General features: G+C 43.7%; 1 protein-coding gene across 3 annotated transcripts; it reads right to left on the bottom strand.

Annotated features, from left to right (window-relative positions):
* Positions 1–37704: 37704 nt before the first annotated feature.
* On the bottom strand, positions 37705–69862 carry GPR50 (G protein-coupled receptor 50). Of its 3 annotated transcripts, none has more exons than XM_061445992.1 (2): positions 69338–69862; positions 37705–39900 (listed from the first exon to the last, which is right to left on the bottom strand). In XM_061445992.1, the coding sequence occupies exon 2, from the start codon at positions 39800–39802 to the stop codon at positions 39035–39037; it is 768 nt and encodes a 255-aa protein (XP_061301976.1). In that variant the 5' UTR covers positions 39803–39900; positions 69338–69862; the 3' UTR covers positions 37705–39034. The 3 variants fall into 3 exon arrangements, with proteins under 3 accessions (XP_061301976.1, XP_061301975.1, XP_061301974.1); XM_061445991.1 differs by lacking the exon at positions 69338–69862 and adding an exon at positions 45032–46264; XM_061445990.1 differs by lacking the exon at positions 69338–69862 and adding an exon at positions 44582–44751.
* Positions 69863–72089: the final 2227 nt, after the last annotated feature.

The raw sequence follows: 72089 nt of genomic DNA, 5'->3' as shown, positions 1-72089 counted from the left end.
GAAAGGCAGAGAAAAGCAACTTTGAAGTCAAGGCTTACTTGGAAAAAGAGTCATTTTTTACTAAAAAAAAAACAACAAAAAACCCCACCACATTTCAGCTATCAGATTCAAACCCAGGAAGATAAAATAATTCTCATGTTACAGTCAGGAAGAGTGTACAAGAGCTGAAAGGCAATGAGTGCTCAACACTGTGAGCAACAAATCACTAGAATTCAATCTTGATCTGTACTCAGGCTTTAAATACATTTTAATTAAAGAAAACATAGAAACAGTGAGTATTTAGTGTTTCTGCAATGCCAGTGTGGAACATCATTTATGGATGTGCAGGGGCATTCAAGATAATATATCTGGAGATTAAATTTACTGCTGATATGTATCAGCCACTGGCCTGAAATCCACTGTATGGAGATGCTGTTTTCTTACCCTTCCTACACAGAGGTCCCAAGGCCAGTGGCTGGTGTCCCTGCCTCACGTGTACACAAGATGCAGTCTGCTCAATCTTTATCAAATACCTGCAGGGAAGTGAAGGAGGAACAGAGCTAAGTGAAGGAAACCTCCTTCTCACAGGAGGAACCACAGAGCTGTTGAAGTCTAGATGTACTCATGCCCGTGCAGGTGAGTGACATCTCTGCCCATGCACATCAGATTTTTTCTCAATCCTCTGTAAATGGCAGAGAGCACTTGTGGATTTCCACACCCCTTGGACAGCAATGAATTTTGGATTTGTCCAAATCCCTTTCACCACTTCTTTGCAGTGAAAATAAGCTATTGCTGGAGGGTGGTTGCTTGATTTTTGATTCTGTCTTACCTGTGTAATTCCCAAGAAGCCTAAAAAGCAGTGGGAGGGCAAAGCAAAACATAACCTGCTTGGAAAGAGCAATACTCAGCTGGTAGCAAAGGAGACAGGCTGCACAACATCAGCCTGGAGCTGCACTTCTCTTTTGCAGCCAGGGATGCTCCCCAAGGCAGGTTGCTGCAAGCTGCTGCACTGTCCCTGCTGCAGCTCATGGCTGTTGTGTCCTGGTGCCGTGGCGTTGTGTGTCCCATGCAACCCGTCTCCTGCTGACTTTGTTCTTGCAACAGCAGCAACAAAATACTTCAAATATGTTGCCCTTCAGGGCAGGCTGTAGCCCCTCTGTTTTGAAGGGTATTGGAGGTAGAGCTGAGGCTGAGGTCGCCAGAGGGAGGCAGAGAAGGAACCCTGTTGTGCTTGATGCTTTCCCATTGCATCTTGCTGCAGAAAAAAAGCCCACATTTGCCATTCTGTGTGTATGTGTATCCCTCTCTGTGGAACTGCCAGGAGGACTAAGCCTACATACTAAAAGCGGTAACCTTTAGCAAGGGGCAAGTCAAATCTGCACAGGACTCAAGCGTGTTTTGTTTACTCTCTCCATAAGGAAGTATGGCTAGTGCCATGGCACCTGATAAAGCAGATGTGGGCTCTGACATAGCTGCTTTGGGGAGGAATTGCTGTCTGGATTCTTCCCTTTGTGCACATGAAGATTGATGGAGGAGAGACACGGTCCCATCAGGTTCCTTCAGGAAAAGTCAGACTGGACTGAGGTACCTATCGCTTAGCTCAAATACTCTGTGACAAAATAAAAGAGCAGCATGTTCATAGTTGACTGTGGAGTCTGATCAGTGAGGGCATTGCTGAAAATGGGACTGGAAAAGGAAGATTTAATGGAAATCTAATCTATACATGGGACCGCATTGTGATTTTTATTTCCAAACACAGGGAGCTTCTGACTAAAACAAGATGGGTGTAAACCCAGTCATTCTAGGAAGTATCCGTGACTTTTTAACCAACCCAGCATCTGTGCCAAACAGAAGGGGAAAAAGAAAAGCTAAAAAAAGGTGTCACACTGTTACTGCTGGTGGGTGACACAGATGCTAGATTTATTTAAAGCCTGGGACTAATACCTACACTGAATGATATGCAGCTGATCTGGGTGATGTATGAACACAACCCAAGTTGGAAGATTTCACAAGACAGTTTTCAAGGCGGAAATTGTTAAGAAGTGCCCTTTACACATCACCAGCTAAGTGGTGTGTATTTGCTGCTCCGAGCTCTGGTGCCAGTTGGGTGCCTGCCAAACTTGTAATGCTGCTTTACAGGGGATCACTTGCCATGAGGAGCTTTTGCATTTTCTGTTATCCAAACAGACTCACTTGAATGTTAATTTATTCCTGGCTGCCAATGACACAACTCTTCAAAAAGCCAAAACAAGCCCAGCCCCATGCCTGCCGGAGGGGTGCTCGCAATCCCTGCTCCAACAGAGATGCTGGCTTGCTGCAGTCAGGGAACAATCTGTCATTGGGATATCGAGCATCCAGCCACAAAGGTATTTCCTTCTTTCAAAATGCAGTGCTGCGGCCTTGGCAAAAAAAAAAAAAAAAAAAAAAAAAAAGAAAGGCAGTGGCTTTTCCAGGTGGATAGGACAGAGGCAGATATTTGGAAAGGAAAAAAGCCTCTTGGGTTTTTCAACCTGGGCTACAGCAAAACACCCTGGTCCTTAACAGAGCTTGCCAGAAACAGCAGAGTGGCACTGTCAGTGTGAGAAGGTCAATGTGGCTGATCTCTTGTGGGATCAAAGCTAAAACCATCAGAAACCTCCCTGTGCTGTCAGATCACTGCTCCCACAGTGCTTGTGCACAGGGTCCTTCAGTAGCAGGGTGGGGATCCCTCTGCCTCAGGGGAGCCCTCTGGGTAGGAGTGACCCTGTTGTACCAGGACTCTATGATGGTGCATTGTGACCTTCCTGCCACCCCTCTGAGTTTTACCTTGAATGTGGCAAAATAGCAGCTGATGGCCTTGGCCTGGCTTCAAACAGGATTGTTTGTCATCTCACTTCTAATTCTTTTAACTGTTTGTAATGTCTTCTGATGGCAATATATAGGTTATTCTGTGGGCATGTGGGCAAAAGGGAAGCCACCTCTCTGTGTGGCTGCTGTTCATGGCAGCACAAACTGCAAAACTCCTGGACCTCAGGGAAAGCAAGGGATGCCCAGGGCTGGAGAGGAGAAGGGAGAGAAATGCTGAGAGAGTCTAAAGCAGATGGGAGAGGAGAGCGACGCAGAAGGTGTGGTAGGAAGCATAGGGGTCCCTGCTTGGTGGGGTTAGTGCACAGATGGTGGGATGCAGCACTTCTGGTGTGTCCTGTTGCTAGCCTCACACTAAGGTTGACACCCTTTCTCTGGGTAAGAGCTGGTGAGGGGATACCAGGCTGTGGCCATGGTGCCAACCTGACACTTGCTGCGAGGCATCGGAGCAATGCAGATTCATGGGAAAAAACACTCCCATGTACACTCATAGGTGCATAACCCATTGGAAGGTCAAAAGGCACGAACTAATCTCATAGTTGGTTTTACAGGGTGTTGGGATCTGCATTGAAACATCACTGCTTTGACTAGAAAGTACCCAAACAGGTTCAAATTTAACTAAATCTTCCTCCTCCTGCTTAATTTCTGTAGCAAACATTTTGGATACTTGGAGAAAAATGCCATTTTTTGGCATCTGTTTTTAGCCAAGGAAAAAAGGCGAGATTGTTCAAAGTCTGATTAAATATTTAAAGCATAGTTTCTATTTAGAAACTGGCACTTTATCACTTTAAACAACCCATTAAGCTCATCATCACACTCATCTTTTCGGGCACAACGCCTTTTGCATCTTCTGAATGGGTATTTGTGTCATCACTCAGCATGCTCTGAGGTGAAATTAATCTTCCATTGTATTGTTTCATTCCACTGCTGACTGAAATAATATTTTCAAGTACCTTTTGCAGTGTTTATTTGTGTTCTTTTCATGACACATGGCTTATGGAGGAAATTTGAAAACAAGTCACAAAATTGAGATCCCCGATAAGCTTCTAAAACTCAGATATCCTGCTCAAATATTCTGCCATTAGTGTGCTTTGTGTAATTGCTTGTTTTACCTCTAGCAGATGCAGTCAATGTTGCTTTGAGAATTGCTGTGCTCTTGAAGCCCTTTTAGTGTTAGGTGATAAAATACTTCAAGATGTGGGGTTTGCAAAACAGCAGTAATCAGTTCTGGAGGATGGAGACTGCAGAAAGCCCTGCAAAGGCCAGAGAAAGAATAGAATCATAGACTTCTGTAAGAACCAGGGATGTCCAAGCACTTCTCAACACTTGTCAGCAGATAGGGGATTGCTGGCAGACACAACGCCTGCTGCAGTGGTAGCGTCCCAGGAGTGGTAACCCAGGTAAATAGGTAGCAAATATAACTGTTACTAGTGTGAAAAATATCACCACAGCAAATCTTACACTGTTGTAGGATGATCTTAATTATTAAAATGATAGAGATGAGACGAAGTGTTACCACTGCACTCACGTAGGTGGGAAAACCAAATGAGCACCATATGAGAAAATAAGTCAGCAGATACTTATTTACTCTCTATCAAAAGACTGCAATGCTTGCTAGAAGGATCAGGTGAGAAGGGACTGTCTAGAGCAGTCAGGTATGACCCCAGGTGATGACTGGGTGTATAAATAAATAAAATCAATAAATAAGCAGAGTTCTGGCACTTATTCCCAACACCGAATATGCTGTGAATTGGGTAATAGTGCAGGAGATCTGTGTGCCTGTGAAGCAGGTCCAGCTACTAAGAACACTGTTTGCAGAGATGATTTTGCAGCTGTGATCCAGCTGTGCACAGAGGGATTTTGTGGAGCCTCCCCCACAGTCTTACCTCCTGCTACATGTGGTTGTCTTCCAAGCAGATTTACTGCCTAAATGAAAAAATATTGGACAGTAAATATAACTTGCTGTAATGAAGTAATTGACTCCTGCTGTGTTTTACTACAGACCTTGGATAAAAATAGATGTATATATAGAAAGCCTCGACTGCCTTCTAAATTGGGAGAACAACTAATTTTACTGGATGATATATTTTGCAGATTAATGTAGCATTTCTTGTAATTATTCAACAATTTCAGGTTGGTCCTCTTTTTCCTTAGTTTTCACTGGTACCAAAGTATGGCACATCTATAGAACGATAACCTTGGTACTTGCCCTGTTACGGTTGGAAAACACCCAGAGACTTTCTATTTGACTCTTAAACCCAGATCTACATCATTCTAACACAGCAGATACAACTTTCTTCTCCATTCGTGGAGGGAGGGACAACATATCCAGATCTTTCTTACCCAACAGGGTGATTCAAGGACCCATCACTCTACACCTGGATACGGTGAATAGCTTCTTTGCTACAGCAGCCCTGAGTTGCACTCTTGCTTCCTAGCATGATGTCTGCTTGCAAGGGAAACGATGCAAGCAGGTACATAACTGATAATTTCTTAATCTACCCCAGTGGTATCCTGTGTGAAGGTATGCTGCTATTTTAAACCCTTGTCACTGCAATGATGAGGATGTGTTATAATCACCTGCTCTTCTTCTCATGTGTCTGTCACCAGATGGCTGTTGTTGATGATTTATAGGATTATATTTCAGACCTCATTAACCAACATAAGTGGCTATGTGCTAATTTCATCCTGTCAAGTATTATTTGTAATAAACATTCCAGTTAGTTTCACCCAGTGGGGTTTATTGACTAAAACAGCAATGAGGCACTGCCCACAGGCTGATCTGATGGGTCTGTCATTAGCAAACAGGCTGGGTGGATACCCCCCCTGTCAGCCACCGTGTGCTCCTACAACCACCCTTGCTCAGCGTCTGTCAGACAACAGCAAGCCCCATTCAGGAATCCCTGCTACCATCAATGAGATAGTTCCGTTTACAGCCCTCCCTTTCCCTGGTGATCTGCAGCATCTTTAAGAGCATACTCAAACACAACCTCATACATAGGTATTTTCTGCTTATCTGAAGAGCTCACACCAGCATTGTCACCTTAGGCAACAAAATGTTATTTAATTCAAGAGCCTGTTAGCAAAGCAAGGTGAATAGCAGAGTGTCTGAGGGCACAGCTGGCCTCACAGCTCCTGGCTTTGGATGCTGGGATCCAAATTCCCTTTCAGTAATGCCCAAGCTATGGAGTGATTGGGGTGACTCCCTCAACTTACCTGATGCTCTTGTGTCACCAAAGCCCAGGTGCAATGTGGGGTTTCTAGACAAAATCTGGGGGAAAAACACAAGGTTTTAGCAAGGCTGTAAATTCCACATCCATCTCCAGGAGTCCAGAATCAGTGAGTAGAAAGCCCAGGGTGCAAAAAGACCCCACGACAGGCCAAGCACTGCTTGCTGGCTGGCCAGGAAGGCTGAATGCAGAGAGAATCCCAGCTAGTTTAGAATGGGCCTTTATTTTTTCTCTACTCCAAAATAGCTACAGTCCATATGGCATTTACTGACATCTGAAAAAACAGAAAACTGTAACTTTATTGCAATGGGAACTGGGGTCAAACACAGAAGCTGGTGCTGGAGAAGGATGCGCAGCACAGGGCTGAAGATAAGGGATATGCCTGTGAGGCAGCCTGTGCCTGCAAAGCCATAGGGGAAAGCCGCTGGGGTGGACTTTCTCCTCTCCAGGCTACTACTGGTGAAGCTCCTGGCAGCAGTAGCTCCATCACATCTCATGGTCCCACTTGCCCTGAATGCAGAGCAAGGTGTGGGAAGTTGAGCACTAAGGATTTATTACAGGACTCAATGCTGTCATAACACAAGCTGTAATCAGCATCATCAATATGATGCTCATTACCAAAGGCAGGCTGTCAGTGTAACATGAGTAACAATAAATCCTCCTGGAACAGCAATCCTGTGGTTAAGCTGATTCCCAGTATTTTAAAAAACTGAATAATATGCATTTGTTAGAGGCTACAATTGCTGTGGGCGAGGATTGTTACCACTGGTACCTTCCTAGATGAATAGATGGTGCTTCTGCTATGTTTTCTTACTGCTGTCACAGGTGGATTGAGCTCCTGGTTAAAGAAAGCCCTGTTTGGCAAGATTTTATCTGCTGAGGCTTGGAATAAGGAAAGCAGCCTCGATGTCAGGTCCCTACATCTCTATCCAAGAGCCACATTACTGGCATGGAACCGTTACTGACTGGAAGCATCACCAGTAGACAGAGCAAAGCTAAGAAGAGAGAAAGGCATCACAAGCCTTCTGTGCAAATCTAGCCTTCTCTGATGACCTCTGAAGCCACTACAGCCTGGGCAGAATTACAGAGGGAGGAAGGCTTCCTAAAGAGCAGCAGCTTCTATGTTGCCTCCTCATCATGGGGCAGATTACATGGCTCTGATGGGCACTCCAGTAAAGGCAGCCTCGCGTTGCTCTTGCTGCTCCTCAACCCGCATTCAGCGGTGTTCAGCATCCTCCCATGAGTCCTGGCTGCAGCACCTTGGTTTGCCCTGATGTTAACGCTTTGGGCACACTCACCCTGAAGAAGACTATGCTCCTGGGCCCTTGTCTTGCAAACCCAGGTAAGCTAAGCTTTTGTACTGCAAAGCCACATGTGGCTTTTATCAGAGCAGACTATTATTAGTGTAGCCAAAGGTGCTGTGAAGTGTTAAACAGGAAGATTTTTTGATTACTTTTAGGGCCCTTTCTGTCTTGCTCCTTGGACTACTCTTAAAGCTTTGTCTTGGCACATAATTAGAGCCCTTGGGTGGTTTGGCAACAGATGAGTAACTAGTCCTAATAACCCTGCCTCCCATTACCATCCTATCTTAAGCAGCTTTGCTGGCTGGGAGCATCTCCGGATCCTCAATGAAGCAGTCATGTTCCCAAGTAAGTGTTCCAGCAGTGCGGTCTGACTCCAATTGCTCTTAAAATCCCATTTACAGGATTTTTTTTCTCTTCTGGCAAGTCAAAATGTGGCAGGAAAAGGGCAGGATGGCCTGTGATCCTAAAATGGTCTTACTCCTTTGCACTTGCCATTGATTCTGCCACTCAATTTCTCAGCAATACTAAGCCTAAATAATTTATAAGCAGGGATCTTTCCTGCTTTGAAAAGCTTCTTAAGAGAACTGAATCTTGAAGGAACATCTTAAATATATTTTTTATCACAGAAAAAAACCTTCTGGAGATGATCATCAGTATTAGCACTTTTCTAAAGGTCACAAGCCTAAAATTATTCATGATTTTTATATATAAAGCCCCAAACAATGAGAATGAAATTAAAAAGAATTGAAGCAAATGGACTTCATTTCCACAAATGCCTGTTAATGAGCAGAGTATTGGTATTCACTTTATGAATGGACTCTTTAATTTAGGAAATTGAATTTCTCTTCTTTTTCAACTCTCCTGCCTTAAAGCTTAATTTACCTCTGCAGCATCCTTAGTTTTCAGATGAACAAGCAGTAAAGCAGTCACTCCTGGCTGGGAAATTCTTCAGGCTGTTTTGCGTGGTGGCAGAGGGGGATGCAGGCTCCTTGAGGGAATGCTTTGGGGTCCCAGAACCGCTGGGTGCCCTGCTCTGAACTGCACATGCTGGCGCTCAGCGATGCTCAACTGGCTCAGTTACAGCCTGCCAGCTCCATACCACCCCACAACCTTACAAGTATTTTTTTTCATACAGCCCAGTAAATGCAAGCTGCTTTTAAAGCATTTTGATGGTGTCTGGAGGGTGTGATGTGCTGCCCATCGCTTCTCACAGCAGGCAGTAGCCAGAAGGACAAGTGTCCTTCTGCAGCCTGTCTCAAGCATAGACAGCACCTACTCCTGCCTATTCATGTTTCCCAAGTGTCCCTGTCACTTAAACATGACAATTTGAAGAATAACAGTCGGATGATACTCAGCACCATCTGTCTAAACATTGCTTTTGCTAGGAAGTCAATTAAACTATATTTTTTTCTTTGCAGAGAATGATAGCTGCAGTCTGATGAGAAATGCACTTGATAATTTAATAGGCATTTTGTCTTTTTTCTAACAAGCTGTGTTGATTTCTGAGTAGTCTGTTATTCACTGAGGGAGGAAAATGAACGAACTGAAGTAAAACATTAGAAGATCCATTAATGTGAATGATCTCTGCAAACTAAAAATAAAGCTTGTGAGCTGTTGGGATTATTAACATTTGAATTATAAAGAAATATACGAAATGCCAAGACTGTGTGCTGGGAAAAATGACAGCTTTTTAAATTATAAAGAATTGTTTTGAAATAATAGAAATAATCAAATTTTGACTTTTAAAGTAAGTAAATTGTTTCCCTGCCATATTTCTGTGTAGTAGTTTCAAGGTCAAAATCAGAATGTTCAATAGTTTTTTTCAGGGGTCCAGTTTGAATGAGTCAATCCCAGGCTGCGAGAGGCTTTTTGACATGTTCAGTCCACAGAAGTGTTTTACTGTTTTCTCTCCCAGAATATGGAAAGTCTTCATAGTCTCAAATGCAATTTGACTGGAAAACCTTTTTCTCACTCAGCCCTGGTGCTTTAACTGACTGTCTCTGGCAGAATCGTGGGGCTGGTTAAAACAGCCTCATGGTGCTTTAGCTGATGGCAGTGACTTCTCAGCCTGGTAATATCCTATAATAAATGCTCCAGCACCTATAATAAATGCTCGGAGCAATGTAGAGATATTCCTGCCGCTCCAGCCAATGAGCCAACTTCATTTGGAGCTCAGCTCAGATGCCTCTATACAAATGCCCATAGCATGGGGAACAAACAAGAGGAATAAGAGATGTTTGCACATCTACGGGAGTATGATATAATGGACATCACAGAAACATGGTTGGGGTGGCTCCTATGACTGGAGTGTTGGAATGGAAGGTTACAGGCTCTTTAGGAAAGAAGGCCTGGCAGGCAGGGAGGGGGAGTTGCCCTTTAGGTTAGGGATAGGCTGGAGAGTATGGAACTGTCTGGGGACAGGTGAGCAGTCCACAGAGAGTTTGTGGGTCAGGGTTAAAGGGAAAACAGCGAGGGGAGACATTACTGTGGGGATCTGTTACAGACCGCCTGATCAAGGAGAACCTGCGGATGAAGCACTCCATAGATAGGAAAAGCCTCACGCTCGCAGGCCCTTGTTCTCATGGGTGACTTCAACCACCCTGACATCTGTTGGAAGGATGGTACAGCCCGGCACAAGCAATCCAGGAGGTTCCTCGATTGTGTAGAAGACAACTTCCTTCTGCAAGTAATAGAAGAGCCGACAAGGAGAGGTGCCATGCTTGACCTCGTGGTCACCAACAGGGAAGGGCTCATTGGAAATGTGACGCTCCAGGGCAGCCTTGGATGCAGCGATCACGAGATGCTCGAGTTTGAGATCCTCAGGACAGTGAGAAGAGCATGCAGCAAGCTCAATGCCCTGGACTTCAAGGGAGCAGACTTTGGCTTCTTCAGGAAGCTGCTCAGTAAGGTTCCATGGGATACAGCCCTAGAGGGCAGGGGGACCTGAGAGTCTTGGTTGATATTCAAGGGTCACCTGCTACAAGCTCAGGAGTTTTGCATCCCAACCAGAAGGAAGTGCATCAGGAGGGCCAGGAGACCTCCTTGGATGGATAAGGAGCTCCTGAGGAAAATTCAGTTGAAAAAAGAGGCTTATAAAAAGTGGAAGCAAGGGCAGGCAGCCTGGGAAGAGTACAGGGATGTTGTCCGAGAAGCTAGGGACCAGGTTAGGAAAGCCAAGGCCCAGTTAGAATTAAACTTGGCTAGGGATACTAAGGATAACAGAAAGGGATTCTACAGGTACACAGCAAATAAAAAACAGACTAGGGAGAACATAGGCCCCTCAGGAAGCTCTCGGGAGAACTGGCTACACAGGATTTGGAGAAGGCTGAGGTTCTGAATGACTTCTTTGCCTTGGTCTTCAAAGGCTCTGACCGCACCACCCAAGTCTTGGAATGCAGATGCAGGGACTGTGAGAATGAAGACCTTGCGCCCACTGTAGGAGAGGATCTGGTTCGAGACCATCTTAAAAATCTGAACGTGCACAAGTCCATGGGTCCTGATGAAATCCATCCACAGGTCCTGAAAGAGCTGGCAAATGAAGTTGCGAAGCCGCTGGCCATCATATTTGAGAAATCATGGCAGTCAGGTGAAGTTCCCAACGACTGGAAAAAGGGAAATATAACCCCCATTTTCAAGAAGGGGAAAATGGATGACCCAGGGAGTTACAGAGCAGTCAGTCTCACCTCTGTGCCTGGCAAAATCTTGGAGCAGATTCTCGTGGAAGGCATGCTAAGGCACATGAAAAACAACAAGGTGCTTGGTGACAGCCAGCATGGCTTCACCGAGGGGAAATCCTGCCTGACCAATTTGGTGGCCTTCTATGATGGGGCTACAGAACTGATGGACAGAGGTAGAGCAGTTGATGTCATCTACCTGGACTTGTGTAAAGCATTCGACACTATCCCACACGACATCCTTGTCTCTAAATTGGAGAGACATCAATTTGATAGATGGGCCACTCGGTGGATAAAGAACTGGCTGGATGCCCGCACACAAAGAGTTGTGGTCAATGGCTCAATGTCCGGCTGGAGACCAGTAACGAATGGTGTCCCTCAGGGATCCGTGTTGGGACCGGTCTTGTTCAACATCTTCGTCACTGACATGGACAGTGGGATTGAGTGCTCCCCCAGCAAGTCTGATGATGACACCAAGCTGTGTGGTTCAGTTGATACCCTGGAGGGAAGGAATGCCATCCAGAGGGACCTTGACACACTTGTGAGGTGGGCTGATGCCAACCTCATGAAGTTCAACCATGCCAAATGCAAGGTCCTGCACCTGGGTCGGAGCAATCCCAGGCAAAGCTACAGGTTGGGCAGAGAAAAGATTCAAAGCAGCCCTGCAGAGAAGGAGTTGGGGATGCTGGCTGATGAGAAACTGAACATGAAACAGCTTCAGTGTGTGCTTGCAGCCCAGAAATCCAGCCGTATCCTGGGCTGTATCAAAAGGAGTGTGACACCAGCAGGTGGAAGGAGGTGATCCTGCCCCTCTACTCTGCTCTTGTGAGACTTCACTTGGAGTATTGTGTGCAGTTCTGGTGTCCTCAACATAAAAAGGACATGGAACTGTTGGAACAAGTCCAGAGGAGGGCCATGAGGATGATCAGGGGACTGGAGCACCTCCCGTATGAAGACAGGCTGAGAAAGTTGGGGCTGTTCAGCCTGGAGAAGAGAAGGCTGCATGGAGACCTCATAGCAGCCTTCCAGTATCTGAAGGGGGCCTATAGGGATGCTGGGGAGGGACTCTTCATTAGGGACTGTAGTGACAGGACAAGGGGTAACGGGTTAAAACTTAAACAGGGGAGGTTTAGATTGGATATAAGGAGGAAATTCTTTCCTGTTAGGGTGGTGAGGCACTGAAATGGGTTGCCCAGGGAGGTTGTGAATGCTCCATCCCTGGCAGTGTTCAAGACCAGGTTGGACGAGGCCTTGGGTGAGATGGTTTAGTGTGAGGTGTCCCTGCCCATGGCAGGGGGGTTGGAACTAGGTGATCTTAAGGCCCTTTCCAACCCTAACTATTCTATGATTCTATGATCTAAGGTGGTTTTTGCTGATTTTTCCCATCATTGGCCCCTATATAGCTTGGATTTTATGGAAAACCAGGCGCCAATTCTGAATACGAGTTAGTTTGGTAGTTAGAAAACAAATGGGATTTTATTTTTATTTATCTTAGAACAGCACTCACACATCTGTGCACTGGCACGGTGAGCTTTGCTGGCAGATGGCGAGTCTGAGGCTGCAAACTGTCCCCGGCAGAGTCTCTTGTGCTGTGGGAGAGCCATGGTGTTTTACTGAGCTGGCAGTCCTGGCACCAGTGACTGCATGTTTTCGTAACAGAATTAAATATTGCAAGTAGCAAGTTATCCATATAGAATCATATCATAGAATAGTTAGGGTTGGAAAAGACCTTAATACATAGGGGCACATTTTTGTATGTACTGTGAATCCACATATGTAGCTTGGCAGTCGGTCCCAGCATGGCTGCTGGGCTGGAGCTACCTCAGTTTGGTGCCTGATAGTTGCCAGAACTGAAAAGGAATCCTGCAAAATACAAGTAGCCTGTCATTCCTCTGTCACAGTACCCTCTTATCCCATAACACATTCCAGACTGTAGGTTTGTGACTGATAGAGCGTTTTTATAAGCAGTTTAGAAACACTGGTTATACCATAGCTGCAGTGTTAGCAGCAGAGGTGCACATCCCTTCTATGTTGTAGTGAGCACTTAAACGAATCCCACAAATAATCTCTGAAAACGAGCTTCCACCTCAGCAGGAGGTACCATAAACTGGTATACTCCTTTGGGAGCTGCACTGGGTTTGGTCCAGGATCACCCTGACACAGCGGAATTCCTGCATGGGCACAACCATAGGCAGCAGCACGGCACCAGGCCAGAGCCCTTCCTGGAGAGCCCTCTCCTCCAGGTAATAAGGGACACTGAGCACAGCCTCCATGGTGCTCACTTGCCTTGTGAGCAAGTTTTTCTCATTGTTCCTTGAATCTTCTTTATTAGAGTTTAAGCCTTATCCGCACTAGAAATCTGTTACAGATCCTAGAGCAAGAAATGCTACGCAAGATGCTGCATAGTGACCTTATCCCCTTGGACTGAGTACATGCAGAGAAAAGCAAGATACAAATCACTCACAACCGTTCTGTAGAAACGGCCTTACTTTTGCCTTTTTTTTCCCATGAAGATGGGGGAATCTAACATTTTATGGACTGGACTAGTGTCTTGCCTGTAGATTATTACTCTCCAGCCTGGAAGCTCACCTCTCTGCAACTGAGAAGGTGTTTGGAAAGATTAATTGCAGCTCACAGGGAATGTGAGGCTGAGGGCTGAGATCAAGGTGTCCTAGGAGATGTGATGGGAGCCTACTGGTCCCTGGACTGCTCCTGGATCTCTCCTGTCATGCTGCTGAACATCCCCATTGCTTTGCTTTCTCCTTGCCAGGAGAAGCTGCCCAGGGAGAGGGCTGGGAAGCCCCAATATCTTCAGGTTTTAGGATGCTTTCAGTTAACCTGAGGGCAGTCTGATGTTTATGTCGCTGTTAAGAACATTGTAAATGCTCCTTACAGATTTACAAGTCTCTATATTCTTGAAGTTATGGTTGTTTCTACTGAGTTGAAAGCTCTGAATATAACATCCTGACTGTATCCTGATGCTTTTGAAAGTGAGCATATGTAAATGCTAGAGTGAAGAACAGAGAATAAAACTGCTGCTTCGTTATTACAGTATTTTGAAAATATTACATTTCCTTCGATAAAGAAGCATGTTTCTAACATAAACTTACAGGACTAAAATTGAAATAATGCTCTAAATAATGAAAAATGTACAAGTTCTCCAAAATGATTCCCTGTAGAACAACAGAGCCTCTCCTACACATAACAATGATATACCACATCTGGGATAGCTCATTTGAAACCACCTACGGTACCAAACAATGCCAGAGCTTGAGACAGGAGCAGAAAGGTCATGGAAGGGAAGAGGCTGGAGCACTCTTCAAGGTGAGCCAAGACAACTCGGGTGGTGTGAGATGGAGAGGACTTCAGCACAGCCATATCAACGCACGTATCAAGGCACAAACACATTCTTTTAGGAAAACAAGTCAACCCCTCCTCAGCCATACTGTACAGGGAACTCAAGGACATGAGATGTTTCAGCCCAGAGATCTCTGTTCTTTACTTACTAACTTGGGAAGGACCTTCAAAGATCTGTTTAAATTTAATTTATAGGCAAAAAAACAAAGTTTGTTAAAAGAGCACATCAATAAACTAACATCACATTTGGCGGCCTTGTCAAGGATTAGCACTTTTAATCCATTTCAGGCATGAATTAGGAATTAGAAAATAGTGCTGAAATGCTGAAAAAATAGTTCAGTGTGGGCCCTTAATTTGCCTAAATTTATATGCTAGGAGGAACTTTTATGCATAGTGGAGAAAGACCTGAGTCAGTGGAATAAAAATGTCTTAATGCATTACATACCTACAGCTTTCAGGCTAAAGCTCTAGGTATACTCTTGTGTATCAAGAGTATATCTCTTGTACATCAAGAGTAATTAACTTTGTCATTTGAGTGAGCAGGACTGACTTCTGTGGCCAGTAGTACACAACAGGGCTTCAGCAGCAGATCGAACTTTTAAAAGAAAGCATCCTAGTTTGATTCACCAGTAGATTTTCCAGCTTGACTACCAGAACTCTCCTTTTATAACTTGATCCTTTATCCCCACAGGCTACAAAGCTCAGCTTTCCAGAAGAGGATGGATATGGTCTTTCTCTCTAGCATGAGATCTAAGTTAAATTAGAGCTGTATAGTAAACAGCCTGTTATAAAGTGAAAAGAATTGCTTGCCTCCATACACTTTGTTTTGTGGAAATGTGCACTTAAACCTGGACTGTAAGCAGCAGTGAATCCTGCACATGTTAATGCGCAATGAGTCTGCATTTCTTATGGCATACACTATGATGAAGTGAAATCCTATAAATACACACACATATATAAATATATATAAACTTGAAGCAAAGGAGTCAGGCTCATGGCTAAGGGACTAGCCTTTGGTTTTCAACTGCAAGGGTCACATCTCTTCTCTGCAGCTGAACATGCTCACAGGTGAGTCCTGCATGCTCACTGTAACCCATTTCTCCCACAGTAAAACAGGGTTATAGAAATACAATAGCCCAGTTCAGGGGTCATTGCAAGGGCAAGCACTTCCCAAAATGGGAAAAATTCAGCTATAATGATTTAAGAAAGTGCTGAAGAAGTCTTATCTTCATATGTAAATTATTTTTTATAGAACCATTGCCATGGGCGATGTTCAGATTAATTTTCTGCTAACTTCAGCAGACTTTATCCTCATCAGCTTGATTGTTCTGTTTACATTTCACAGATTAGGGATCTACACAAAAGCCTTTGTGAAAATTCCTAAAACCCAGCTTTCTGCCATCTGTGTCAAAGGAGCCACTTCTTCTGCCCCTTTAAAATCAAGTTAAATTTCAATCCAGTGCCACAACACTGTGAAATAGGAACAGCACTATACATGCAAGTAACAAAGGTACTAGAAAACTCTAAACATCCATGAGCTGCAGTGAGCCAGTCCTGCGTGCCCAGCAGCAGCAGTTTCCTCTTGGTCCTCCTTGCATAGTTGATTTCTGCCTTCCCACCCCCAAGCATTAAAGAGGCCATGCTGAGATGCGTAGCAAACGGGACATTGTCACTCCTTGAATAAATAAAAAACAACCCCAACCCCAAACATTTTCATCCTGATGGGCCAAGACCGAAAGGTCTGCCTGAAATTTTCTGCTAAACCTATCCCTTTGTCACTGATGGCTGCTCTCTCAAACCAATCTCCTCGTCTTTCCAACAGGCAACCGGGAAGGCACCTGGAATGGTGCTTGAAAAATCAGATATTGCCTATGAGACTCCATGAGTCTCAAGTCAAACCACACAGAAGGTACTCAGACACCCTTTATGCACTCTCACCCTCTCTTTGGACATGGTACCGGTGCAGGTAGGATCTTCCAGCCAAGGTGCTGTGCTTCTAGAAGGTGGGAACAGAGGATGCAAGATACACCAAAGGGCTTTTAAACTGATTATCAGCACTTCAGGGAGAAAATTAGCATACCTCCAGCTGTCTGGAGAGCATCCACAAGCCTGCTCCTTAGCACAAGCCTATATATCACCAATTTAATGGGTGTTAATGGACTGGTGCCTTCAAAGCTTTTCAGTCAGCACAGATGTTCACCCTTTGACAAGCCACTTTGATCATTTACATTACCAGTTATTTTTAATTCAGAAAATGTGATCTGACTTGTTAAAAATGTGCTGTACAACAGAGCATTTGATTGATTAGGTCCCTTAAACTTCTGCAAAAAAAAATGCAGAAGTTTAGTCCTAGCATGTGACAAGGAAATGCAATTCTCATGGCCCTTGCTATCACACATGAAGATGCAGAAATGGTCCAAACCCAAGAGCATATTGCAGAGCCAAAGTGAAAAGCAAAGACCACACTCATCAATAGTTTCCAGCAGCAGAAATCAGTCTTTTTTTTTTTCCTAAACAGAATGACAGCAATAGAAATCCCATCCTGTCACCTAGTCACTATATACTACATGAATAATTCAGTTTTCCCCAAAATGTTTCAATAGCTCAGCACATCTTCTCCTTTACAAAAAACTGCTGTAATTTACCTGGAGCAAAACAAATAGGTTGACAAAAAACAAAGGTAAACCCTAAACCAAGTGACTGCCTCAGATTCTCCATCAGTACTCCATCACGGTGGTCAGGAGATGAACTCCTGCCATGGGATGTACAGGACTGCTGACTGCTCCCAAAGACCATGAAATGGTTAGGAAATTGCTTTTAAAAATGAAAAAAATCGGGTATTTTTCTTTGCCACTCAGATCAATTTCCAAATCTTTTTCCAGATAACAAAGTGTCCTTATATAAAAATTTTCTGTTAATTCAAGATATTTTTTTTCTGCTGAAACTAAAGCTATATAGAAGTATTTTCTATCAGCCACCCCATACCAGTTTTGCTAGGATAGCTTTGGCTAAGACAAAGGAAATCACAAACATAATAGGAATTATGGAAATAAATTGATTAAGATTATATTTCTCCCCATTTTCACTTCATTCTGAAATGGGTTGCAACAAATAGATGTCTCTCCCCTCTTTAGTGGTGAAGCAGTTGTCAGAGGCAGAGTGTCTACTCTGGATCTATTATGTTGAGTGTACAAGCAAGATTCCCTTCATACCTCTTCCTAGATAACTGGCTTGAGCTCCTTTGCTTTCTTTGACAGACATCTTCAGGACCTTGATCTTTCATTCTTTTTCTTGAATTACTACCTAATGGTGCATATCTTTTCTCAGCTGTTTCCCATGTGGAAGTCACAGTCCTGCAGGAACTCTCACTGTGGAGAGGTGCTGGGAAAGAGCCTGCTTAATAACTCTGTGCTGTCTCATGATCCTATTTTACGGTGTTCACAATCTTATTTTATGGACCTAAGAAATAGTTGAAACTTTAAATGCAGCAATGAAAATGAGAATGTCAACACCTCTGTGTCTTGGATGATTTCCAGACCAGGTCTGCTTATTAAATAAGAAACCTTGACATCGCCACCGCAAGCTTCTCGCTAACCTTTGCGTTTCATTTTTCTTAAACTGTTTATATGCACAGGAGGGCTAAATCCTAACCGAAGCCTCAGGGCTTTCTGGTAATTTTAATAATAAGGTCAAACTGGAAATGGAGTGATTGTGTATTGAGGCAGGCAGGAAAGCTCACAAGAACAGTGCTCCTGCATGGGCAGCAGTACAGAGTGATGCCTTCAAGCAAGTTTTAGACATTTTGGTTTTGTTGCTCAGTTTGGTCGTGTTTTAACACCAGGGAATTTGTGAAGCAGATACTCTGGTACTGAGGAGGATGTTTGGGTTTATGGGTTGGACAAAATAAATACAAGTGAAATGGCATGGACCAGCAGATCTCCGTAAGTGTCTCCCATGAGGCTGGATGCCCACATCCCAGATTCTGAAGGCAAAGATGGCTTTCAGGAAAGAGTGTAATCCCTTCCCGCTTTGACTTGTGCTTCTCAAACACAGCCCTTCCCCCCTCTAGCCAGAAGAACCCAGAATAGCTATAGGCAAAGTTGCAACAGCTTCAAAGGCTTCACTGAAAGACAAACATAGCCTTGAGTTACGGTCTGTGCCTCTTTCAGAACATTTTAGTGAGGTTACAGAGACAGAAGAGTAACTGAGGTCTCTTCACGCTCTATTTGCTGTGAGAAGTATTACAAATTCAGAGACATGATTTCAACAGTCAGACTGTCATTGTAGACCAGGAAAAAGCAAGCACTACTGATCCCTTAAAGACAGAGGATAACCTGCACCCACCTGTCCCCTCCATCCAAGCACGGGGTGCCGAGGAAAACACCGTAGGATCACTGATGGCCCTGTCTCCAGGACAGAGAAGGAAACCACAAAGCAAAGGCTGGACACCCTGCAAAGACTTTGGCTGTCACAAAAACAGCTGTTAAATTTCTCCTAGTGAGATATAAAGAAATTGCCAGCATTTCCTTTTCTCATCCAGTGCACGTGCGTGGCACTTTGGCAATTTCGGAAAGCTAGAGCTGTATTCTGCAGGAAAGGCTGAGGACACTCATTGTGAGTCTGCAGATCACCAAGGCCCTTCACAGTAGTGACTACAGGAAGAAATGGGCAGAGTGCTGCTTCCCATTTGCTTTTGTGAAGCAGATGTGGCAGGGCTGATCTGGTCTTGGAGAGATTGCTGGTTCAGCTCTGATTCAGGGCTTTCCTTTGGAGACCTGGTCTCAGGCTGTCCACATATCATACCAAACTCCAGGTCCTCCTGGAACATTCCTATAGCTCCCCGAGAGCAAAAAAATGAAGGATTGGTTTGGGAGCATGAAAGGGCTGTTATTATTTTCATGCAGGTGTTGGGAGATTTCTTCCACACTCTGAACAAGATGCTGTGATGAGTTTCAAAATCCCTTAGTCTTCCTCACACAACATAAAGTTAGCCATAAACCCATTTGGAACATCCTAGCAGGTCAGCAGAGCTGAACCAGCAGTCTCTCCAAGACCAGATCAGCGCTGACACATCTGCTTCACAAAAGTGGATGAGAATCAGCACTCTGCCCATTCCTTCCTGTAGTTACTACTCTCTTTTTCAGCACACCTTCATATGCAGTTGTGATTCATTTCACCATGTTGTCATCTCAGGTCTTGTGGTCCCAACCTACACATTCCAACTTTTCCTGCTCTAGAACTCCCATTCTCCCTCTCTGCAAACCCCATCAGTAAGGGGGACCTGGGACCATCTCTGGGTTGTATTTACTAACTCACCAACCAGATCCTGTGGTTGCTTCATATGGGTTGACATAAGGTTAGATTTAGGGCATGAAATCCCTTTCTTACCTCCAATTAACACTTTAAATGGATCATCATAGGGAAATTAGCAGCCTTACACAACCATGAAAACAGAGGGAAGGGTACTTTGGGGAAAAAGTCTAACACCCTTTTTCTCCAATAGGATTTTCAATTGGAACCAGCATTTGTGTTCATACTCTTTACCTCAACACCAGAATTTGAATGCAAGAAGACGTAGAAAGAGTACAGACGAGGTATGACTGTGAAAGCCATATGGGAAAGTGCTGATCCCTTCTCAGTCTGATATAACCCTGTATTTATTACAGGGTCTGTTTGCAACTCAAGGTTTATATAAACTCAAAGACAGTATCTGCAGTCAGCTAAGAGCACTCAGGTGGTCAGCTACTACATCTCAGGCAGTAACACAATCACATTCTGGTGCTGTAATTTGGAACATGGCAGAGCAGCAGCCCTCCCGATAGGCTTACATCAGGGAGCTCCTGAGGCTTCCCTTCTCAACACAGCACAGGAGATTCTGCATACCCTTGTAACATTAATCTTGTTAACCAATTTGGTAAGATTGGAATCTAATTCTGCAGCTTTACTGCAATACTGATGCCACACAAGGGCTGCTGTCGCTACAGTATGCAGATCTCTGCATGGACCCAGATGGGTCAACACTGAGCAAAACACAGCAGCAGCCTGGCACTGTGACAGCAGGTACTCTAGTGAGCCAGAGATGCATGGCTGCTGTAGTCCATGGGCACCACCAGTACAGGACACACTGGCTGACATGGGGCAAGTAGGCAGCACTGATAAAGAAGAAATAAATATTTTTTTCCTAAAAATATAAATTTTCTTCTCAGGTAATATTTCCTGTTAGTACCTAATATCAGGATAATTTCCCTAACTGTAAGAGACTGTCTAGATCCCATGCAAGCATGCTACAATCTCAGTGAGAAAAGCTTTAGTATCCTTGAACATTTAAATGCACCAGGGATATATTGTTTGAAGCATGCTGTGCTCTCCTATCACCTTTGCAGCTACCTTGTCCTGCACTAACAGCGTTAGTGCACTAATAGCTGCAATCACATATGGGAATGACTCTATTATTATGTGTTATGATCCATGCCTGGGCTGACACTCTGGGAAGCAGCAGCTCAGGAGACTGGAACTTTTTCAGCCCCCGACAATTTCCTCACTAATATTGCTGATAGTAGTAAGTGGGCACAGATAATTAGCAGTCTCAGAGAAGATTTGTGCTTTCATTCATTCCTTATGAAATAAGAGCCCCACAGTAGGCAAGTCCCTCAAAAACAGCTGAGGCAATTTGGATTTGGATGTTTCACAGTGTGCAGAGATTACAAAAGTAATACTGCTGTAAATCAGGCTGTTACAAGAGCTCCCACAGCCCTTCAGTCATGTCAATCATCTGCTTGCCTTCAGTGAGAGTGTTTCCATGTGTGAGGACTTTTGGCAGGACTAAAGTCTGAAAGATGAAGCACTTGCACATAATGACATATTAATGAAATAATAGGGCTTGGGAGAACTAAGCTTCCTGTGCAGTTATTTATGCGCTATGTTGAGGCATGCCATTTCTCTTGGCTACATTCAGCTGAGCAGCTTTGCAGCTTGCAAAAGCAGTCAACACATACTCAACCATGCCTTGCTCTGGTTTGTATCAGCTCTGATTCAATGCCACAGTTTCTGCAGAACGATGCCAAGGCAGATTTCGCCCCAATGTTATCTCAAGGACCACAGCAGCACACTGCCTTCATTGCAGGCTTTAATAGCTGGACCTCTTCTACCCACAGCTCTGCTTCCCCTTTGCTTCTGCATGAATCCAGAGGGGTTTTTGCATGAAGTCAGCTTTCCCCCCCACACTGACATCCTGAAAGGACTCACAGAGGCTGAGGACCCAGAGATAGATCTTCAAAGAACTGTATTATTTCTAGAGGATTTTCCACGTGCCAAACACACCCCCTTTTTGCTGCCAAAGCAATATTCCCAAGAGAGGGGGGGTCAGCTGCAGGGCAATTAGGAGTCAAACCTCCTGTGCCTGCTTGCTACAATGTGCTGCAGGAAAAGAAAATATTTGGCTGTTGTTACTTCTGTTTACCAACATGGGCACCAGGAGTGAATCCACAAAATCCAGCACGAAAAAGAAGAGTAAAAATGTTGCAGGGGAAAACTGTGAGACATATCATAGGGTAAAGTATGTGAACAGGCCCGCAAGGAAAAGGTGTGCAAGCCCTATGCTATTTCAACACCTTTGTAAGTGGCTCATCCAGAACACTGACAGGGGCTTGCTAAAGAATGGGAACATCCTCACATGGGTTTTGGAAAGACACAAAGAACAAGTTCTGTAAGGCCTCACAAACAGCTGGCTCTAGAGCTTGGTGGAGAGCTCCATGAGCTCGCCCCCAGCCACTGAGTTAGCATCCCTCCATCTACAAGGGAGGAGGACTTCTAGCCCAAACCACTGAGCATGCAGAGGAGGGCCCCGGGCAGTTTCATGCTGTCTTGACCAATTTCATCTGACTGCAGTCATTTTGCTGCTTTTCCTCATTTTTGCCATTCCCTGAACTCACCCACACCCTTCTGATGCCAGGACAACTCCCCAGACACCTCACACCTGTGTGCCCCCTAAGGCAAGGGGCTGCCCCAGGCCACTCATCTCCTCTCTGCCCTTTTATTTATTCCACAAATAACACGTTCCAGTGAGAGCTGGGTTTACATTCCTGAGATATTGCAAATCAGAAAGGTAAGTTCTAATGAGGGAGAAGAGGGAGTATTTTTGCATCAAACAGCAACTGCTAAACATGCTGAAGATTAAAAGGGTCTATAAAACATAATGAATACACCTGAGCTTGTGCATTCAGTTGACTCTTAAAACTCAAAGAATCTGAATTAGTCTCATTTCCTTAGGGAATATAGGGGTTTTTTGTAAGTGTAATTTATACGTTCTGGAGACTTAATCTATCACCTGCAGTGCTGTGAACCAATTCCAGGGACTTGCAAATGAAAGGCTGGTGAGGGAAAAGGAAATATTTAAATGAAACATCCTTTCAAAACCTCATTTCTGAGTGACTGGCCTGGAATACAGAAAGTAAAGAGGAAAGAAAAGCAGGAAAAATCTTTGTATGTCCATCCTTACTAGTAGTACACATCAGTATTTCCTCACCTGTACAGCCTTCTTTCGCATTTTAGATTTGTGTGTTTAATTCCCAATCAGTGAGGCATAGAACTCCTTAGCACCCTGATCATCAGACGTGTTAACCCTATGTTTATGAGGGAACATAAGTATTGAACAATAAACTCACCTACTAGCATTGCAATATAATCTGCAGAGACTTGATTGTATGCAGGATCAAAAGAACAGAGGCAGAGAGACACCCTGTGCTGTGCACATGGAGTGTTCCCACACATCTTATCCTTTGGCCTTGAATGGTCATTTCTTCTTAATGAAGTGTGCATGCTGCAAGCCCCCCTGTGCCCCTGACATCACATCCTCCCTGCCTGTCCTCTACTCCTGTGCCAGCTGGGTAACACAAACTGCAAAACAAGGACATTGTTGTCTGCTTTCATGTTCTTTCTGCGCTTCAGTCCCGCTTTTTTCCCTCTAATCAACTTTTCCTCCAGGACCCTTTCCTGTGCCACAAGTATGTAGCTGTCACTGCCATCTGCACTTTGAGCTTCAAGTAGTCTTAAGTATGGTGGAGTCAGGCTAAAAAGTATTTAGAATGTAAAAGCCACAGACCCTAGGAAGTTCTCTCAACCCATGCAAAAAGTCCGGTCCTATGCTTATCATCTTTTAAACCTTCTATCAGGAGACTATTAGCTCCAACTTGAAAACTGGTAGGGAAAAACAAGTCTTGGCTTTCTGTCCAACCTCTCCCATTTCCTTCCTAAGTTTTCAACTAAATCCAAGCCATTGATATAATTCTGGCATTTGAAGGGCAAAACAAAAACCCTCCCTTGATCTTGATATAGAGATCTTTAAAAAAAGCAACCTGAAGTCAAGCTCTTAGGGTGTGGAAGGAACAGCCAAGCAGCTCAGGAGAGAAGCACTGTTTCTTAGACTTCTGCTGTAGTACTGAGGGACTCAGTAGCTGCCAACACAGGTTGCTAAAGAAGCTTTCTCAGTCTAGCATAGCAAAGTGAGATTTCACTTGTGTGGAACTGGAACTGGCACTAGCCCTGCTAGATTTTTGTGCCTGGACTTCTGTGGTGTGAGCAGATTGTGTTTTACAAAGGAGGAATGAAGGCCAGATGTGGGGCACATTGCTGCAGAAATACTCTTAGAAGTCTCATTCATCAAAACAGACTACACCAGCCTGCTTCCCTACAGTGTGTCATGGAGCTTCTCTTAAACGTTTCATGCTCTGAATGGCTTGTTTACAAGTGTACTTTTAGCCAACAAGTACGAATTCTGTTACCGAAGTTACTCAGCTATTAGTCTGAAGTTCGCTCACAGGGCACAGACAGCAAACCTGCTTCAGCCACCAAAATAAGCTGCAAGAATTCAGGGATTTTATTTCTATTTAAAGCCATAACAAAAAATTAAATAAAATAAAAGCCTAAAGGAAAGCAATGTGTTTGTTCATGCCAATCAGACAACCAGACTTGATTTGGACAAAGTAAAAAGCCATGGCTTTTTTAAAAGACCACAGGGTTTTTTAAGACATGATCAGAATATATCTAATAATAACCTCATATTTATACAGGTAGATGCATGCTAGGGTTGCACTGAAAGCAAGATATCTGTCCACATAAGAAATAATATTCTTAGCATCTACATGTCCCACCGTAATGTAAGCATACCTTACCAAATAAGTGTTTACTTCTTATTGGGCCACTCAACAGAACACCAGCAGCATAATACCAGGATGTATTTGAAACAGTGCAGTACTCTGATGGAAGCAAAACAGATCCCAACTGAAAAACTCTTTAGGCTTTTATAATAATTAGGTGCTTGCTCCACCTTCTGCCTCTCAGGAATGGAAAGAAGTGATTATCATCCATCCAAACCCCAGCTACACCAGGAAAGCTTGAACACTCCTGTCAGCTATGCCAGTAGCTAGTACTCCGTGGGTAGTGCCTGTTTTATCCACCAGCCAAACAGCAACTGAAGGAAGCTAGATTCACTTCTCTGTCTGCACTGGCATGGGAAATGCAGACTACAGACTGTGAGGCTTAAACAAGGAGCTCCTCCTGAGCAATTCCTAGAGCACTGTGGTGACACACAGCTGATGGCTACCACTTTCAATACTTACATGTGCAATCTGTAGAGATTACCCTGTGGGATCAAACCTGGTCAAAGACAGTCTGCCAGCAGACACCTCCAAGCCAAGTACAGCACAGCAGCTTTGAAAGCATGCTTGGAGAGTGGGATTGCTGTCTTTTCCCTATAGGCAGCAGATCTGTTCTCTGAAGTGATGGAAAGACTACCTCCAGAAACTGAAAAAGCAGAAGGGGGGTCTTTACCCTATGCCATAGATTTCAATGATCAAGTTTCAGTCAACTTCAACCGGGGCAGAATGTATTTTTCTTAGTCTTTTTTTTTTTATTTCTGTATGAAATAGGTGACATCAATTTGACTTGTTAGTTTTAATTAACATTTACATTCTGTTCTGCTCTGTAGAAATTGTTCTGTTTTGACAAACAAGGGGAGAAATTTCCAATACATACCTCAAGCCTAGAATTTAGGATGTCAACATGAAAGGCAAAACTAATTGAGATATTTCACAGGAGATCCTGGTGCTACCCACAGACCCCAGTGACATGATGCTTTAGACAGGCATTCAGTACTTTTGTATATATATAAACACATCCAAATAGTCAGAGATTCACAAAATGAAAACTGACATCACTTAGTACCAGCAATGGAACAGAGCCCAAGGCTCGGCTAAGTTCAAGCCTAATAATACTGGATATTGTTGCAAGAGCACAGCAAGAATCAATCCTTCTTTCAAGTAACAGAATGTAGTGACTCAACAGAATTATGCAAAGAAAGTGTTATTAGCAGCTAATGAAAGAAAAACTTACACAAAAGTATAGATTCTCTAGAGAATATTTGGCTCATCTCAATAATACTCTGGCAGTATTACATACATATATCTCCACGGTACAAATACAAGCATAAATTTATATATATATTTTTTATATATATTTATATTTTATATATACTTTTTTTACGTATTACACTTCTTAGACATCTCTATTGACTGACATCAGTTTTTTCCCTTTTTTTAAAGCACCTAACTTGACCAAACTTACAGGCAAGTTATGCAGCCAGGTACACAGGCGACTTCCAATTTTGAGAGGAAACTAAGGCACTAAACTAACCTTTTAGGAGCTAGAAAGGGAACTACTTCCTTTCTGGCTTTAAGATAGAGGTTTTCTGATTATGATGTTTTGTGTGACATAGCTGCCTGCCATTATGCGTGATGGCGACAGACAGGATGAGGGTGGCCTCTTGCAGGTTCCTCCTGTCAAGATGAACTCTGCTTGCTTGCAGTGTGCATAAGCTGTTGAAGGAGTGTTAAGGGAGGGCTTGGCAGGAAAGGGCAAGAAAGAGGGAGGTGAAGGTAGGAATATTTTCAAGACAATTCCTTAGTGTAACAAGACAACAGCTATTTACTTATTTTAAAGGCAAGTTACAAGATTCTTGGGAATCAAGGTTTATACTGAAGTGCCAACCAGCTTTTGGTTACATGAGGCTTCTTCTTATTCTGCTACATCCTTGCCCCTCAACGCCCCATTAAGACCAGGGCATGCCAGAAGGAAGCCATACTCAGTGGCTTTGCAGGGCTAAAACATCACAATTGCTTCAGAGAACACTGTCTGCCTACCCCAACGGACCTTAGACTTGTAGAAATCACCAGGTTTTGCGCCTCCTGCCTTCCCTAAAATGTTCTTTCCCTTTAGCTTATGGTGCCCATCAACAGAGGTCTTCAGGCTTCTCCAGGAATTTACATGCCTCCTCACCAGAGCTAGAATAATCTACTCAAATTCAAATACAGGTTTATAAATTTGGGCACAGTAGAGCCAAGACTGGGACCATTGAGCATCTTTTGCACAAAACAACCACCTCCATCTCATTTGTGAGATGAGATCATGGGACCCTCCAAGATTAGACCCCAGAGATTCAGAAAGTAAGGCCTCTAAACAACACTGCTGGGCTCTGTGACCTGTATTTCAATGAAGCTTCACTCTGGGCACCTACATAATTTGTACCTGTGTACAAATACATCAAAACTGAGGCGCTGGGTTAAACATCATCCATGATGGGATCTGCTCCAGCTTCCTGCTAAGTTAACCACAAGACTTCCCATCATGTCTCAAGAGCTCCATGTCACATGTCATATTTACAAGAGGAATCCACACCATGATAAGGATCAAGCACAGCGTGGGATCATCATTTTGCTTTAAAGCTCTGAATGTGCAGAACAACTTCACATAAATCAAGTCCATGCTATCAGTCTGTAGGTCTGTTTCCAGAGTTAAAGTATTTCCCTAAATCAACACAAAATAAATGAGACCTAAAAATCCCTCCAGGCTTTCATAAAATGCTGCTTCTTTATCATGAAATATAATGCAGAGCAGGAACAATTGGGCTTCTGATCTCTTTGAGGACCCTAGCCTTACCGAATGTTACAGGACATAGAATTTCTATTATTTAGATAGTAAAGGAAATAACAAATGGTTTCATCTCTTAACCCTGCCTAATGGGCAGCCTTAAGAACTCCAAAGTGTGGTAATTGCTACAATGGCAGTTTGCTCAAGTCTGAATGATGGTATAATAAAGAGAGTCTTTTTTTGCTCTTCTTTTTAAGATTGATTAACCCTAAAAAGTAATCAATAAATGCAATTTTTCCACTACAAATACCTGCTTGGTATGTCATAATTTTTCTCTCACTCAGCTTTGCTAGAGTCCTATGACAGTGAGCCACCAGGTCACTCATGCTCAGGCACCCCTTCAATCTGGAACTGGCCAGATGCAACTAATGGGACAGAAGTGGACACAAGACTGGAGAAGTAATCCTGGTATTTTGCAATCTTTCTCCAGATTCCTTAATCCCCATTTCCTATCACTAGACTCCCAAGCATATTTTTGCCTGACAAGAAAAAAACCTAAAAATAAACATGAACACTGACCAGAGTTTGGCTGGTTATCAAAGCCTGTTCCACAGATTTTCCCAAGCAGTACTATGCACTCTTGTCCTGAGTTCAGCTGTAACAGTTCTTTTTCTCCTACTTAGCAGCTGGTGTTGTGCTGTGCTTTTGACTTATTCTGAAAAAAATGCTGGTTTTAGTTGTTGCCAAGTAATGCTTACTCCAATCAAGGATTTTTCAGTCTCGTGCTTTGCCAGTGAGTCTGGGCTTAAACCACAGCTGTGAAGGACTCTGTGGTAAAAGTCATCCCCCAGGCCACGCCATCAGTCCCAAGCCAGGGAGATGGTGCTCCTGGCGTATGTGACTGCAGAGCTCTGGACTGACCAAGGACATAGATCCCATAACAAGGGAGCCCTCAGAGCAATCACTGTTCAGCTTCGCAGACTCTATTTGTGTTACTTCCCCTTTGAATTATATCCTCCGCTGTTAACAGAATAGAGGGCATAAAATAGAATACCTTCATTTCACCTGACTGTTATCAAAAGTAAGTCAAATAAAGAAGTGATTGCATTTCCCTTTGCAGAAAGGAATACCATCATGCTAATTATTCTTTACCAGCATAACAGCAATATTCTTCCCTGAAAGGGTTATCAAGCACTGGAACAGGCTGCTTGGGAAGTGGTGGAGTCATCATCTCTGGAGTTATTTAAAAGCTGTGTAGATGTGGCCCTTAGGGACATGGTTTAGTGGTGGACTTGGTTAACAGTTGGACTCGTTTCTCTTAAACTTTTTTTCCCCGATCTAAATCATTCTATTCTAAAGTGCTAAAACATTCTTGTCAAGAGCACAAGTTACACCTCACTTTTGACAGGCTTTCATTCTAGCTTAAAATACACATTTCCCACCTGAATGCATCACTCAGTTGTTCACGCAACAACCTGCTACATTTCTTCTAACTGAAAGATTCCAGCAGTAACAATATACCTGTGTTTTTATATATATATTAATGCAGTGTCTCAGATTTCTCTCTCCAGTCATTAGCTTTAAGACTATTCAATTCAGACTCAACATAGTTTTGTAGAATACGGAAATGAATTTTTATAGCAGAAGGAATCGGTATAATGGGAAAGACTGATCTCCAGCCTCACAGAGACTGCAGTCTCCGCACAGGACTGCTGCTTCTGCATGCCGACTCCAGGTAAGGTAGCCCCCCTCCCAGCTGAACATTAATATCTTAAGAAAAACTCCAAGAGATTTAATTTCTAACTGATTAAAAAAATCCAACCATATCCTACTTCATTGTGCCCAGTTCTCTGCCTATACTAGTGTCACATTAATGCAACCAGAGATCTCGGTGAAATTAGCCTTGTTCACTCAACAAACAAAACCAGTCAGACCTACTGTTTTCTCCCTGTTACACTTGCAGTCGGAGTTTAATCCACAAATAGGTATGCATAACCCAGGCTCTGGAGGGAGGGCTACTCAGTATGGTCAAAGAGTATTGCATAAAATCCAATAATGTTTCGTTACTGCTAATAATTTTCCCAAAGAAAACTGTCTCATTTGAGATAATCACAATACACCACAGATAGACAGTACACATTAGTATGTACACCAAATTATTAAAGTCACACCTATGTCTGCACTAAAACAACAAATATCACAAGGGAAATTATAAATTAGCTTGCCTGGTTACGGTCAACGTTACTGATAATTACACATTTAAGCAAATTAAACATGGCAGGCAGGTCCGGTATGTCTTTTTTTCCACTGCTTTGGACCATTTTCACAGCACTTGCTGTGTTATGGACAAAAGGATCATCCTACTCTTTTCAAGGCTGAGCAGATCACAACCCCATTGGGCTACCTGGGGATGTTTCTGGGCACAGCGTTTCACATCCAAGTGTCTTGCTAAGGTAACATCTTCTTGTTTCCACACCTGCTGTTGATAAGTTATTATCCTCCCAAGCAAACCCTTACCTAACCTAGACGTGACGCATCAATAGCAAAGTACACATATTCTTGCTTTTCATATACCGTGTTCAGGGGGAAATCATGAGCTAGAATACCAGATCAAAACTCAGCAGGCTTTGTTTCTTCACGTTTTTCTGTTATCAGTGTTTTTCTGCCACATGGTGTTTGGGTTCCCCCCCACCCCACCCCATCCCTATACACAGGGAAGCACATCAGTAACAAAAGAAAACCAAAACAACAAGCCACAACACCAAAGAACCAAAGCCACAAAACAGGAGACAGCAACAGTGTAAGAACTGTTACCCAGCACTCAAGTCCTGGATTTTGTCCCAGGCCAACATGTAACAAAGGGGTCTGCAAAGCATTGTTGCAGCTGGCTTATTCAGTTCTCTACGCTTCCAAGAAAGATGTTCAACTCTGATTTTCATTTCAGAGGTCCTGATTCAGCAGGGTTAATGAGAAAGAAAGAAAGAAATCACATGGCAAATTAAAGCATTGTGAAATTCCCTTAGATAAACGTTACTTGTCAATTCCTCAGCACTTTGCAGTGTAATTAACTACCCCTATGTAGCAAAGGTAAAAAATACAGCATGCTTCATTTCAAGGTCACAAAACAAGTGAGAAAGAGTCAAGAACAGAGGCAAGATACCTCAAATTGTCACCTCTCCTCAGTCCCCTGCTTCAACCACTACGCAGCCTCCACTCTTCAATTTGATACAAAACAGAAAAAGTCAATGCCAGCTACTAATCGAAAGGCTACAGATAGAAAAGCTATGGTAAAAAGGAGCCTTTCTGAATTGACTGTATAAAGAAACTGCAGTTTAAATCAGCATTTGATATGCAGTAAGCGTGACAAATAGAGTTGTGTACAAAGTTATCTTGCTCTTTTTTACATATTCTTCTAATAACTGCAATGATTGCGGTCTTAAAGATCCAAGCACCACCTCTGAGCTCAGCTGTATTTTACTCTGATGAGCTATTTATCATCCTAATACCCCTGTCAAAGCAAAAATAAATTCTACTAGACACATCATTAAAGTACTTAGTAATCAGTACAAGATGACGTACAAGCACTAAACCCAGAATACCCCAAAATGCTAGCTGCTGCTATCCCTTTACAGCTACTAAAGTGTCTTAATGAAATTCTGTCTGGCTGCAAAATGAAAATATGGATTTATTTGCACACAACATAGTCCATTTAATTAGCAGCTGAGAGGTTTAATGGCTAGTATTACTTTCTGTTAAAGTGAGCCATACCCCTCTCAGCTGAAAGCTCTGAATTCAGGCAGCTGTCGGGGCTTCATTTTACTTAAAAGGTGAATTTCAGATGCAGCTGTGCAGTGAAGTCATCAGAGTTATGACCAAAACAAGGGACAAGCATTTGGAACTGAAAAGAGCTATAGAAATTGATGCAAGAAGGCCATCCCATGTCCATCCCAGTCTGCAAGTCCTGTACGCTGCAGCCCCAGATGACAGTGCAGTTTGAGAGGTGCAATTCATTCATAATCCAAAAGCCTGATTACCACAAAAGCATGAAGATTTACACATTGTGCAATTACTATCCCAGACTATGCTGCTCCAACCCAGCTCAGTGCTACCGGAGGTCACTTGTATGTAACAGTAGCGCCTCAATCAACAATACCCATGAGCAAGCTCCAAGACAAGCAACCAGCTACAAACACTTACAAGATGCTGCCTCTTAGAGCAAGAGTTCTTTGCTTTCCAGAATTTCAGCATCAGAGAACACAGAGGGGGAAATGCCTGGCAACTGGAACTGGCAATCTGTCAGCCCAGGGACCCACAGTTACAATCAAACTCTTTATTTACTTCTTAGAATAGAGCCTGCCCAAATCTCTCCAGTCTAGGATCCTAGATAGGCTCAGCAGGGGAGAAGCATCCCTATTATTGAGCTCTTATAGAGCCAGGCACACAACAGCACAGAGCAGTACCTATCCCTGTTGGACTCATGCAGACCAGCCAGCAGGATTTGCCTAGCTTTTCATCTTCTACAAACCTCACTTTTTAAAACTGCTGAGCACAGGAATCCTTCAGCATCCATACTACCAACTTTCAAATTACTTTTCTATGCAGTCCTAAGAGCATGCCAAAAATAAACAGGTTTCTGTCACCTATTGAAAAAGGAAAAGTGTATACATGGCAGCTAAAGCAAAGCTCATTTTACACTCTCTAATCACTAATACACAAAGTGCAAACCCCTGCATTTCCTGATATTTCCTCAGTAAAAATAAAAACACAAGCCTTCCTCCACATACACAAAACAGACATTTTTCTTTGTTGCTTGTAGCTTATTGATTTCCAGTTGTTCAAGTATAAGTGAATCTGTAAGACTTCACCTCTAACCACCCTGCATGCTACAGAGCAGTTTCAGGCAGTAAAATGTCAAAATAAACAAGATAAACAGGTTACTGTGACAAGTTTTCCCAAAGGCAGAAAAACATTATCAGCACCTGCTGCATTTTCCATCTGCTTTGAAGTACCCAGGAGAAAAATCAGAACTTTTATACAGTCAATACTTTGTAATTTATGATTGGTATTGATTCCTTTCAGAAAACCCAGGCTGTGTGTGTATATATATATATATACACGTTTCTTTCTATACAATGAGGAAAGCAATATAAGTAAGATCCAGTCCAGAATCCAGAAAACTTCAGGCCAAAGCACGGCTCTTTTTCCTTCACCTGTCTGATCCTTTGTTACAGCACTGGCCTGCAGACAAGGACCTGTTGACCAGGGCTCCTTTGGATGAGTCCTCAGTGCTGCAGAGCCAAACACCTATGGGTTGGAGGCTGCAAAGTGGGCACTGCCAGCACAGGGCAGCAGCAGAGACAGGTTTTGCTAGTGGAAAATTCCTTATTTGCCTTAATTTGTGCATGACCACTAGCGGGGCAGGGAAAGCTGTAAGCTACCGGAATATAGCAGCTCTGTTTCTCTACAGGAGATATTTGCTTTCCCAAAGGTGTTTTGACTTCCCAGCAAAAAGAGCATCATACCAAGAAAGCAAAACTCACCTCTCAGCGTGGCCATAGCACAGCACCTTCTGCCTCTTCTAGCCACTCTCTAGAGGGGAAAAAAGAGCCTCTACCCAATGCAATTTAAGCTGGTGGAGTTGGGTGTGACATGGCCCTGCTCAGGGGCAGCTCATCAGCCCATCAGCCACATCCTAGCTGTGCCCAAGCTGCAACCCCTGCAGCTTGGGTCCCTCCAAAGCCACCAGCAAAGCAAAGCAAAGCAAACCAGTCCAGTCCTTCAAGAGCGTAATGAGTTTGTTTCACAACTAAATCACAGCTGAGGGAAAGAGGAAAAATACTTGCTTCAAGCTCTAGCTGTGAATTACTGTCAGTATCCCCATCTCCTCAAGGCATGGGTTCCTCAGGTGATGCTGCTAAGGAGCTCTTGTGAGCTGCCTCACCTGCTATGTGAAGAGCAGCACAACCATGGTGTGCACCTGACCTCCAGCCCAAGTGATGTGGTGCTGTGCATGCCCTGGTCTCCTGAAACGCTTTTCGTGACCCATTTCCTCTTGCAGGAGAAGCTTGGAGGAAATTATTTGTCCCCAGTCATGCCAGGCTGATGTCACAAGGAGCTGCGGTGCTGCAGCAGGGACAGGACAAATACCTGTGGAAAGAGCATTCAGGCTGACTGACTATAGTGCTCCATTTCAGAAGCGTTAGGAAGGGAAATGTTTGGTTTTCATTAAAACAAAACAAACCAAGCAAAAACCAACCAAACACACACAAAAACCACCAAAAGCAAAATCTCGCTCAACTTCTAACTACCAGTACATTTGTGTATGTAGTATTTTCAGAAGTATACTCTGGTTTTTCTCTAGGTTTCTCCAGCTTTACCTACTGTATTGCCTCTGTCTCTGCTTCATGGCAGGGACTCCTGCAGCCAGACACCTGGCTTACCACTGGCTCTGTGCCCCAGCACCACAAGAATCCCTGAGTCACTTTTTGTATTAATAGGTTCATTAACTTCATTGTCCTGGCCAAGTTCCAGTTTGAGTAAGAACAATCCCTCCAAACATTCCTCTTCTATTTCAACCGCAAATGTAATTTGCAATTTCTTGCCTGCAAACGGTTTTCACTTTTTTCCATGGTTGTTTTTTTCCATAGCAAAACATCTATCACTTTTCACCCAGGAGATGGTTGTATTTTGATGCCACATCACTACCTCTATCTTACACACCTATCAAAACCCACCTCAAAGCAAAACAACCTTCTTACACTTGAGGTAAATTTCCCTGCTTCCATGGAAATTCAGAAGTTTTGCTCACAGGAGGAGTAAATGTAGAAGGAAAGACATCACAATTTATTTAATGTGATAAGATATTCTACATACAAAATAAATAATGCACTTCGACTGGAGAGATTTATGAAACTGTTTGATGGGTCACACTATTTAAATAGTAATCTAAGCAAGCTGTGACTACACAGCCATTATCCACTAATCTAAAAGACATTAAAGTTGCCCTCGCTTCTTAGAAACTACTATTTGAGTTGAAAACCTCTTCAGGAGACCATGCCTGGGAGAAAACAGAAGCATATTTCAGTTAATGTTTCAGACCCACCTTGTTTTCTCTGGAAAATTTGCACCCCATACTGTAAATTCTATCTTTGCAATACAAATTTTATGGTTATTATCACAAATCCCATCACAGAGTTCTTGCATGAACCTGTTCTGCATTTCTTATCTCAGGGCTTTTATGGTAGGAAATATTGCATTAGGGCCAGTAATTTACTTTTTTTCAATAAGATTCAATACATATGCAGCACCTCTTTACTGACTGGATTGATGTTATAAATTATAAGCATGGAAGTAAATACATTAGGACAAATACTGGCTTCTAAATAGCTACCGTGAGTGAGATTTTATCCTGATGTTGGATTGTCGCACCTCTTATCTTTTATAGCTGTATCTTACCTCCCAGTTGCTATACTTTGTGGCAAGAAAGGAAATAAACAACACCGCGTCATTTCTGACATTTCAATTCATGCAGTCCCACATTTTGGAAACAGCAGGTATGAATCTGTGCAACAGTTTTCCAGCAGCTCTATTGAGACATTTTGGGATCTACAACTATCATAAACAGGTTTCTTTCGCATGTTACATCACTGAGCATTGCAGGGGAAGCAGCAGATAAAGTCCAGTGCCTGCTGGAAAAGATTAGCAAAAAACCCCAGCAATTCTGCTTTGGGATGTTCATTCAACACATCTGCTCCATGGTGGTTCAGCTGTTTTTTGTTTTACTCGATAATCTCAGCCTTTACTACATTAACACCCAGATTAGACATGGCATCTTGTCAGGAAACAGGAACAAGGCACTTGGTCTGTAAGAGTTCAAGTTGCAGTTACACATGGACCACCCTCCCCACTTCAGAAGCAGCAGTAAGGCGCCCAAAAAATACAGATCCAGTCAAGATAGCATGGAAATATAATTGCTGCAACCTATGGGCAGAATCTGTTGTCTGAAGAACTGCACGAGCACAGCAAAATCTACACTAAAGCTGTTGTTCCAAATATTTATTAAAAAAAATAAATGCAAGTGGAAAAAAAGAATAAGCATTCCAGTGGCAGATTTATTAGTTTTAACAGGGAAAGGGATGAATCTAGCAACAAAAGTAGTAATAGGAAAGGATTCTTAATCAAATGATAAAATGGAAACAGCATATGCAATATATATTTATATATAAATATATTAGTTACATTCTTCTTAAATATTCTTCTTAAACATTCATTAACAACATCCAAAAATATTTCTTTGTAGTAAGAGATTCCTCTTCCTGCAGAGCATTACTGCCTCTCCATAAGTTTATGGCCACTAGGACAGGTTTAGATTTTGGGGCTACAATAGGTATTCAACACCACCAGGTCATATCCAGAGCACATGATTTAAAGCTAGCTTATAGGAGATCTCAATGTTATTTCTGAGACTTAAGGCAAGGTATACAACAGGTGGGATTGGCAGAGCGTGGTTTAACCTGTGGAATCTCCTTAAAAGCCAAATTTGGATTAAAGCTAGATTCCCGTAGGGAAACTCTGACGCATCTTAGGATTCACAGTTTAAGACACACTTCCCTTTTTTTTTGTAAACAAAATAAACTGTATCCTGTTAACCATTTTTAACATGAAAATAAAGAGCTGCTTGGGTAATTTTAAAATAAATCAGTATAAAAATCTATCCTATCCACTGTCTCTGTATCAAAGTGCTAGCAAATGGCACAGTGTTTTCTGTCTGAAGCCATGTTCCCTGCTTTTCATGTTTTATATCACAAACCTCAGCTCCAGCAGGACTGAGCTCAGGATTCCAACTGTGGCTCAGTCAGCCAGCCTCCGGGCTCACTCTTGGACAGCCCTCGCTTACACTGGGATGCCCAAAGCACATCTGAACAGGGCAAGTTCTCTGTGCTGTTAGATGGACAGTGCCCATCGCAGACCCATCCCCACCCTGCGAGGTGGCAGCAGGGTCTGCGTATGCATGGTGCGGCTCAGCTCCCACCGCAGCCCAGCAGGTACTTAGCCTTTCCCTTGCAAAGACGAGGGCAAGAGTTGGGCTCGGACCCTACAGCAGAAGACGAGCTATCATTTTGCATAGTTTAGTTCAGCACTGACTCTCTGAGTCCTGGGGAGATGCCCTATTGTGCTCCAGCTGCTCCCCTCCCTGCCAGGTGCTAGCAGAGCAGCTTGCCTGTTCAGGACCTCTTTGGCTTACGTTGTTTGGTTCAAATGCTCGCTGGCTGTTACTTTGGAGCCTGAATGAGAAATAGTGCAAATACAAGCTTAAAGAAAAAACAAAACAAAACCAAACAAACCACATTGCATTCACTGAACATTCAGTTAAAAAGGCAACGATTAATAAGAAGAAACGCCAGTTTTGCAGTCTTTGAGACAACTGGCAAACCTGTAAAATACTCTTCATAATTGTCTTAGAGGAGTCTATTTGTCTTGGCACTAGATGCTTGAAGTTATTTGCTAATGTGATTCTAACACTTGTAGCTAATTGCAAATGACTGAAGACTAGTCACAGAACACAGGACATCTCCTTGGTGTGATAGGACAAACAGTCCCTGCAGTTATGGATTCCTCGGTGCTTTTCTTATCCAAGTTTGACTCAAAATAATTTTGCTTGCATGGAATGGTGTGAATTCATCCAGACTGGTTTTGCTGGAAGGCAAACAGACCACATTACTTCTGAAGGCGAAGATACCTTTATTTGGCCATGCTCAGGCAGATTTAGAGGCCAAAACAGAGCTCAGTTTGATTCCTATTATGGGAGGCTGGCTGCAGTGCATTTTAAAACAATAATCATCTGAAGTGACTGAGATGTTCAAGTTTGAAACTTCACAAAGTGCCAGGGTGCCCTAAGTATGCAGAACCCCACTTTGCACTGCAGCAACCTTCACCATGTGGCAGCACGCAAACTGCGGTCCTCACTGAAGCAATGCGCCACGCAATGTTTCTTGGCCCCACTTCATAAAGGGGCTTAATTCTGCTCAACTCCTCTTCCCTCAGAAGATCAGCAGAAGGGACATTCAGCAACAAGTTGCTCTTAACAAGCAATGCACAAATGGCTTGTTAACTCACCAAGGATCAGGCACTCAGCCTGCTCAGGGTTTTGCAAATCCTATGTACCTCTACTGCTAGGCACCTACATGCTAGTGCAAATCCTGGTTCTCAGGGTTCGGCTCTGGGAGCTAGTCCTGGTCCTGCTTTGACCATAATCAAAAAGACTGCACTCTTTGGTCTGGCTGCAGGGCTCAGACCGGCTCCTCTCCATCACGCAGCTCCTGCTGTACCTACTGAGAGTAGCCCAGCAACAAGCCTTTCTAGCTTAAGGTGTAGTTGCAATGGGGAAGCTTTACCTGTTGATTTTATGGGACTGTTTCAAAGCAGGATCCACATGTTTTAAACCATAAAGAGATGAAATCACATTGAAGCTAAGGGAAAAAGACGTAGTCATATTTACAGACAGCTGCCATCACCCCACACACATACTCTGTTAAAGAAACAGCCTTATCTTTGCCCGTGTGCTTGTTTCTAACATGATACTGGCCTTCCCAGCACTTAAGAACATTGTTTCCAATGACATAAATAACAGAGTTCAGGCTTTAACTGAGAACTGATGCATGAATATGCGTAAGTAGCTTTCCTCTCGCAGCTCCTTGCATTAGAGCTTTGTACATGAATAAAATGGAAAAAAAAATCTCCACTGCTTTTCTCCCCCTGTCAAATTCATGTTCTGTGGTTAGGAAAAGGAGAGGTGGTTGGAAGAAACTCTTCTTTCCCTTTTTCCCTTTGTCTGCAAGTGTAAATATTACTGGAACTTAAATGCCGTCATCTGCATTAAACAGGTGGGACTCTTATGCTCATCTTTTGTATGATGTTCATGTATCAGGGGCTTCTGAAATACATTTGAAATGAATGCTGGCCATGAGAGGATACTGCCTAAATTGGAATCAGGCTCCAAGTATCTTCCTGCAATTAGATTATGTCATATATTATACTCTTACTCATGGCCTGAGAAGGAGAGTGCAAGGGTACTTAATACCTGTAGATATGCAATTAAAATGAGTGCATCAGACATTCGCTAGGTCTGGCTTTTGCCTGCCTCACATCTGGCACAGGCTAGCTTCTAAACCTTATAAGAAAAGAAAAAGCAAAACTAATGCACACACACTGGACATCATCATGCCCATATGTATGCCTGCTGGCTGCTACTGGTACCTAACTGAAAAGGTGAAGAGCCACGCAGATTCCACTTTATTTGCTATAGTTTGAGTCATGTTAATGCTAAAAAAATAGAATTCAGAGTGAGGGGAGACAGGTTTGTTTGTAATACACAGCAATTTTGCCAGCTCTTGAAGATTGCATTTCAAGCATAACTGCATTTCTCCATGCATACTGAATGCTTGTGGCAAAAGCAACCAAACCTATTAGATAGGCACATGGTGAAAGATGGTATATTAAAAAAAATAAATAAAGATCAGTCATTTCCATTCTGAAAATTATTCAAAGCCTTGATCTTGCAGCAATAAGCTAAACATGAAAGGTAGAAGACCCCTTCCTCATATGAGAAGCAGACTCCTTCCTTGCATGAGGGGCCCAGCAACACCAGCTGTGAAATGCACACATAGAAAGGCTCTTTTATATTATATATACAACTGTAATCCAGAATAAATAGTACTGTTCTGACTCATAAATGCATTTCAGCTTGGTTGTTGTTTGTTACAGCTGGAGATGGCTTGCTTTTCATCCCTTCTGTCCCACCCTTGGACAGATCGATGAACAGAAACCTGGGAGTCCAGAGTGTCAGCAGTATCCTCTTGTATTCCCTCCGGAAATTCTGGTTAAGAAGACCATAAATCACAGCATTAAGGCAGCTGTTAAAATAGGCCATAAAATAGCTCAGGACAAAAAGCCATTCTGGAATATGTGGCTGCACATGTGAAGGATTAATTGAAACAGCAAGGCCAATAAAATTTAATGGTCCCCAGCACACAGCAAAAAGGACAAAAACTACAAACATAGTCAAGAAATTCCGGATGTCAGCTGCTCTGAGCTTCTGCTTGCAATCTTGTCTCACCCGGTGTTTGACTTGAATCACCAAAATCCAGATCCGCAGGTAGCAAAATGTCACGATGGACAGTGGGACGATGAAGTGAACCACCACCACTGCGATGGTGTATGATGTACTCACTGTCTGTGCAAAGGTGCAGGAGTAAATCCGGGGGTCATACTGCAAAGAGCCAACAAAGAAGTTTGGCACAATTGCCACCACTGTGAGTATCCAGGTCAAGCAGAGATAGCAGAAGGTGTTCTTCAGGTTGAAAAGCTTATCATACCGAAGGCTGTGACAGATGTAGCAGTAGCGGTTGATTGCAATCGCTGTGATGTTGAAAATGGATCCAATGACACTTAAGCCCATCAGGAACCCACTTATCTGGCAGTGGACATTTCCCATGGTCCATCCATTGTGGAAAATGGCACTCAAGATCAGAGGGTATGGATAAACTGCAACTACAAGGTCTGCAACCGACAAACTGACGACAAAGATGTTGCCTACAAAAAAGAAGAGACAGTGAGAGGTTAGCATAGGTTGAGGTAGACAGCTTGCCACTAAAGAACTCCTCCTGAGGCTGAGTTCTTCTCATGGGCTTCAGTTTACCATCCATTTGGAATTTGAAAGCCTAGAAAATAAGACTTAGCTCTACTAGTGACAGCAATGGAGAGCAGCTACGCATGATTAACCTGCATATTCCTTCTCAGGAAAATTCTAAACTTGAAGTGTTACCTTTAATTCAGCTATAGCTGTGGGTCAGGGTCCTGAGTTCCACTAAGTTGTGCAGGAAAGAATGATTTTCTCTTCTTGTTAATCAGCCAGCATGCTACTGCTCAATTTGAGTGTGGCATATTTTTAGGTAGGCAAAAAGCCTTTCTGTCCAGTTTGCCAGTCAGAGTAGGGGAGGGAATTAAGAAAGGGACCTTGATACCTTTTGGGATCTGCTGTAACTACAGGGTCAGCTATAATGTTGAAAGAATATCTGTCAATATTCAGCTTTTTGATGACCAGAAAAATTGTCATTTCAGGAGGAGCTCCACATTGCAGTCAGAGGACAGTACACTAGAAAAAGTGGCTGTTTTTAATAACTCTACTACCTTCAGGTGTATCTACAGTAGTAGGAAAGTAAATATCACTAGAGTATCAGGAAAAGCTACGTTTAACACATTTAAGGTGTTAATATCTATGCCCCTAGGTGTTAGGATGCAACATCCCAGGTGATTGATCACACCTGAGCCTTCTCGTCAAACCCTTGTATCCTGATGTCTACAAGATTATACAAAAAATCACTAAAAATATATGTTTTCCTGTAGTTCCCATGAAAGGATTCCCTGAGACCTCAGTTCAGCCGGGTCACTGGCTTCAGTATTTGGAAAGTACACCCAAGGGCTGGCAGAAATCACAGCCACATTGCCACTGCAGTTGTTTACTGCCAACAAAAACTATCAGGACAAGTCAACCATTCATATCGGGCAGCAGAGTCCACTTCGCATTGACTGGAACACAGTCCAGACTTGAGAACAGCCCACGGCAGTGTGGAGCTGAGGCAGCTGACACAGCCGTCCTTTAAAAATAGGTATTAGCAGATGTGATGCAAAGTGTTGAAATCTTTTTAGAGGGAGATTTCACATACACAGGTTTACCACAGCACACGACTTCTGCAGCTGCTGTGCCTTACTGCTGCTGATCTAATATCTCACTTAGAGCCTTTTAAATTGTAGTCACTGAACCTGGTGCCCATATAATTACCTCTATTTATGCTCACTCTCAAGGGCAGACCCACCTCTGGTCAGGCTCAGTGCTCATGCAGGCACCCTAGAGAAGGAATACTCTTGTGCAGCAAATCTTTTATTCATTTGATCAAAAATACATACAAAATGTGTCCCCAGCACCAGGATTTCCTCTTGAAAAGGTTTTCCAAAACAGTTTTCAAGACAGCAAAACAGAGACAGACAGATCAGTAACCCAATCTAGGAGACTTCCAGGGGATGCTGGAGACAGACTCCATTGATGGAGCCACAACCCTCCCTTTTCACTGGACCTGTCCCACTTGGATACACATTCACATAAACAGGAGGTTGGAGAGCAAGCCTCTGTATTTGCTAGGGATTGAAGACAGCCACATCCAACACCCAGGCCTGACTCAGGCAAAGCAGAACAGAGCTGGATATTCCCTACTTAAAACAGCACATCAGTGGATTTAATCCAAAGTTTAGCAAAATCATAGGGAAAATTATCAGCCTCACATCACTGCCAGCTGCTGGGAGCAATGAGCAGTCTCTGTCAGTCTTTCTTCACTGACTTGAACAGTTGAAGTAGAAATATTGGGGGGGCAGGGGAATCTGTTAAAATAATATTCCTAGAATAGATTTAGTAATTTGGATTTAATCCAAGAGTGCAGTATTGTATTATTGTCCTGTAGTGCGTATTATATGGGGTTGGAACTAGATGATCTTAAGCTCCTTTTAAACCCTAACTATTCTATGATTCTATTATTTTGACACCACTTCATTGCATGTTGCTCCAGCAGGAAAAGAAATAAGAGGAGTTTATCAAGACAAGAATAATCTCCATTTCTATCTGAAGAGCAAACATGCCGTCCCCTACTCTGTGCTTTCACCTTGCAGTCTTGGCTGTCCTACCAACTAGAAGAACTAACACCCTGGCAGGGTAATGAATACCTGAAAATAAGATCAGAAAGGTTTGCTTAGTACTATTTCACAGAAACAAATCCATTTTCCATTTCATTTGGCAATGTGGTCAACTTCACATTTTTCTTCTGGCAAGATGAACATGAAGGTCAGAGCCATATAAAAGCCACTTGCCAGTCAGTCCTGAAAAATCAGTGCATGAGTACAAAGAAGGGGCACACTGCATGCCTCTGAAGCAGAACATATCCTTCAAAGTATGGGAACTGGCTGTTGGCTAATTATCAAAATGAGTCACTTGACTGAAACACTGCTTCAGCCTGCAGTCCCTAGTTTGCTGTGAGACCACCGTGTGCTGCACCCTGTGGCCAAAGACTTGTATCTTTGTCCTCTGATTGGACCCTCACTCCCAAAACCACTGCAGAATGGGAAGCCATCTGATGTGTGGCTTTTAGGGAAGGTAAAGAGCAGTCTCCTGTCAATGGTCTCCACTACTGTAGGGGTTTTTTTTACATTTTTCCACTTTAAACCAAAGGAGTCCTGCCCATAAAAGTACCAGCTGGACTTGATCTCAAATTTAAAATTATCTGCTTCCGTGGCACTATTTTCCGATGTATCTTTTTCTCTTTGTTGGCATGGGAGTATATTTCCTCATGAGCTTTCACATTTTCCGTCCTGTTTTTATTAGCCAGTTGCTGGCTCTGTTACCCAGTTATGGAGTCATACGCAAAGAGGCATGGCTAGTGGAGGAAAGCGTGTTACAAGCACACTGATAATACTGACCTGGCCACCTTTTCAGAGCAACTATAAAACCTCTCACATTACAGAGGTCCAACACAAAGCTATAGATTACCAGGGTATGGTACACTGCTCACAGTGTAAGCCACAACTTGTTTGGGAGAACAAATCAAAACATGGAACAGCCTGAAGCCCAGCAGCAGAGCAGGATCAAAGCATGTATGAGTAAGTAATACAAAATGGAATTTATCCCAGAATACCTTGTGCCCTAATACTTGCACCTTTGAGCTCCTTGCCTCCCTCCCAAACTTCAGTAATCCTGTTTTGGCTCACTTCAACAGCCTGCTCCTGTGTTGCAGCAGTTCCCTGGCCCTGCTTCTCATTTCACCTGGATTATCCAACATCACAGTTTATCTGAGGATTTACTGTCAAGTCCTGCTGCTAGGAAATGTGGAAATACCACAATGAGTTCTGAAAACTGATAAACCACATATATAAAGGTCTTCAACAGCAGGCTGCCCGAACAGCACCTGACTTTCATACAAAAGGATATAATTCTCCTACGGAGACTAATTGGGCATCACTGCACAAACACAAGGGTCACTGGCCCTGCTGCCTCAAGAGGCTTTGGAAATCCCTCGGTGCACAAGCTGCAGTTGCAGAGATCAAGCCTCTCCCTGCTGTTCCCACACAGGGACAGCTGTGGGCTGTCTTTGGATACACACAGGCTGTGCTTTAGGTATCCTAAACCTAGAAGTGGGGTTAAATGGCAGCAGGGATGTGTAAAAACATTTTCTGAAAATTGGCTATTTTTCTACATCTCAGAATGTCCAAAGCAAGCACCTAAAACTCTTGTTCTGCTGTCCATATAAAGCTCTCTTATGCTCACAGTCCCTGCTGAAATACTACAGAACTGTTTGATTCAGGTTAACAAGATACTCAAGATGCTCAATGCAGCCTGGAATTAACACTTATCTGTAAACCCAGTGCTGAAATTGAAACATCCTGAGTGACAGGAGATGCACCAAAGCAAAAAGCCAGGTTTGCAGACCAGCTTCTGCTCCATTTGAGGAGGAAAGAGGGCTTTGCTGTCCAGATTGCCCATTCCTGCCAGCCACTTTGCAGGCAGCCGAGGTGCTCCCAAATAGCCAGTGCCCAACACAGCATTTTGAGGCAAACAAATCATGTACAACAGCATCAAGGTCAGCAGACCCATAAGCATGATGGACATGAGTGCCATGGGGGCTCACCGCATGACCAGCCCGCTACTGTCCCAGCCTCTTCCCAGAAGAGAGCAGATCCTGGCATCTGTTCAAATGCAACCAGAATAACTGACAGTTGTAGAACAGCAGGTATAAAACCCTGCGTTGATAAAACTTGCCAAGATACACAATGACATAATGACTGGTGTTTCTGTGGTGACACCTTAACATTTGTGGCTTGTAATAAAAAGCACCTTAAACTTTATGTTCGTCCTTTCAAGTTTTATGAAAAACTCAACAGACTCATGTTTAAAGTGAGATAAACTGGAATTAAGACTCACATCAACCACAGAGATACAAAATAAGGTTCAGTAAACAATTTAACAGGCCATGACTGTAAAGCAAGCCTCTGATAACCACTTACCATAACCTAATACTCTCTGCTTAACCTCCCAAAGCTTATGCTCACTGCAGAACAGAAACAAAATGTACTGTTTGCCCCGAGCAAAAAGATAAAATCATAAAAGCTTTATTCAGCATGCAACAAGACTCTTTATTAGCTTTGATAGCCTCCTTTTCTTGTTTGTTTTTACCTGCCATTTGCTGTGCGTTTGCTTGTATTGCACCAACTTCCAGTCTGCAGACATGAAGTGCATGCTCAGCTCTGCAAACTGAGTGGCAGTTTACAGAAAACAATTCCAAACCAGTTTTTTTTTTCTTTTTATAATACAAAGATGTCAATCATATTGATCATAAACTGCTGCAATTTAAGCAGGTAATAGTAGTGCGATGTTGGGGGATCCTGATCCTGCAGCCCTCACTCTGACAAGCATTTCTTACATCACAAAACCTGAAGGAACACTCCAGCAAAGATGGTGTTTACCCCACCTTCTATAGGGGACTATAACCCAAGACACTGCTCCACGCAAGCAACAAAACAGCACATGAGAAATCCCAGACTATTAAATTGCTGTTTCTTTCCAGCATTCTAAAAAGCACTGATGCATCTGATGTGCCTGCACAACAGCCCAGCGTGTACTTACCCATTTTGACAGCTGAAAATGTTTGACAGGGGAGCACAAGTAAAAAGCAGAGAAACTCTCTGTGATATTGTGGCAACAGGAAAAGAAAAAGATCTGTTGTTCTATTAATTAATCCACAAATTTTAATTAAGGATTTTATTTGTGTATCTGGGGAGCCTGCTCAAAGAGAGGAATTAAACAAAAGAAAGGAAAAAGCATTCAATCAATTATCTGTCATCATTACTCCATCAGGATTCAGAGGGGGATAAAGGATGGTTTCCTGCAGTTAAACAGACAATGCAGTTGGGCTGCCAGCTGGTCTCAAATGTTGACTGTGCTGCATAAAGTGATCCAGAGGGTAATGGACAGGACAGGAGGTATTGCCAGCCCACAGCACCCTTAGGATGTAAGATCAGAGAACATGGAAATATCCAATTTAAGGACGCCAGGAAGGTCCTAGACAAAAGGATAAAACTCCGGAACAATTTAACCTTTTCCTGGCAAAAAAACCTTTGAGATCTCAGCACACTCATGAAGCCAGAGAACAGCAGCATGCTCTGGGCTACCAACCATTACCTGGTTTACTGGCATCATTCCCTACGGGAAAACTGTGGGTGCTCAGTGCTGCGCTAGCCTTGCGTTCACACAGGAGCAACATGAAGGCAGAGCAGGAGGCAGCCAGCAACATGGACTCTCAGCCTCCTCCTGTGCCTTTCCATGACCAGCCATTCAGGCATCACTTTGGCATCACAACTGCAAGCTCCATTATTAGCCATCTCATCAGTGTATCACCACAGTTGCATGAAAGCTGTCTTTTCCTCTGGACCTGTGAGGAACACCTGCTTCCAGGAGGAGGCAAAAAGCCCTCACAGTATTAAATGAAGTAGAAAAGACCAGCTCCTCAGCACTTCAGTTACCTTTATTTTGTTATGTACCATGTATTATTTTGGCTGATGGTTAAAGAAAGGAATTGCCTACAGTGCCAGGTGGAGGACCAGATTATTGGGTTTTAGACTTACTTTTAAGTCATGACCTTCTAATTGTATTGCTGTCAAAACCATATTTGAGCCACACCTTCAGTTGCTGTAATTGAGCACAGCAATCATCTACAATTTTTACATCCTGGAGATTCATAACTTCCATTTGGCTAAGGCCAGCCAGATTCAAATTTGTATCTGAGCTCAGGAGTCTGTGGAATAGGCTAAAAATTAGTGACCAGCCACATGCACATGATTCCATAGCATTCTTTCTATCACTTATCATTATATTGGGAAAAAGTTGAAGGAGGTGATCTTTCCCTTGGTGTGACACAGATGGTAGCTGGACATTCACTCTTTACTGAACAAAAATCATTCTAATTGCATCTTCTTCTGGACCTTTATTAAGGGCCATTGTGTTTTAGTACCAGTGCAGAACAACTTCCAGTTTTCAGAGTTTCAGATATCTTAAAAGCAAACAGAAGTTAGCAACAAAGCAGAAACTCTTATGCCAGCACTGCCTTCTGATACTAACTGTCCTTTTATCATTTATTCAGGAACAAAACTCTAATAAGGAAGATTTATATCAAATGACAAATAACAGCTGTGGGGAAAAGAAAAAAGTGTTGCACTTCATTAGAACTCTGTAAGACTCTGACAGCCAAAAACACACTGCCAAAGTGGCAAATGCAGCCGAAAAGACAAGACAGAAATCACAGCAGCTGTTAAACCAAATGGGAACTTGCTAAAATTAAGGGTCATTTTCCCTCTTTCATATTTAGTCTCAAAACACTATGTAAAGAAATTCAACCTCTTATAAAGACAGGCTGAATCATTAGCACAGAAGTGACACGAGACCCTTGCAAAGATTTCAGATTAAAAGGTAACTGTTACTCAAGCAGTTCCTAAAATCCTATGAATACGTTAATCTGGTATCAGCTGGAACCCTCCAATATTGAAGTAATAAATCTTACCAGACTGAATTTTACCATTATTCACTTGATGTTACAATATTCCTTAAAAATACGGAAACATTCAACGCAGAGGGTGCTGATGGCTCTGTAGCAACAGTACCAGTGCCATCCCAGGCCAGACCACGCGTTTCCTTCTTCCCAGATAGGTCAAGGCCATACGTGTCCCAGAGCATCAGCACTCCCAAATTATCTATACCAACAGGCAGTGGTTTCACCTAGGAAGGCTGCTGGGATTGCCAGGGGGGAACAGGAGAGCACAAGGCTTACACGAGTCACATCTGAGGTTGATTTTGTAGAGGTACCACAACAGCTACCAAGAAATGCTCAGGACTGAAAAGCATCCTGCAAGCCAAGTTATACCTTTTGCCTGAAGGATGCTGATTTCCAGAGGGACAGGATGATTATGCTTCAAACAAGCCCAAAATAAACACTGAAGAAATAACCAAATGAAGTGCATAACCAGCCAGCCAACCCCTGATTATACCACAGCATGAGGGTGCAGTGCTGGCAAGTTTTGTTCTGTATTTCTTTAGAGGGCAGGAAGTGATCACATTGCATAATTATGCATTTAATTAGGCAGACCTAGTCTCATACTAGAGCACTAACTGTAAGGACAAACAAGAGACCCATACTTTTTATGAACCAGGACTTTTCCCAGTTAGCTGCCATGTAGCATGAGCAAACCACTGCCTCTGTATATTTTGGTTTCCTGCTCCAACAGCAGAAGTCTGGCCTTCCGTGCCTCCACTGATGTTTAAAAGTACAAGGGTGGTGTGCAGTGGAAGGGAGAATAGAAACAGAAATTAAAACAATTCTGATATGCTCACCTTTTGGCTCTTGGGTAGTTCTCCCAAACCAAACACTTCCTTTTGAACAGCCCTGTGCAGAGCATGCTCAGGAGCCTGTGATATGCAAGAACAACCAAAAGAAGAAGGATAAAACTGGCAGAAGCACAGCCCTATTTACCTGTCCTGGTGTTTCCCCCAGTCTCCCAAGCCATAAGGGGTTTAGATATGAAATGCTGAGCTGCAACGCATGCAACTGCAAAATTCAGTAGGCAACACTCTTCGTGCAACTCGATGGAGTCACTACCCCACCATGGTACCAGAAGCACATTTTGCTGCTAAAGGTGTCTGGAGCTGCTGGCCCTGGAAAAGGACAGAACTAACTGGGTTAACATCACTGGGGATTCATAGCAATGATGGTCTGAGTAAGAAGAGCCCTTGGCTAATTCCTAAATTGATTGCTGCATCCAGCAGTTAGCCTTCAGCTTCCACTTGACTTGGAACTGTTTCATGCTTGAAGCTGGATGCAATTGAATGTGATCATGGTCCATTCCCAAACTTTCAACACTTCTATGTTTGCAGCCTGGGCCAGTTTGCAAGGCACCTGAAGACCTCTTCCAGAGAAAACTCCCCAGCTGATTTCTAGGGGATAATTGGAAAGGTCCATTGTAAATCACACTGCATGAGAACAAACACGCTGTTGTCCTCCTGACACAGGTAGAATCTCCCTATGGCCTCATAGGTCAGCGTCTGAGAAAGCAGTGATGTGGCTTATGGTTCCTATTTTGGAACAGAGGTGGTCACACAGAGCCTGCAGACAATTCTCTCTTTGTAACTGGAGACCAAGGCTAATTTCTTGTTCCCAGAGACCATGGCCTCAGGAACTGAGGTCCAGCCTTGATTTCCCCTTTAGGCTCCTGCTGCTTGCACATCTCCCAGTGGGTCTCACTTAACAAAAAGCTCACACACAACCTCTTAGCTTCCCAAAACTGAACACTTTCTCATGTGAGCAAAAGAGCTTTGCTGTCTATGTACAACAGTGTGGCTTTGTAACCCTAGCCATGATAATAGCAGTACATAACAGCAAACAAGACTGAAGCCACTAAAACTGCCAGAAACTGTACAAGACATTGCTATACGTAACTGCAGTATCTACTCAGGAAAGGAACAAGCAAAGAACATTGAAGCACTAAGAGCAAAAGCAATGAAATTTTCATCAAAAGACCAAAATGCCCCCTGTGCTCCTGATACACATGCGCAGCACAACACATTGCAGGACCCTGTTCCCCGTGCTCAGCATGGGAATGTTTAAGCCTGTGTGGCAGAGACCCAAAAGGCATTTGGCTCCATGGAAGCAATATCTACTGAAGCATCTGCAAAGAAGGAGCAGCTACAGCTGCACTACGGACATTGGAGTGTCCTTTGAGAGGAGCACACCTATTCTTTTTACTTCACTTTATTATTTGTGCTTTTTAAATCAGAAATTTCTGCACAATCCTCATATGATCTGGCAATTATGGAAGACAAGGCACTGCGAATCACTGTTATGGTAAATGCCACAATTTTCTCAGACTGCCTGAAAGACAGGCATGGGCTAAAGCACACACAGAGGCTGCTTTGGGATAATGGCAGCATTTACAGCAATGTCAGCTTCCAGCAAGTCAGTTCCGGTAAATACATAAAACAGGTCTGTCATCATCTTCCTCAGGAGACAGAAATATCAAGAACAAAGATGCATGGTTGGAGACTCCAGATACGAACAAGCTGTTAGATATGGAGCTGCTGCTATATCTTTACTAGTAAACAAAAAATTACAGATATTCCCAACACATGAAGATGGTGTTCACAGTAAAAGGACCTACCAATGCCAGCTGGACATGAATACACTCTTCCCTCATAGGTATAAATCTCAGAGTATCAGTGCTGCTCATCTCTCTTGTTTTCACCCTGGTTTCCTAGAGAAAAAAAGTGTGTCTGACCACACTGCCTGCCTTTCCCCAGTAATTTTTGTTCCTGAAGGCCAACTTTTTACACATTTTATAGGAAATTGGATGATTCATTAAAATAAATAATTAAATGAGTTTCTACACAATGGAAACTGGTCCCCAGCAGAGCAGGGGCATTGTGAGTGATTGCACTCATTAGAAAACGTATAGGGTGTCCTCCAGTTTTTCATGAAACCAGGTAATTCAACTGTTACAAAACGTCAGACCAGGGTGAGTTTCAGTCTAGTTCAGACTAGTTCATACTCCCATGACACAGCAGCAGCTGACAAGAAAACCGGCTTCATTTTGACGCTCCACGTTTAATGCATCTTCTGTATGAATGACACTAAAGACCAAGAAAATCACAATACTGTTGAGACGTTGTTGCTCATGTCATACATGTTTCTTGATAGAACTTGCAAAATCCAAGCCTAGGAAATTGGCAAAGAATCCACAAAAGACAGACATATTATAAATACACCAAAGGCAGAAAAAGTGTCCCTCAGAGGTTGACTTCAACTGACACCATAACCATCGCTCACAAGGTTCCAATCCTCTAATCAGTAGGAAACTAAAATGAGGAAAAACAAAGACCGGTGAGACAACTACAGGAAGGCCAACTACGAAGCCTAGGAACAGGGCTTCTGAAAGAAAGGTCAGAGCGGACACTGAATAATAATGGACACGTATACTTGTGCAATTAAGGGGCAACTTCATTGCAGGTGTGTTCTGCAGTAGCCTACAACAATTAGGATTGCATATTCCCAGAAACAACGTCACATGAGTTTTCAAAGAACTGGTACATTCACATAAGAAGAAAAAGTTGCCATGAAAAAGACAAAACTGAATTAGATCCGCTTAAAAAACATTCAGGGAGCAGTAAACCTAGTTTTAAGCAGAGCAACCACTATGTAATGCAAGATTGTGAATTACTTAAATTACTACCCAAGAGAGAGAAAAAGGCAAGACAAAGAGGCTGAAATGGTGTTGGCCAAAGTAGATAAATCAATTCACTAATGGATTTGATGCTGACTTAATCTTCTTACTTGGCAATGTCCCAAAAAGCCTGTTCCTTTTGCCTTGCCTTACCTAAATGAAATTAACCTATCCCAGAAAATGAAGAACAATTTCTCAGTGCACTGAAGGCAGACTGCTTGTTGGATCTGGATCTGTGTTATTCCATCCAAGAAACTAGAGAAACTTTGTAATTTAAAAAACCTGAAAATGGGAGGGTTGGCAACAAGTTGAACTGCTCTTTTCTCACGTGCTTTCTGATTGCTCAGCACACTCCAGTATACAGGTTGTACAAACAACTTTCTGTTTGGAACAAGAGCATTTGGCTTTGCTCTTCAGCAGTTCAGAAAACGTAACTTCCAGTGCATCAACCAAGGAGGAATTTATGAATGAAGAAAACAGGAGCAGAATATTTCACTGAGATCTCAAGCTCGTTTATACTTTCTTGATAAAACTGAAGTGTTTCTGTTTCCAAGAAAGTTTTAAATGGAAGCCTTCTCTTCTGAAGATGTCAAAACCACTATTTTATTCTTCCTTATAACACAAAAGAATTGGGTTTTGCAAAACTAACTTAGGAAATTAATGACTTCACTTTTCACCAGCAGGGATTTTTACTGTAACACATGACCATCTTGTGCTCATTTGAGGACATGCAGTCTAACCACTGCCTGATCCCTGGATGGAAACATAAACACACACATCTCAACACTTCAGAAGTCTCACAAGTTTGAGAGCCAATAGGGGACAACCTAAGAGTAAGAACAGGAGGCTGTATTTTCTTCCAGTATTAAATGGTCATATTCTGAAATGAAAGCTGGGAAAGAATATTTAGCAAAAGAACTGGCTGGAGCCAGAATGCCCTCTCAGGCAGAACTGCAGCTTGGTGCATCTTTCCTCTCAACCTTTGAGCATCTTTCCTCTCAAACTCTTCCTGCAGGAAGTATTAAAAATCAGTTGTCTGTAAAACCCTTAATGTCAATTGTTAACTTTTTCATTCTTGGGACACAAAGTAGGGCAGGAGGAAACATATTCAAGAATAACACGAAGATGACATAAGGGTTTTAAGTGAAAAGAAGCCTGAGACAAACACTACTGCTAGGATGAACTAAGCACCTACAGCAACACAACTGGGTGGATTTCCTACTCTCTTGCAGTACTCACAGATGTGACTGCAAAGACTGGCATCAAACATGAAAGCAGAAAAAACTGATGAGTAAAATGTTCTTTCCTACTGCATTGCCTTCCTGCTGCAAAGCCAGCAAGACAACACCCTGTCTAACATGAGGCTGAATTTAACAAATAGAGAAAACACAGGAGCAAGAGCAAGAGCAAGACATTCAGGACGATGCTTAGAACTGCTGCTAGTTCATTTAAAATTCAGAAGCCACCCTCAAATTCATGCAGTGATGGATATGACAGCAGGAGTATGGTGCTCCCACCCTACTGGGATAGCTCTAGACTGCAGAGATGGAAGAAGGAAAACAATACCACCTCCCACTTCTCTGCCTGTTGTCTGCATATAATGTTGGGCTGAAGAAACAGAAAAACAAGGAGACAGTGAGGAAGGGAACAAAGACCGAGGGGAACGCTAGGGAAGCCACAGGGATGAGGCACTGCACACTCCCTCTAGGGACCCAAAAGTGCAACTTGCGTTCTGCTTTTGACACTTTCAAAGAAAAAGGTAAGACCCGTGGCAGCAGCAGAAGGCTCAGCCCTGCCTCTGTGGACACTGGGGCAATGCGAAATGACACATCTGCATTTCACATTAGCCATTTAAGCCAGGTTTCATAACGGCTTTTTCCCCCTCAGATTGTCATGTCATGGGAAGCCAAAGTCAGTTCTCACTGAATCACTGTAACCTCTGCAAGGAGAAGTAGCATACACTCCTTCACTTCCCCATAGGCAAAGCTGGAGTTTAAAATGCTCAGTTCACAACATGCAGCCCTGAGCCAGGGTAACATGTCAGAGACTGCATAGAGCAAGCCCTCTGAAAACAAACCTGTTTGCCATTTCTTTCAAGTGTTGGGTTCAGAGCCTTTGGGCACATGATGAGAAAAATAGTTTGTGCCTTATGTCACCATAGTGCATCCTACAGCATGTTCGTGGGTGATGCTTCCATATCACACACCCGTTAGCTTCAAGCTTTTTTCTTCTCTAAGTATTTACCTTCCCTCACTTAGACATTCTCCTGCAATAAGCAAATGGTTTTAAAAGATGATGTTGGGATTTAGTGGGATTAATATCCATGCACAGGGTTTTGTTGTAAAGGAAAGCAAAGCTGATTCTTCTCTGTATTATGTAAAAGAGTGAAGACATGTTGGAAGGTAACAGTTCTGCTGATGCTATTTAAAATCCAGGGAAGAAAAGCTCTACTTAAGGGTGATTTCCTGATCATTTACACATTTCTTTCCACAGGTATGGTCTTGTGTGCACATGAGTATTTGCAGCTGCTGCAAGAGTCACACATTGAGAGGACATAATTCAAAAGCTCAAAAAATGACATTACAATAATTATGATTAACTATCCAGGAACTCTTCCAATCCCTAACACAGGGCAAAACAGAATCCAGAATTTACCAATACTCTGGAGATTATTCTGGCAACTTGAATGATATAATGTGAATTACCCACACGATAACCAAGACAAAACTAGACATTAAAGTCCAGGTTAGAAGCCACAAAATTCTTCAAGTCTGTAGCTAATGGGGTACGCAGTCTTTTAGAGAATTATACAGATTTCAACTCTGGCACACTGTATCATGCGAAAGATTACTTACTTACACTCATTTCCCAGAGATACACAGTCACAGATGCCTTAATAGAGGACACCACACAACCTCATCTGGAAAAAATCCAACAAACACTTTATCTTTACAAGGGATTGTTGAGGTACTGAAAGGATGTGGAAATCTGGAAACAGCATCCATGCTGAGAGCATAAATGATCCTTCTCTTAACAAGAACAAAATTGGACGATTGCTTCTCACTAGGAAAAGCAGAGAAACATTTGCAAACATGAGTCCTGTTATGGGACCCATAAACCTACATCCCACAGCCCAGGGAACCCTTCATATCCTTACCACTCCTCTCTTCTCATTTCTATCTCGCTCTCTTGCTGCTTTCTTCTGTTTTTCAGCAAAGGAAAAGGAAAATCAAGTGTGGTGACATACCTGATATTGCTGTAGGCAAACCCACCCACTTGGTACTTCCCTTCTCAGAACTGACAAGTCTCAAGGGTAAATGCTCTATTTCACCTGTTTTTTTTCCCCTACTTGTGACATTCCCAACAGGGCTGATCCTGGAGTACTAAAAGCAAGCATGAGAGCTCTAAATGCTGCTGGAACATCTCTTTAAAGATGGTTTTGAAGGATGTATTTAACAGGGGGTTGCAGGTAACATAGTAAATTAGGCTATTTCTAGTGCTTTTCTATTCTTCAGACTCTGCCTCATCTCATCCCAAGGCATGACCTGCCTGGTTTTCAAGTTTTAGGAGGATTAAGTGCATTAAGCACCAAAAAGCACCCAAAAACCACAAACCTGCAGAAAAGTACTAACTCTTAAAGTAACTTGAAATTCTCCCTCCTGATTTGGAACATACTTGTATACATCTACAATGGATGAATTCAAATAGTTATTTTCAATATAATAAATAACAGACTTCCCCAGGAGTGACACAGAGCACTGAAGCAAAGGGTCACAATATATGGTGTCTTGGACAAGCTGTAGAAAGCTTACATTTTGACTGTTTTTTCTTTTGGTTCGGCACCCTGTGTTTTCAGCTCTCTATATAAGTAATGGATTGGACTTTCTGAGTGCCACTGGAAGCAAGAAGTGTTTATAAAGTCAGGTAAATAAGATCACTATTTACCACAATGAATTATGCCAGACATGTCTGTTGAGGTAATGCTCTCTCATACCTCATGGAGATGAAGGGGTTGATGCACACACTCAACATGAGAACAGCCACATTAAAAGCAGACCTGAGATTCATCTGGTTTCCTGCCCCACTGCCAACAGCTGCCAGAAGGACCTGCCTCACAGAAAAGTTCAAGAAAACATGTATTGGGCAACAGGGAGATAATGTGCCTTAAGGGAGCACTCCTCCCTGACACACACCCAAGAACACCAGAGTCCTATATAGCACTAATAAAACATAGCAGTTTCCTAATGGGAGAGTTCATTTTCAATCACTACTACAGTGAATATGTAGGAAAAATCTCCCAAGACAGCTTTCACTTAAAAAGTTAGAGGAGAAAATATGGCAGAAAGCAGTGGCTGAAGTGAAGCAAGGAGGGAAGATGCTGTGCCTGGCACGAGCTGATGCTTTAGGAGCCCACGGTTGAATGGTGGCCAGGAAATATTTAGGATGTGTTCACAGCAAATACATGTTTGCAGAGCTGACAGATCTCTACAAGTCTCCCCCAGGATAATCCGGCATCATTTAAGCCTAAGTTATCTCAGTGATCTCTGAGAAAGCCATAACCATGCTGCCTGGGTGAGAGCTGCACCCGGCATGAGGCTCCCACGAGTGAAAAATAGCACAAATGGTGGATGAAGCCGCCCATACTTGAAGACAACCTGGTTACCCAGACATGATGTACTTCTTGTCTAAAGCAAAACCTCCACAATTTATAGAATGATTTGTTGTACAAGACATAACAAAAGACAAAAAAGATCCCCTCTGTGTTTCCTGCCAAATCCCACCTGGACGCTCCTCCCACGGGTGAGCTTTGCAACCCCAAGGCAGGGCTGCCTACAGGCTGAAGAAGCTGTGACGCCATGGGCAGAACTGGGAGGTGAGCACTCAGCTGCTCAGGTCCTCTTCCCAACCGTGTGGTGCAGTTAGGAACACGTGTTTTCAAAGCCGTTGTCCTCCAGCAAGTAAAGAAAATACTGCAGCACCAAAATCCCAAACCTTCATCGGAAACTTTTTTTATATTTGGACAGTTTTCAGCAGCAAATGACTAAATGAATTAGCTTGATAGGTAAATGTGCTTCCGCTTACTTCATCTCTACTTACCTGTATGCAGATATTCAATTTTACCTTATATGCACATTTACATGTTTTCCCTGTTTCAGCAGTAAGAAAGTATTTTGAGAAGCTGGAATAAACCTTCTTCAGTCTTCAGGGAATTTTGGCTTTTTGTTCCAATTCCAAACAATTCCAATTCTAGTTCCAAGACTCAAATCTGGACATGGTAATTCCTTATATAAGAGAAATTAAGAGTCAAAACATTCTCTTCCTAAAAAAAAAGAGCCCAACTTGTATCTTTCTTTAACTTTCCCATTCAAGCAGAGGGGAAAATTATGTACAACTTCACATTTCCAATATGACTGCTATGGAGAAATTAGAGGGTTGCATCTAGACAAGTAGAAATCCTGCATTGCTAAGGTTTCCTTGGCTGCAAGAGAAAAGAAACATTGCCTCCTGGTGATTAAGAATTTAATTATTATTATTAATTCTGAAACACTTTGAATTACACAGTACATTTTCTTTAAATGGGCACTATCGTTACTGCAAGTTGATTTGAACCAATGATTTATTTATGGCTTAATAACCCTGCTTGTTTCATATGCTCAGCACATTTTGCTTCAGTATGTTGTATTACTGGGTGGTTACTATAAAGAGTCCATTTAAATTTGGACAGAAGCTATTCAGAACAGATATGTGAACTAAAACACTAACTACACTGATCAGTAGCTACTGGTTTCTTCCAAACTAATATTTATATGTGTCCATTAGGATCTAAAGAAATTTCATAGGTAATCTCTAGTTGAAGTTCACACTTGAACAAAGCTTTCTCCTCAGACCGATCCTAATATCCAGTCACTTGAAAATCAAGAGGAAGCCTGCCAGGCAGCACTGCCAAACTGTGAAATTTCTGCAGATAAATCAGAATCAGGCTTCCCCCATGGTGGGGTTAATAAAATACCTCCAGCCCTGCTGATAAATCACTTTCTGAAGTAAAATAGCCTGGCTTTATCGGCTTTGTTTGCAAAGCAGGTCTTAAACAAACCTAGCCATGGAAGGAGAGAAAAAAGCCTATACAATTTGGCCAGATATGCTTCTGACAGGAAATTGTACTTTTTTTAACAACTGTGTAATTACGATGTATTTTTCTCACTAAAACTGTCCCAAAGTTTTGGCTTGAAGGTGTTGGATGCTGAGTAAAACCAGACTGCACCACTGATAATGTACACAGCTGTACAACCAGCTCCTCTGAGGTTACTTCACATTTGAATATATCCCCAGGAAGCTAGTCCAGTTGTTTTGTTCTCCACAGTTGCTGCAGTCCTTCAAAGAACACATGCTGTTCTCTGTCCTAATATTTCCATGTTGTGGTTCTTAATTGGGCATCATTTTCAGGATGGCAGTTTTGATTTGGCCCTTTGGAGAAGGAAACATTCCCAAGAGAAGCATCATAGCCAAAAATGTGTAAAGTTGACTTGAGTAATACCTGCTCCCTGTTACACTCCTTTTATCTACTCAGAGCAGGAAATGAAGCCACATGTAAGTAAAGAGACATTGCTTGATTTACAACCTGCTCTGTTAAAACTTGCACAGATGGGTTGCATCTATGATTTTATATTAAATGTTACCCTCTAGTTATCTTGCTTTGCTAATTAGATGAGGAAAAAGATTGTAGAAGACTGGGCTGCCACAGTCAACAAGTGCTCAGCTTCCCATAGTCTTTCCTGAGCCTTGTTCAGGGAAGTTTTCTGAATGGTGTGAAAGATTACGATCTAAATCAAAAGCTTAATTAGATAAAGACATGAGCTAGGATGATGTATTGGTATCCTACAGATGTAATAATTCTTTCTTTAACCAGCACATTTCAATAAAGCATCTGGATAAGAGTCAGCATGTAAGAACTCTGCTGTTCAGCTCGAACATCTTGGTTGGCTGTGCCTGTCGGCACAAGCCAGCTTTGAAGGCTCATCTCCACTCACTCAGAGCAACACTGTAAAGCATGCATCCCTTTAGTCTTTAAGGAAGCTATTTATACAAATACATGGGCTGCCAGAGTCACTTTTAATAGAAGTTGCAAATTTGGCAAGAATGCAAAGCATGCAGTAGTCACTTGTGTTGGTGTAGGAGCGCACAGGCAAAGCAACACCCATGCACAGCCCCTGCCCGCAGGCTGAGCAGATGGCACTGGCAAAGGGGCACGGGGAGGATGCAATGCACAGTCCCTCATGTTATACCTTTCCAGCCACCTAAACCTCCCCAGGTACAGTTCTGCAAAGCAGACATCCAGAACTGGACTGCGAAGTAGACACGCACACACCCCCCACACACACACTAGATCTTTCCCTTCCACAACTACCTAAAAAGGTTGTGTAGTTCTCAGTTAAAACTCCACAAGTTTCAACCCTTAAATAGGATTACTGTTAAATACTTGGGAAGACTTGAACATGGTTGTGATTGGGATTTGGTTTTTGCCCCATATAGAAAAAGGGTTGGGTTTGTCTGGTTTTTTAATGCACACTACACTCTTAACTTTGAACAGAGGCAAATAAAAATCCTTTTTTTAATCAAAGTGAGAGAGAATGAAAATCATATCAACAAATAATTATAAATTAATAAAGTTACTAAGCACTATACTCCTATGTGGTTATAATTATAGGTGAGATTATCTATGAAAGTGTTCGGAGATTAAGGAAAAGGAAGGAGAAGACTGGTAGAAGACAACAAATATTTTCCATATTTTCCAGGGTCACAAAACCCTGCTCATTGGCTTCACATGGCTTCCCAGGGTGAAACTGTCCTGGCCCACTTCCAAGAAAGCATCACTGGAAAGGGTGCACTGAGAGGATGACAGGAAAGGTGACCCCAAAAGAAAATGTCCTTACCACAAAGAAAACCCAAGCAACCAAGAGCCAGACTTCGTGTCCCCCCTTTCATTTTAAAGCCTATCCTAAACCATTCGCATGGACAAAGGGCTTTTTTTCTGTACAATGATTCAGAACACAGATCTGAAGTTATGAGGCTTCAAGCTGCTTCACAAATTAATTCTGGACTTGCTCTATTTCTTTCTTTTTGCTGCTTGTGTATAGACTTATTTTGTTGCTCACCTAAACTGTTTTAATGCAGGTCATTTACTACTCAGAGGGAAGAGAAAAGCTCAGAGCACCTTTTGAAACAGAGGTGCTTTGTCAGGCATAGGTATAATTTTGCAGCACTTTTATATTCCATACCAAAACTGCATTGCCCTGCTTTGAATTTTAGCTATCTTCTTACTTCCCAAGATACTCCCAACACAATTGTAGGTAGACATTGTTAATCACTGAAATAATTAATACAGCATGATTGTGATGAAGACAGGGAAATACAAGAGGCATGAGGAACAGATCTGATGCATTAGCAGACATGTATGCTCTGAATTTATAGCTAATATGTTTAAACAATCCACAAATGTTTGAAAATGTAGGTGTTACTGAAATAATGAACTATAAAACACTTGTTGATAGAGAATGCAGAAGAATTGTGTTCACTGTGGTGGAATTGGAGAATTTCTGAATGCCAGTAGCATCCCACAGCTTGGAGAAGCACTTAAAAGCAAAACCAATTTTAAATGGGGAGAGAATAAATGCAGCAGAGAAACTAATACAATATGAGGTCAAAGCATAGCTCCACAGACAGCTGATCTATTGGTCTCACATCCTACCACCAGCAGTACTCAAGAGGAGGAAGCATTATCCCCGATGCCTCTGTTACAATGCAAACCAGTCATCTCTGAGAGAAATAAAGAAAACCAGATGATGGGATGGTGTTGTGGCGTAACCTGACAGGCAGCTACAGAGCACACAGCCGCTTGCTCACTCTCCCTGCCTCAGTGGGAGCTGTTATCAGCACTGTTCTCTGCACAAATCACACAGCACTACACCAGCTACTAGGAAGAAGATTAACTCTACCCCAGCCAAAACTAGGACAGATGGACAATGGACACAAACACATCTTAGCTTCTTCCAGGTACCACAGCTCTAAATCTCCTTGTCTCAGACAGAGAAAGCACATAGTGCGTCTGCAATGTATTTGTCCAGCTGCAGTCCCCTGGAAAGAATGCTCCTGTTACAGTGCACAGCTCATCACCATGCTAAAGAAATCACACCTTCTGCCTTACTTTTCCAAGTGTGAGGAATAAGAGCTACCAGACTCAGTTTTATGGCAGGGATATCAATGGCATTGGGTTTTATTCCCACCTGCCCAGAAAGCCAGCAAAAGAGCTTACTAACTATTCACACCCCCCACATCAGGAAATGGAAAACCATTTCTGACAAATACATAGCCACAGAGATCATAGGTGGAGGTATAAGAAAGGGGTTGTATTCAAGGAAAAGCTACTTTCATCTGCTTTGCAACTGAATGACATTTCAGCTTCAGGCTATTCTTTCACCAGCTTTGCAGGGAACTTCCACTCCATTTTCCCCTGCTGCTATTTCTGCTCCATTTCAAGGCCACTTCAGCAGATATCTCACCTCCTTTGAAGTCAGCACCAGTCAGCAGGACAAAAGGTGTCACATCAGAAGTCTTCTCTATAGTAGCTTTTCAGCATGATTGAAAAGTATTTATCTTTGCATTACAGCACAGACATTCAAGTCTGCACACACATGCAGGACCATCTCCTCCCTGCAAGACCAGTGCAAGTGATAACAGCAGGGATGGTCATGTCCTGGGACCAGCATCCACTCTAACTGCATTACTATCAGAATTACTACAATTAAAGCACCAACGCTCAAGCTCAAGACAACCATCTGTTCCTCTAATGCAAAGGGAAACACATTCATGCTTTGCTAAATGTACTGCAGCCAGGATGCTGCAATAAATGCAGCTGCACTAACAGTTACTTACAATGTTCAGTGGGCTGCCAAGTCAAATCCCCCCCAGTTACTTTAAGGATACAGCACACATTGAGAACCCCACTATGACAAAAGACTAAGAGTGAAAACAGACTTATCGGAACAAAAAGTGCCGCTCGCTTTCCAAAGATAGAAGGGCAGTACACTGCCAGGCGCCCATCCATGCTGGCATTTTCAACGTCCAGTCAGCAACCAAACGCATTTAGATGCCCCATACACAGCACCTTTCCCCTCCCTCCCTGTTTTCCCCAGTGAAAGAACAGCTTCAGCAGAATTAGAGAATCAAGGTGTATGGAAGGACAGGCACAAAATTAATGCTTTGCAGGAACTGGCTCCTCTGTCTCTTCTTTACACAAATAAGTGCTATTCTTGGGTGACACAGTGCAGAAGAACTCACCAGCTATCTATTTCATAATGAACTTGTCTTAGATGTCCACAGCAGAAAGCCAAGCCAGACAAAGGGCTGCTCAGTAATTCCTCTTCATTGATGTGTTGTATCCCTCCTCCCAGTTTGGGGGCGTGGATTTTAGCACATCTGAGGACAGCTTATGGCTAAGGACTTGGCCCAGCAGCTCACCAGCATTGCAGTTAAGGACCCTGACAACACAGGGGTTTCTCCCAAGTCCTGCAGCCATATGGCAACAAGCACAGATCACAGCGCACAACTTTGCAGCACAACCACCCTCCCCTTAACACCAAAACTACCTTCACAGTAGCCACTGCTCTGTCAACTTTCATCTTCTGTGAGTGCAAGCCATTAAAACCTTCGCAAGCAAACCCCATCAGTGAGATACACACATGGGTGCACACCCATTTGCTGAGTATCCCACATGCGTATTAAACCGTAGGGTAAAATCTACTCAGAGGTCTATTACAAAATAGCATCGACCATAAATCAGTGAGAGCAGAGGCTTGACACACTCATGTCACCTCTGTGGGAGCCAGGGCAGTGGTGGCAAGCTGTTCAGCAGCGCTCAAATGGGAGAAGCTTCTGCCACATGCTTATGAACACAACAGGAGCTGGAAAAGGGGGATCACAACTTGCTATGTGAGTCATCTCTTCATAGCACAGTTTTGTTGACTGCTAGGAATTGAAGGAAAATGGAAAGGTTGGTTATAAACAAGGATCATATTCCAGGAAAAAAGTACCCAAGTTTGATCGTTTGTCTTAACATAGGAGGAAAAGTGGGTATCTTTCCACTTTTGTTGCAAAGGAATCACTTTCAAAGGTAAGAAAAAGCTGTGAAAGGCTGGTTTGTCAAAGCAATAGGAACAGTTTCCAGCAACAGCAACTGGTTTCATAAAGCTAATGATCAATCAGAAGAAATCCAGACTCTCCTGGGAGAAATTTGTCTCAAAAAAAGATAACAAATGAGAGAACTGCAATCAAAATGCCAATAAGGAAGAACAGATCCTGCCACATGAAGGCTGAAACAGTCTAGCGCCTCGCAAGCCTCATTTGTTGCTTGCACTCTGCTGCGTCCGTATCTGTATAATTTATTCAAAAGTACATTTATTATTTTAAAGGCTTCATGGAGAAGGCTGGGGTCTGCCAAGGGACACGATGCTGGAGTTCATGCAGTGGTTATTTCTTGTCCTCACACTAATCTCAAAGACTTTGTCTAGCTTGGGATTTAGCAAGACTTTTAATTAATCGCTTCTGATAGCTTGTCCACATTGGGAAGGCTTCTCCCATTAGCTAATTAGTCCACTGGCCTAATTAGGCAGGGCAAGCCAGTTTTACTCCCTCATTGCTTTGCACAATAAACCCTAGTTTTCCCACCTAGGTCTTTCCTCAAGTCAGTTCCCAGCTCCTCTGTCTGGACTTGCCTTTTAGAAGGCCTTAGCTGGGTGGTGGCAGACTGCATCACCTCACCTTTCAATGCTAATCTAGATCAGGCCAGGAATGCTTTGTTCACTGCAGTTATCCTCTGGAAAACAGAGCCCTCTGAAGTCCCCAGTAAGGTCCTGGGTCATTAAGAATTGGCTGGTCAGCGTTTGTCAGGAACAGAATTGCCTGAGAACTTCTGTTTTCCTCCAAGGATAAAGCTGGTGTGTCTCTGAAGGAAAACAGAAGACTACTGCATACCTTTAGGTGTTCAGTCCACTCCTAATCTGGGAGAGAAGTGCCCTGAAACAGGGCACCTTGCAATAAGATGAGTTTGTTGAACCCTTAAAACACAGAATGTTGTGCAGGGGCACAGCTGGCACGTTCAGGAATGCTCTGATCTGTGCCCTGGGCACACAGATGCAGCACAGCAAGAAATGCAAGCAGATACCCATGGGAGCTGCAAGCTTACAACTTATCTAGAATAGCACAGAGCTATGAGTCCTGAGGCTCCTCTTTGCACTAACGCTGTCCATGATAGCTTTCTGCAGGAAAGCCTGCCAATGTAAAGGCAGAGATTAACTTGACATCCTCCCACTGAACAAGTCCTTGCTTCTCCCACTGCACATTCCTTTTTCTGCAAGTCCTCACACTACACTTCTGTCTTCCCTACAGAAACTCCCATGGATGAGCATGGGAGAAGCAGCCTTGTCCTCAGAGATCATGGGGCCAAAGCTACCTTCTGTTTAAAAGAGCAATGAGTTGCATGGACATTGTCTTTGGAGTACGTGATTAGCAATGCCAGCAGATAAACTGACAGCACTGACACACAGTATCATCAGGTTCTGAAAGAAATACATTTAAGTTATTTTTGCAATGTTATTGAATCCAGGAGTGAATATTTTGAATGTAGTATAATCCATTTTCCTAGGAAGCAGCCAAGAACAACACTAGGTTTTACTTGGAAACCCACAGCAGCGTGGGGGAAGTGCCACTGCAGTCATCCCTGCCTCACTGTAACCTCAGGACACAAGCTGGAGGCCCACATGCCTCCCCTGATGTCCCCAACTTAGTCTGAGCATCCTACCACCAGTCTTTGTTCACTTTGGCTGTGCTTGGCACATCCTACCACTATTCCTCCTTCTGTGGACAGATTCTCACCACTCCACCAGCATTCCCACTTCTCCCCTTTCTCCCTCACCTTTTGTGCATCCCCTGCTCTGGACCTCTCTGGACCCTTCTCTACCTGAATCTTTTTATGCTGGCCTGGGATCCACTGCTGTGATGCTTTCATTCCCCAGCAGCTCTCACATTCAGCTCAGTTGTGCCCAAAATTCATCCATGCCATCACGAGTGTTGCATCTAAGTCAAAGGACAAGCAGGAAATCAGAGCAGGTTGGCCCCTGGGCTGCTGTACCTCAGTCCCCCACAGCCATCAAAGCGTCTGTCAGCATTGATTTTGAAGGTGATGCTGGGGATTGTTCAACAAGGCAAAATCTAAGGTCTCTCAAAAGAAAACATCAAGCGGATGGTCTCAGAAGACAAGGACTCACTGATCCTTACTCCAACTTCTGGGAATGAGAATAGTTAAGAATGAGAAAGCGATGCCATAGGTTTCGTTCTACATCTTTCACAAACAACAATCCCGTCAGACCAGGGCTGTCAAGGACAGGAAAATCCTGGGACTGTGGCACAGCTTTCCTCACGCCAACCAAGCCAAAGAATGGTCCCATCCTCCTCCACCCCTGCTCTCTGCTGTGAGATGCACTTGGAAGGGATTAAACATTCACAATTTACAGTGCTGTGTTCCACGCAGGGGTTGGCCTAAAAACCAAGGTGTGGGAGCAGGGGAGTAGAAATTCCTGCTGGAAGATCCACAGTTTCACAAAGGGAGAGCCAAACCTCCTAAAATAATTCCCATCTACATGAACTGTAAGAGGGTTTCTTTTTTTGGTTTTTTTTCCTGGGAAAAAAAAAAATATAATAAGAAAGCAGCCCTAAAAATTGGTGGCTTTGACTTGACACAGTTGATGAGATGGAATCCACTTGATATCTCCTATGGAACTGCATGAGGAATATTTCTGAAGCTACTGCACTCAAAAATAAACTTACGAGCTGCTCACGCCCAAATGAGCTGCTGCTTCCTCCAGAGCTCACAGAGCACAGCATGGGAACAGCATCACATGGGGCCATGAATTCTGTTCCAAGCAGGACGGCAGCTCTGAGCACCTCCTCAGCACTCTGGGCACCCAGGAGGAGACCAGCACAGCACTACTGGGAGGAGATGCACAACGGTCTGGATGGGAACCCATCCTGAACCACTGCCAAAGCTGGAGCACATGAAGGTGATGCTGTCAGAGACCTCTCCAAATCAGCTCAGCCATGGGGCTGCACCCTGTGGCTGTGACATGGACCAAGCAAAATGCCATTCCTGTGTGCCTCACTACGCAAATCACCTTCTAGAAGAAAACAGTTTAAGACTGTCCTTCACTTTACACTGCTATTGCACTTACAGCTTACAGCTTACCTTCATCCAAATGAATTTTCTCACAGGTTTTACCCCACTGTCACTCCTGCTTCTCCCACCTCCTGTGGCTGGTGGCCTTGCTACAGCATTCACCTGCAAAGTCACAGGGGCAGGGGGAGGATGAAGGGACTGACACGTCCCCACCTGCAGACCTGCTCCTTCGCTCCCCAAGCCCATAGGGGTGCACTTGGGTACGCCTCTGCTGCTCTCCCAGCCGACCACTTCCAACAACTTCTCTGCAGCAACCACATATATAGCCCATGCAATTGCCACACCAAGCCCCAGACCAGCTTCTCTGGTGCAGCCCTATTTGCTGCAGTTAACGTTCCCACTGTTGATGGCAGAGGGAGCCTCACTGGCAGCCAGCTTGATATGGCAAATTCATCACTGTCCACATGAGTGAGTCAGTAACAGAGCTAAAAGCAAACACTGTCACGGATTATTCCCCACCAACAACAGAGAAGCAACAGCAAGACAGTTTGTCAGCAGCTCACCCATATGATGTCACAGGCATCTATCCCCACAGAGGAGCAAGCAGTTGCCAAGTGTCACCCTTCTACATCAGAGGACCAGGGACCAGGGAAGGAGGTGCAGCTCTAGCATCCCCCAGGATCCCACAGCCTTCAAACTGTTTCATCAACAACCAGCATGTTTCCTACAACTGAGCCTACCAGAAACCAAGGTACCTGCTGCAGAGTCCCTGACACTCAGAGGGTCAGAGGCTGAGTAAATCAAGCACTGGCAGGAGTTTGCTATAGATAAATGAATCAGCAGAATAGATGAGCAGTTCGTGAAGCATCTACCTGCAACATACAGAAATAAAAGATGTAATTTCAGTGTTGTGGCAGATGCTACAAGGTTTGTGGTGCTAAAAAAAGTAAAATTAAAATAATGTCAACACACCTACATACAACAGAAAGCTTTCTAAGATATGAAATTCTGCAGTGGCTGGAGGAAAACCAATCACAGCTTTCAACTGCATTGGAGATAACAAAACGAAACATGGTCCAACACAACACCTCTAAAAGGTCAGTTTCCCAAAACTAGAAACAATCAGACAGACAAATAAAAGAAAACACCTAAATACAAGGAAATGTCACAATACTTACTGGGAGATGCTTAAAGATGCCTTAGTAGAGCCCTCCTTTCCACCCAAAAAAGCAATACTATATAAAAATAAAGGCATACTTTTTTTTAAATGCCTTTTTTTAAGACAAGAGCCAAATTAAAAAAGAAATAAAATATATAGCAAGCAGAAAATCCACTATAAAATTAGTAGCTGGAAATCAACACATTTAATAAAGAAAGCTAGAGATACATATATATAAAATAATGGCAATAGGTATATCAGGAAAAAAGCAACAGTATATTAATAGGGTTGATGCTAAAAAAGTGCAGTGAAATTACCCTGATACAGAAGATGCATAAAGTGTAAGTATTATTATTTATCTTTGCAGTAAGGATGACATATCTCAGCTATAACCAAATTCTCTGAGCAGCAAGTAGCCAAGACACCAAACACCATCTGCTAAGCATTTTTTACACGTGCAACTACGAAACCTGCACATCAGAGTGTGAAGGAGCTCATCAGAGCCCTAACACTGACTTTAAAAAGAAATTCAAAGGAAAATGAACAGAAATACATCCCAGCCAGGAAGTTCCAGAGGTCTTGGAAAAATATATTAAAAAGTCCCACTCGAGCAAACAAAAACTCAGTGTTGTGCCAATATTTTCTGAGGGGAAATGGTCTGACCTGGGAAGTGCAGGCTGTGCTCCTTGCTTGTGTTCCCAGCAGAGCCAGGGAATGGACGGTATTTGCAGATGGAAACACAATCACTGCTAGTCAACACAGTTTTCTGGCTGGAGGGCATGTCAAACCAATTCAGTATTTCTTCTAAGAGCGTGCATTAGGCTGACAAAGGTAACTGTGTTGACATAATCCAGGCAGACTTGTGTGTGAAGCTTGACTTTGGGCAGTGTGACAGTCTAAGAACAAAATCCCCAGTGCTGTGCAAGCATCTGTGTATACCCAGAGGATTAAAAGCCAGTTGAGCTGGTGACCTCATTAGAGTTATACCTGTGCTGCCTGCCCTCACAGAGGCTTTGGCTCCCCACAGGGATGTTTCCATGAGGAAAAGGGCCCACGGGGCAGCAGAAGAGCATAAAGCTCCCGGCATCACCAGTGGGAAATACGGTTTTTCAGGGAATGCAGGTTTGGGCTGTATGCCTAAGACTGGGGCAAGTTTAGGAGAGCTGCAGAAGGGTATTCCAGGGCATCTGTCCAAAGAGCAGGCTAGCTCCTTGAAACATGAAGTTTTAGTGCAGTCTCACACCCGTAAAGCCAGCAGGACCTACAAATGAAAAGCTGTGGACTCAGCCACGTCAGCAGCCTTCGGTTGGTCATGATCCTTGCTTTCAAACTCCACCAGTGCAGGGACAGCAGTGTGCCCAGGTTTGTGAAGGCTTTTAGCTGCCAGAAACGTTCACCCCTTCTCACCTGCCTCACATAAAGTCATACAGAAAACTCTCCTGACAGAGAAGCAGAGCTATTCCCCACACCTTTCACCCACAACCATCTAAATGTCCTGCACTGTGGACATATAGACCAACACCTGGAGCAATGTCTGGAGCTTCTGGACCATATGAGCAGCTCTGAGTGTCCAGGCAGCTGGGTGTTACTGTAGGAAAGCTTAAGACCAGCAGTTCTCCAGCATGACTGACTGAACAACTGACTGCGGATGTGAATTGTCCACCATGAAGAAAGCCTGGGGCTTTCGGTGATCCTGGATTTCCCTGCCCATAGCATCACTCAGCTCCAGGCAACTGACTGTGTTCTCCTGGCAGCTGACCACCCTGGTGAGGGCACCCCTTGTGAGACCCTGCCTGTCAGCCACACTGACACACTGCCCATTGCAGCTACAGCTGTGCAGAGGCGCTGAAACTTGCCAAGTACTGCAGAGAGGGACCAACAACCCCATCCCATCTGGTTGCTTGGGCAGCAAGCACATTTGAAACACAGGATTTGAATGTTCTGTGTGAGTGAGAGCCACCTCCCCTCAATCAGGGAGATTCACAAACATTTTGCTTTTGTTGGGGTTACCGATACATCCCAACAGCTTCTATGTGAGCAGACAACAGGCTACTGACACGGACTAAAACTGGCAAAACACCTCCATGGTCTCTTCAAGGGAAAGCTGTTCTTTTTCCGCTTTCGCAGAAACTTTAGCTCAACTCACAGTGGAAGAACACATAACGTATGAAATGCATATAAGTGATTAACGATTTGAAAGGTGATAAAAACTATTAAATAGTTTCAAATCTGCTTGCTGCCCAACCAACCAGATAATATAAACCACAAACTACCTTGGGGAGAAGGGAAGGGTATTTTTTCCTTTCCTAGAACTACTGATGACAAGCTCACAGCACACACATTTTAAGCAAAGCTGAACAGAATGGAAAACACCTTTCCCAATTACATTAAAGTTCTCACAAACCCAGTACAGCACATTTGTGTATTGTGAATACTACTGCATTTCATACCAGTTAAAGGACAACCTCACTGGTTGAGATTGCGGTATCTGGCACCTGCACGAGCCAATGGCCATTTCTGTGCAATCGTTAATAAGTCAATCAAATTTTAAAGGCACAGAGGGGAAATTGTCCCTTCAGTCTTACCCATCAGCTACATTTACTGCACTCTGTTGAATTACTCCATATTTACAGAGGATTGAGATAGAAAGAAGAAAGATCATCATCTCCAAACCCCTTACTACTTTGCCTTACACATTGTAAGTGCTGGAGATATTTCATTAAAACCCTTTTACAAGCTATAAAACTAAAGGTCGTTTTATGTCTTTCACTGTAAAACCAGACAGCAGTGTAGTCCTTAACAAAACATACTCTGCAGCATGTTTTAAGCAGCCCTACACAGACTACTTGAAACTCCTTACAGAGCAATTTATACCTGGTGCTATTTCATTGCTAAAATTTATATGAAGTGTTCTTTCTTTGCTAACATAACTTTTAAGAAAAAAAAAAAATCACCCTCTCAAAAAAAAGACAGTTTTCTTAAAAATGGTCATTATTAACTTAATTTTCCTAGATTAATTCATACGGCGGGTCAATATATAAGGCTCCAAAATAGACTGTCAAATCACTCATGGAAAAACCATGGAAGATCTTCACTCTGCTTTCACTCGGTCATCGAAAGCACATCAGCTTTAAGATGAAAACGGTAAGACATACGCGAGGCTGGGACAGAAAAACAAGCGTTCAGCATCATAATAGGCTCGTCTTAAAAAATCTGAGCCGCTCTACGCTTGCCTCCGGCACCTGGGGTTTTCCTTCCCCGCTGCTGGGGAAGGAAAAGGGTTATACCTGGGTCTCGTCAGGAGTTCGGCTCCTCGATCTGCAGCTGCCTTTGGGAGACAGAAGTTCCGAGAAGTTGGAGGACGGAAGCAGCGGTGCGGGACAGACAGACAGCGAGCCGGGAACGCGTCACCGGAGCGAGGAGACGAGCGGTGCTGCCCAGGCTCATCGCCACCCTCCACCCGGGGCGATGCCCCTCACCGCTCCGGTGCCGAGGACAGGGGCCGGTGTCACTCGCGGCTCCCGAGAGCGCTGCCGAAAGGGGTCGGGCCGGTGGAGCCCTGGGCACGGAGCTGGACCGCTCCGCTCTGCTCCGCCCGCCGCCGCCCCCCGCCGCCCGCCCCGCGCTCACCGGCGTTGCGGAGCTTCTTGTTCCTCAGCACCGACAGGATGACCAGCGCGTTGCCCAGGACGTCCACCACGATGGTGAAGATGAGCACGGCCGCGAGCCCGGTGGCGGCCCGCGCCGACGGACCCCCGTCCAGCCGGCAGCCCGGGCAGCTCCCGTTGCTCCCCGGCCGCTCCATGCCCGCTGCCGCCAGGGCTCCTCCTCTCTGCCGGCCCGACGGCAGCCCCCAGGGCCGCCGCTCCGCGGGGCGGAGCAGCCCCGTCCCTGTCCCGGGGGGCTGCCGCAGCCCCCTCCCCCGGCGCTGCCACCGCCCTGCCCGGGGCGGGGAGGGGGGTGCCCAGCGTGCGGCGCGGGGCACCCGCAGCGCTCTCCGGTGCGATGGCGACACCGCGCGGCGGCGGCGGGGAGCACCGGGGAGGGCCTGGGGCGCGGGTGTGCGCGGAGCCGTGCGAGAGGGCTCATCCCAGCCCAGCGCTCGGAGCATCCCGCTCTAACCCGCCCCGCTCCCTCGCCGCCGGCAGCGCTGCGCGGGGAGAACCGAGCCAAGGGCAAGGACTGATTTTTTTTCTCTCCAAGGAATCGGTCACAGGCAGCGGCTCCTGCTTGTACAGCCGCCGCTGACGGGAAGCGGAGCTTTAATGAAGGTCCCGGGAGCGCCTTCGGTGCCCCCAGCTGCCCCACAGCCTCTCCAGCCTGCGCAGCCACCTTGGAGATCTGCACAGCTTCTGCCCTTTGACAGGGGCACCGAGAAGGGAAATAAACTCCAAGGGGAAGTTTGGCATGTTTCCCACGTGGCAGAAGCAGTTGCTCTGCCTTAATTTCCCCACTACAACCACTGCCACCGGTCCCTGCTAGCCACCCCTGCACTAAACCCATCCTCGCAAAAACTCTTCTAATCAACTTATGCCAGAACAAAACCATTCATTTTAATGCTTTTTACTGATTCTAATGTGTGCGATGCAGAAAACCCAACAATAATTTCAGCTTCAGCAGCCCACTTGCATGATTCCCATCTTCAGGAAAGCTGCACTTAGTAGGGATTTCCACCTCCCTCAGCCCATCCTCACAGCTAAGGCTCCCAAGCACCTCTTGTCCTCTACAGCCCACCAAAGCGAGCAACAGACTAAGCCCCTGTGGTCAGGTTGCGGCTGCAATACTGCAACCACATGAATTCTCTGCTTTGTTTAGAAAAGAAAGCCAGAAAAAGGGGTTTTATGGGCTACAGAGATGAGCCATGTGTTGTTCCAGGGCAAGGCGTGCCAAGGCTGCTCGCATGCAGCAGCACTGCCCCTGGCTTCGACCCAAAGCTGCTTCTCTGTGTGCAGGTCAAAGTGCCCACCCAAGTGATGGTAAATGCTGTGTCACAACCTGGCCTGGGAGTTTTACAGCTGCCCGGTTGAGTGAGTCGATGACAAAACCGAAAGCAAATGCTTTGAGGCTCATTCCCCACCAGCAGTGAGCAAGTAGCAGGGAGGCACAGCTGAAACAAGCAGCAGACAGAGTCTGCCCCAGCCCTGTAGCATAGCATCAAAGCCACCCCCACATCTGAGCTCGGGCCTTTGCTGTGCTAAGCTGCTTTAAGCAGATTTTCACCATTTCCCCATGACTGGAGAACACTCAGTTTTGAAATAAAGTGGGCTTTTCAAAGATAAGAATCAAAATCCTGCATTTTCAAATTGCCAGAGCATTTTGGCTTGAAGTTTGGTATCTTTGGGCTTTTTTGTTGACATTCTGCACTGAATTCTGTGTACTTTTGTAAATATTTTCCCTATAATAATTCTGTTCACAGCCTGCTGGCTGGTCTGTGGCCAGGACCTATCAGGAGCAGGGGCAGCTCACATGGACACCTCCTTTCAGCACCTTTCACCTTGATGCTGCTCTGCTCTGGCAGCTGTTTGCACTATTTTTAATGTTCTCTCAGGTGTATTTCAGAGGCAGAGAACTGGGTTGTCACTTCAGACGACCTGAACTTTGTGTGCAGGTGTCTTGGACTTGTTAATAGAAACATAATTTGAAACTAATGAAGATGGTGTTTGAAGTCAAGGAAAAAGCTGCCTTTCTGAAAGCTTTGCTTAATCATAGAATGATTGAGGTTGGAAGAGACCTTAAAGATCACCTGGTTCCAACCCCCTGCCATGAGCAGGGCCACCTTCCACTAGAGCAGGTTGCTCCAAGCCCTGTCCTCCCTGCCAGGAATGGGGCAGCCACAGTTTCTCTGGGCAACCTGTGTCAGTGTCTCTCCACCTTCTTAATGAAAATGTTTTTCCTAGTATCTAACCTAAATCTCCCCTCTTTCAGCTTGAAGCCAGCTCTGGAAGCTTTCAAGAGCCACTGCAAATCTCCATGAGAACAATTATCTTCTGCTAGCACCAAACCCACTAGTGCTGTCTTCCAGCCCTTTCCATCATGAGG

Source organism: Pezoporus flaviventris, unplaced genomic scaffold (genome assembly GCF_033815535.1).
Source record: "Pezoporus flaviventris isolate CSIRO_AGI_PZ_B2104156 unplaced genomic scaffold, CSIRO_AGI_Pfla_v1 ptg000005l, whole genome shotgun sequence".
Taxonomy (NCBI): Eukaryota; Metazoa; Chordata; class Aves; order Psittaciformes; family Psittacidae; genus Pezoporus; species Pezoporus flaviventris.
Note: the sequence above shows the minus strand (reverse complement) of the source record. Positions and strands in the feature narration are given on the sequence as shown.